This window comes from Notamacropus eugenii, chromosome 6 (assembly GCF_028372415.1).
Source record: "Notamacropus eugenii isolate mMacEug1 chromosome 6, mMacEug1.pri_v2, whole genome shotgun sequence".
Classification (NCBI taxonomy): domain Eukaryota; kingdom Metazoa; phylum Chordata; class Mammalia; order Diprotodontia; family Macropodidae; genus Notamacropus; species Notamacropus eugenii.
Window position 1 is genome coordinate 87553722 of NC_092877.1, and position 72089 is coordinate 87625810.

The 72089-nt window shown below is 35.5% G+C and overlaps 1 long non-coding RNA gene across 1 annotated transcript; it reads left to right on the top strand.

Moving 5' to 3' along the window:
* Nucleotides 1-42758: 42758 nt before the first annotated feature.
* LOC140511381 (uncharacterized) lies at nucleotides 42759-56268 on the top strand. The gene is made up of 6 exons (XR_011969525.1): nucleotides 42759-42969; nucleotides 44519-45361; nucleotides 46010-46215; nucleotides 46614-46761; nucleotides 47655-47932; nucleotides 55738-56268. It is a non-coding gene; the product is annotated as an uncharacterized lncRNA (long non-coding RNA).
* Nucleotides 56269-72089: the final 15821 nt, after the last annotated feature.

Genomic DNA, 72089 nt, shown 5'->3' on the forward strand with positions numbered 1-72089 from the left:
TGACAATTAATGCCTTACTTACTCTCAATCAGTTAGTCAATAAGTATGTATTAACTGCCTGCTTTGGATTAATCACTGTCTATCTCTTAAAGACATGAGCTTTCAAATAAACTTAAAAAAAAAAAAACACAACATATTAGATCCAAAAGTAAAGTTTCACTCTGTTGCCTCTCTGGCAGTTAATTCTCTCTTATAATGCCGATTTGACACCACCAATACAATTATCAACTGTGCTAATAAAATATCAAGTAGCTACAATCTTTCATAGCACTTGGTGCTTTAAGCTCATATTATATGGACAGAATGCTGCATTACCTTCTATGACCCAGAATGGAATATGGACTTCTGGTGAATCAATTAATGATCAGATAATTCAGTTAATGATAAATTGCTATTGAAGTCATTGAAGTTATGGACATCATGTTAAGGTTCTGATTTGAATTGTCATTGATTTAGAAGTTACAAAAAACTCAGTATGGCCAAAATAATAATATTTGGCAATGATAAATAGCATACAATATGGCTTGGAAATTAGATGAATTCTGCACTTATTTTTCTGATTAATAACAGTGAAGGGCAAGGTATTGCAGAGTAACAATCTTCTCAGTTGTTCATTTTCATTCCCAACACTTAGCACACTTTCTAGCTCATATATTTGAATTAAGGTCAACCCTCTTTATTTTATAGAGTAGGTCAAAGAAGGTGAGATGTGCACAAGGTTACACAATAATAACAATTTAGTAAATGCATAGAGAGAGCTGTTTATATTCCCCACAATTTAACTTCTATAAGTGTTTTGAGACTTTTAGAAGTAACTGAATGATCCCAAGTATTTTTAATGTTATTACTGTTAATAGACAGTAGTTTTACAACAAAAACAAAGGGAATGGATACAGAAAATTTTCCATTTGATGTAAAATAGAGGCAAAGACTAAACCTCATGTGTTTCTGTATTCATCTGGCAATGGTTCTGTGTCTTGGCTCTGAGGATCATTTTGCAGGTGGGTAAGTTCTCACAAATGTTCTCTCATTGCAACTCCTCCACACAGGGAGCTACTTTTGGCACCCACAAAGGAATCACTTGTAGGAAAATCACATGAGGTTTATCATTTAATAGAAGTTCCTTCTGCGGAAAGTAGAGAAGGAGGCCAGAGATACATGCTGTCATAAGTTGCTTCTTAGTAGGCAAAACAGTGGTGGGAGAAGAGAAGCCAACCATGTTGGCAACATCACTGATATACTTTGATTATAACAGTGGCAAAATTGGCCACTGAGTTCCCTCTTATTGACATAACTCTGCCACCATGGGCAGATTGCTCACTGTTGGCTCAGCCAGCTCCTCCACATGACCACCATAGAAACAGCTTGAATTGCATATGAGAGATTCCAAGAAGTGAAGCTTCCCACTGGTGTCATGCTGAGAAATAAGCCTGAATAACCTCCCTTTGCTGCATGTGGATAATGATAAAGAAGTATTCTATCATGCCCTGTTTTTAATGAATTAATATCATTGCTTGAACTACAGTTGCTGAATTTGATAACGTTTTACAATATATAAACATAGAGAATTCAGGAAGAAACACTGATGTTGCCAATTTTTTATTTCATTGCTAAATATATTAGTTAACATAAACATAAGGACTGAGCATATCTCTTAATTGATGTAGGCAACTCTTGAGTGTGTAAACTTCCTTTAAGAATGAGGATTGACACTTTTTCTGCAATTTGTTTCAGAAAGTTGATTTGAGCTTTGAGAGGTACTCAGGTGTCACAGGGTTTGTGTCATAGACTTGAAGGCCAACTAGCTTTTACTATACCATGACCACTCTCAATTGTTAACTTATCTACAGTAGTATCTACAAGTTATAATAACTTTTGAAGTGAACCTATGTTTATTATTCACTGCCCATTGTATTAATTATGACAACATGATTTATTTGAACCACATTTCAAGATTCTATCAAACAAAAACTGGAAAATTTTATAGTTATTATATTACATAGTATGGAATTGAACATTTCATATGATTGTACTAATTGTTAAAGTGGGAAAATAATTTACATGATTTTTTATTGTTTTCTATTTTTCTTAATTTAGTGTTATAAATGATCCTATATCTTAAAAATTTCTGAGTGAATGCTGTGTATAAATGACCTTTTAAATATTGTTACAAATGACTTGCAAGAGAATTTTAAAATTTGTAAAGTAGCAATTGAAATATATCTGAATCTAACTACAGAAGTCAAATGAAAAAGAATATGCTACTTTACTCATTCCTGCAGGAAAAAAAAAACATACACAAAAACAGTCTGGTTTACAAGGACAGAAATTGAGATTGTTGCTCCCGCTGTATTTGACTACGTCATCTAACATCTCTGAATTCATTAGGGAAAATATTATATGAGAGAAGACAAAGGTCTGAGCTAAAGGATCAAGAGAAGGAAATCTGAAATGAAATTAGAGGAATTTGAAGTATTGAAGAAGGTCATAAACTGACAGATTTGCACAGTAATTAAAGAAGAGAATTATCATGGGATCACTACCAGAAGGATAGGAGTAGAAAGAAAAGAAGAAACAAAAAGCAGGATAACAACATCAGGAAAAGAGGAAGCACAGAAGGTAGAAAAAGACACAATGAAGAAAATGACTCAAGGAAAAGGGCTAAGGAAGGGGAGGAAAAGGAAACAAGTAAGGCAAGGTAAGTAAAACAAGTCATTTATAATGGTTAAAGAGACAAGATTTGAATGTATAATGAGATATAGTTAACAAAGAGCAGACTATCAAAGAAGATTATGTGTTAAATGGATGTCAGTGACAGTTCCAGAAAATTATCATCCGTAATAGTTCTCTAAGAGAAGTTATTAGAAACTAATCAATCAACAAACATGTCAGCAAAAGATAGATGATCTTACATCCAACAAATATGAAGCTAAAGGGTAGTTGTGCAGTAACCTACACAGAAGGTGCAATGTTCATATACTTGCCATGGCCAAATATTTTTTCTATAGGTACAAAGTTCAATCTGGTCCTCTTTCTGTATGGGAAGTCAAAGGTGTACCAGGAATATGACCTGAAACATAGAGAGATGTCAAACTAGATAATGGCTGGCCACTTTTGGTGAATTGTAAGAGCACAAATGTTACTTCCGGAAAAAAAAAAAAAGGACTTCTGGGAGTGAGGTCAAATCTAATGTTGATAGGGTTCTGAGAGGCTCAGACCTATCATCTCCCACTGTATAATATAAGCAGTTTGAGCTTGTTCCCTTTTGATGTTTCTTTCAGTGTCTGTGTTTACATTTTGAAGTTGCTACAACAATTCTAATCTTTTCAGCAGGAATGCTTGGGAAGCATCATTTTCATTAAGGGCCCATGTTTTCCTCAGGAATGTTACATTCCATTTTGCTAGTTGAGGTATTCTGGATTATAAATATTTATTTTTTTGTTTGTTTATCTCTCTGTCTGTCTGTCTATCCATCCATCCATCCATCCATCCATCCATCCATCCATCCATCCATCCATCCATCCATCCATCCATCTATCTATCTATCTATCTATCTATCTATCTATCTATCTATCTATCTATCTATCTATCTATCTATCTATCTATCACTGTTGTCTTCTGGAATATCATATCCCAAGCTCTTTAATCTTTCACAGTGGTAGCTGCCAAGTCTTGTGTTTTCATGACTTTGTATCCTCAGTACTTGAATTGTTTTTTTTTTTTTTTTAATCTTTCTGGGTCTAGAACTGAAACCCTGCCTTACTCCTGAGAAAAGAGTTACATAGCTAATATTGCTTCTGAATTTGTTCCTCTTCCAGGACATAGCCTATGTTCTTCAAACTCCATGACCACTCTTTATGACTAACTACAGCTCCACTCAGTCCACCTGGAACTTGGTAGTGAATAACAGAGTTGCCATTGCGAAATGTTCCTAAAGTTGATACAAGGTCTCACCCATCAGGGAACTCTAGGAGCTCTCCTTACCCTCATGTATAACCTCAAAGCTTCTGCCAACATAAGCTAGGAAAAAAAATTTTGACTTTTTTCCCTCACATTTCCTGATCAAGACTCAATATTATACAGTTTTTATGTCTTTGTGAAAGAGTTGTTTGGATGAACTTGGTTGTACTTCTCACTATGACTTTGTCATCATGACCTGTCCCTAAGTATATTGTTATTGGGAGTATGCTAGAAATCGCCTGGGTAGAAATTGATGGAACCAGTTTTGGTAACATTGCCAACCTGAAACAGAGGCATATTATTATAGGTTCATTAAATATCTAGACATTTGATGGTCTTTCTTGACTCAAACAAAGCATATCCTAAATTCATGATTTACTTTAATAATCATTTCATCCTTGAAAACACTGAGAAAACAACACAGGGGAATTCTTTTCTGGAGTTTATTTTCCCATGAAAAAATTGATTGCTGAAATAGAAAAGTAGAACATTTTGAAGGAAAGTGACAGTTCCATTTTCAAAATTGAGTGAGAGAAGAGAAAGGTCAGGAATATTACCTATATTTAAATGAATAGGATATAGCAAGAAAACTAGGAGATATGATTTCTATAAACTCAGCACCAGTTGCTAATGTAAGCATTGATTGTAATTACTTCCCTCAGCCTCCCCTCCCTTCTGACTAAAGGGCTAGAAAATAGAGTACCAAATTCCTTCTAAAGCTTTCCTTTACAAAGAGGGTACAAACTGGATTGGATTGACAATTCATTCTACTTTGCAGTTACTACACCATTTCACTGTAACTGCAAACAAAGTCGGATTTTTTGATTGTTTTCTAGATTGAGTTTTAACCAATCAAGTGACTTTAATTGAGAGTCTTTATCTAAATCAAGAGTATTTGATTGAGTCAACAGTCTTTGATTGGAAATAGTATATATATATATATATATATATACACACACACACACACACACACACACACACACACACACGTATATATACGTATATATACATATATATATGTATATATATAGTAGTGCTTGGAGGGAGAAGAGAGACTAGAGAGAGAAACAGAGATAGGAGAGAGAAGTCAATTTGAGCAGGCTAGTCCTAAGAGAAAGAATGCTTGTGATGTCAGCTATCTGTTGATCTGTGTTAATTCCTCAGATAAAATCCCTGTATGTTGGTGAACTGAGTGAATTTGTGAGTGGATTGAGATGATGGTGCTGGTAATGCATATAAATATTGTTATAAGCCGGTTAACCTTTGTTTTCCTAGAAACAAAAGCTGTGGGCAGGAGTCCCTGGGGTTTGTTGTCAGATAGAAGCAGGAAGAATTTGGAGTGGAAGAGGGCCCATGAGCTGAGATAAGGAGCAGAAGCAGAGAGCTACCTGTTTCTGAACTCAGGCAAGAGCTGGGAGTGGTTGACCCCTGGAGGAGGAGCCATGGGGTTTGGAAGTCAGTCTCCAGTCATGATGAAAGAGGACTTTAATTGGATTAAGGAGATTGTTCTTACAGTGACCTAAGGGTGGATGTTGTGGTATTTTCTGCTATTTTTTAAGGATATATCATGCTAGGGAAGACCCTAGTCTGAGACCACCTGACTTTGGGGATGCAAAGATATATGCTATGTGCCATGTGACATACTGGGTGTTAAGAGAGACATGTGTGTGTGTGTGTGTGTATAAATATATATATATATACATATATATATGTATACATATATTTATATTTATATATATATATGATACGTTTTGCTTAAGGATATTGCTATGAATGTAATGCTTTACTTTATTGAACAATGTTTGCTTCATTGATGAATAAAGAGAGAGTTCATTATACTATGTGATTAGACCCTGAAAATTATTCATAGCAGCAGTCCTCAGGTTTGCTGCCATGACTGACACTACACGAGCTTCAATGTCATGGAGTAAGATGACACCAAGTTAGGTTATCCAATGTATCTTGTCCCCCCTCCTGCTTTATGCTTTCCTGCCGACTTTTCCATGTTGTCATCTACTTTAGATTATGAGTTTCTTGAGGTCAAGGACTGGCTTTGTTTCTATTAGTTATGTCCCCCACTCTTTAGCACTTAGCACGGTGCCTGCCATATGGAAATTATTTAATAAATGTTTACTGGGGAGACTTCCAAGGGAAAAGTTAAGATGATGAAGTAAAGGAATCACTTAGCAGAAGTCTCAACATTCCCTACCAAACAACTTTGAAATAAGAACTCAAATCAAAGTCTATGATAGCAGAGTAAAAAAAAAAAAAAATCAGAGTAAGAAATTCTTCCAGTCAAGTCACATTAAGAGTTTGGCAAGAGAAACCTCTGATACAGTAGAGGAGGCTGGCACATAGTCCCCATGGATGAAATACCAGTGGTGGGGATAGATGATGGTGACAGAAGCAGTAGCAGTGTTAAGAACCCTCAAGTCAGATATATTAATGGGATCTTGCAACTGATCAGAGATTACAGGGGTCCTTTCTGCTAGCACTAGATTCAGAAACAGATGCTGTTTGGAAAATCCATTGCCTAATTCCAATTCTTAGTCATATTCAAAAGTAGAGAGGAGCACATTTGTTTAAAAGCAAATATGAGTCCTGAAGGGCTGTATTATTTTGGTTATAAGGGTTCAGGGATACTGAGGAATAAGACTGATTGTTCAAAGGATCAGGAGCTCTTACTTTGGTAAGGTCAAGAGTGCAAAAAAGGAATGCACTGACCACACCTCTGTGCATATTAAACCACTTTGGTGCATTTTTCCAAATCCCTAGAACTAGCTCTGAAAACAGCAGTATAATAATAAAAAAAAAAAAACCTAAAGTTTGAGACAGTGCTTCTCCCTACTCAGGTAGCCAGGTGTTCAACACAACATTAACATGAAGTTCAAAATCAAGAAATAGGTTGATATATATACATATATATATGTATATATACATATATACATATATATACACATATATCTATATATACACACATACATATATATATGCAAATATATAGATACATAGATATAGATGTGTGTGTGTGCGTGTGTGTGTGTGTGTGTGGGTGTGTACAGAAAGAGAGAGAAAGAGAGGGAGAGAGACAGAGAGAGAGAGATACATATAGATACATTTGGATCCGGCTTTATTTTAAAAATATATATAATAAAATAGATGAACCATTGATTAATTTTATCTTTTTCTTAAAGTAGAATATAAAATTACTAATATCAAAATTTTAAATGATGAATACACCACCAAGGAAGACGAAATTAAAGCAATTATTGGTAGATGTTTTGAACAATTGTGTTGAAAAACTGATAATCCAAGTGAAATAGATGAATATATAAAAATTGACACTGAACAGATTAACAGAAATGTAAATCAAATATTTGAATTATACTATCTGAGAAAAAGAAATTGAACAATCCATCACTGAACTTCCTAAAAATACCCCCAGGTCCACACAAGTTGATTTACTCATTCTAATTTATACAAATCAAACCACCAAAGTTTTGTTCATTTATTTTAATAGAGGTAGAAAATGATAAAAATTATTTGGAAATATAAAATACCAAGACTATCAAGGGAATAAATTTTAAAAAAATGTGATGGAAGCATACCAGTATAGATTTCAAACTATACTACAAAGATTTGAAGTTTGGGTTCAGAATTTTAAGTGATTTCAAGTCAGTATGATCTGGAGATATGTGTGGCCACTGCTTTTTTGGTCTTAACTCTGGTACCTACTTTAAAATTCCCTTTGATCCTTTGGGATTGCAATCAAGACTGTTACTTAGTACCCCTTGGGTCCCCTCTGGGCTTTCACTGCCTTTGAGTGAAAACATTCCTCTCTGCCCTTGAACTGTGATCCAGAATTGGCTTTTGGTAATGGATTTTCCAAACAGAATCTGGTCCCACATCTAATTCTAGCATAGGGGTCCCCCATAAACTCTTTCTTTTCAGTTGCCAAGATCCTTTACCGTCTCTGACTTCAAATCTCCCAAAACTGGTGTTGCTTCTGTTGCCACCACCTAGTCCCACCACTGCTGTTTCATTCATATGGCCTCTATGCATGTGTCACAGGTCTCCTTCTGAACTCCTATGTTGTCTTGGATTGGAAGAATGTCTTACTCTAAACGTTAGTTGACTCTGTCACTCCAGAGCTTGATTTGAGGCATTTAAAGATTTTTTTATCAAATTCTTGGGAGATATTCCTAAGTACTATTTCTTATAGTTTTCCACTTTTGCTATGTTCATTACCACTATTATTATTAGTCTTTTAGAAAAAAAAAAACATTTCAGGTGTGAAATCAGTATAATCACTGAATAACATGATGAAGAGAATGCTTCCCTGAAAGACCTTAGTTAATTTCTTACTTCTTATACATGCTATGTTGTAAAGGCAAGTAAAATAGGCTCTTTCATTGTTTTGGTTTTAGTATGATCAAGAAGTATAATTGTGGTTAAGGAGGATCTTTCCCACCCATTGTCAGGCCTGGGAAGATTTATAGGAAAGTCCATGCCTTTTGCTAATGAGGCAATGGTTCTCAAGGGATGTGATGCCCTCTGGCTCTAAAAAAATGTATAGACTGTGAGGTGCAGTTTTATTTTGGGGCTGACTGACTGAAAGTGTTTGTTTTCCAGATGAGGGCTCTGGGAAGCCACTTTAAGCAACCTCTGGCTTTGAAAATCCAGGTGTCAGTGCTTCCCTCTCTAGCAACTGTGGTCAGACAGTTGAGGTCCAACTGTCTGTTCAATTCAGGCAAAGGAAGCCATGTCTGTTGACTTTTAACTTCTCCGTATTTTCTTTGAAGTTCAGGGTGCTGACCCCCTCAGGTAGGTGAATGATATATATGCTTGATTAAAGCGATTGCTAACCTCTCAAAAGTTGCCTTTCCTTTTATGAATCCAGGTCTAAGAACCTGTGATAGCAGGCCCCCCTGTGTGTGTTGGGGTGTTTACTGATACATATGTGAAAGTGGAAAACTCATTTGGTTACACTAAATGTTATTAATAAAACAGAGATGAATACCATTAATGTCTATCTGAGAGTATTATTTTAAGACTCAAGTGAGATAATATATGTTCAACTAGCTCTTTAAGGCTTATAAATTGCTTCACTTAGTTATCTCATTGGATCTAGACTGTAGCTCTGTGAGGTGAGTGTTCTTATTATGCCCATTTTACATATTAAATAATGGAAAATGAAGGAAGTCCAGCAACTTGTGCAGAGAGATGCAGCTGCTAAGTTTCTGAGGCAGGATGTGAACTTGAATCTTCGTGACTTCAAGTCCTTTGTTATACATACTGTGCCACATATTATACATATAAATGTATATAATACATGCTTCCAATATATGAAATAATTTTTGTAACCTACAACCTATAGCAAGTTAATACATAACTTTTGTTAAATATTTAGATCAAGCATTAATGGATTATATGTTTATAAAAATTTTGGTACTTACATTTTTAAAGCAAAACTCAAACTAATAATTTTGCTACAGATAAATCCATGCATAAGTAACATAGCCATACATCCAGTTAATAAACATGTTCACATATACATATGTAGATATAGATACAGATGAAAGAGGGTAGCTACCTGGTACAGCAGATAGAGTGATCAGCTTGGAATCAGGAAGATGAGTTTTCCTGAGTTCAAATCTGGCCTCAGATACTTAGTAGTTGTGTGACCCTGAGAAAGTCTCTTAACCCTATTTACCTCAGTTTCCTCCTCTGTAAGATGAACTGGAGAATAAAATGTCAAACTATTCCAGTATCTTTGCCAAGCAAACAAAAAATGGGTTCATGAAGAGTCGGACATGACTGAAACAACCAAACAACAACAGATTAAAAAATTAGGTCAATCAAATATTGTTCTGAAGGCAACTAGAAGTGAACACAATATTACAGGGTACTAAGATGGTTGTAATAGCTAGTTACTACAGCTGCAATTCTACTAATCACTGTGCATGGTTATAGCCCCACTGAGGGTATAATTTTGTTTTTTGGACATTGCCCATGATGCTGCTATAGTATAGAAAATACAAGAAACACGTGGCTCACTATTCTTGGTATTATCATTAAGTCTTAATGACTAGGGATGTTAAGAGAGGATGCCCTTAGGAGCTCTCAGGAACTTCCCCAGAGAGCTGAGGTTCAGGAACACTCATGGCCCAGCCATCTGGATAAGGACATGACAGTCATTTTCAAAGCTATCAATAATGGCTTCCTCATTTCTAAACATGCTCCCTTTGCCACTTCTCTCATTTCTTACTACCCTGTTACTCTGTTATTTTGAATGTCTCTCCAGAAGAAAATGGAGAAGTAAAAATGAGGAAAAACATTGAGGAGGTCTATTGATTATCCCTAATTTATCCTGCATGTGTAAACATACATATGTATGTATATGTAATGCATATAACATATACTATATGTCTATATATCTTTGTAATTGTTTGTAATTTGTCTTCCCTATTGAAATACAAACTTCTTAAGAGCAGAGACTCTCTTTTGCTTTCTTTTCATGTTTAGTACTAAGTATAGTTTCTTGCGTATTATTGCTTTACTGTTTCTGACTCATCATGACTCTATTTCTGGTTTGCTTGGCAAAGATACTTGAGTGGTTTGCCCTTTCCTTCTCCAACTCATTTTATAGATGAGAAAACTGAGGCAAACATGGTCAAGTGACTTGCCCAAGATTCACACAGCTACTAAGTATCTGAAGCCAGATTTGAACTCAGGAGGATAAGTCTTCCTTACTCCAGCCCCAGTAGTTTATCTACTGTGTCATCTAGCTGCCTCATTTCTGGCACATAGCAAGCACTTGATAAATGCTTATTATCTTGACTTAGAAGCATTTCTCCTGTACTCATATCTCTGATTTGTAACACTTAAAGTTTTAGAGCATATTTTCCTTCCAATAACTCCTTATGTTAGGGAACACTAGTATTATAAACATAATTTTACATATGATGAAAGGTGTAGTATAGCAAATAGAGGGACAGAATCACAGTCTGGAAGACAGAGATGTTGGTGTTGCCTCTGACATGCATTAAATATATCACCATTGGCAAGTCATTTATAAGTAGCTAGTTAGCCCCTTGAAGGCAGGGATTTCTTTGTATCTGTAGTGCATAGTTCAGTGACTGAGCTACTTATTTAATTAATGTTTATTAATTAAATTAATTAATTTATTTATTAATTAATCTCAGTGTCCCCAGGCAATTTTCTAAGAATGTGTATTACAGAGGACTTCCCAATCTTCATTGTCATATGGAATTTCTACTACAGATGAAATCTTAGCTCTGGGAGAAAAGCAGGGAATGAAAATAAACAAAAGTGAAAAAAATAAGCTATGACATAAGTGATTGCTCATGCAGATCAAATATTGTCAATTGCATTTTGAGTCTGTGCCTCTGGACTCTAAGACCAGTGGTCATCTTTCAATTGTATCATGTTGTTTCATTAAAGAAGTATAAGAGCCTTTATAAGTCTCACAGAGAAGATGGTAACCGAAGACAAGATAACAGGCTACAAGATGCAAAGTCAACTGAAAGAGAAAGCATAAATATGTTATACCCAAAAATGAAGACTTCAAAATTCAAAGCTAGGCCAATTAGGGAAAGGCATTGAACATGATGTGCAAAGTACTTGCAAATTCACTAGTTTTACACAGTCATCATTTTATTTTATATTTAGAAAATACAGAGCCCAGAATTTTCAATCATTTAGCTCCAACTACAAAAAACTCCAAATGTATTAGAAATATCCAAATTCTTAACATATCCACTAAAAACATAATTCAAATCTACTAAGAAATATTTAAGAGCTTTTTGTCATACATTCTCTTAAATATACAAAAACCATAAACTAATGCATCAAATCCTCAACATATTTAAAATTAAAGCTGACATTGGTATAATCCATAATTCTTTCATTTTTTTAAAAACATATTAAATGGAAGCCTTAACATTAACTTTGAGTGTATTATAATATCTGTCAGCTCATGGTAAAACTTTCCTATTGGATAACATTGTCTCATGATAACCTTAAATCAATTTCCTTTGTTGCTTCCACAAACTACTGTATTTTTTAAATGCTAAACTAGTTTTCATAATTAAAGCAGTCTATTTTTTTGCTACATCTTTTCTCTAACTAGCTAATAATAAACTGGAAATCTATAGCCAAACTTGGATGGGTAATTGGTGTTCTAAGTTCCAGGTTGCTGCTGGTACAATTTGATTTCACAGCAGCCCCTCTGTTTCAACACAACCTTCTCTCAGAATAGGATTTGGCTATCATTCTCAATTTACTGTGAAAATGATAAAATGAGATTTTGCATCATAGTTCCAGATAGTCAAGCTGGGTGTACTTGCCAGAATTCACAAATCTGAACAACTTGGTCTACAACTCACCTGCACTTTCCCAGAATATTTATATTAACCACCATTTGGAAAACACAAAGGGTTTCACAATCATCTTTCCAAAGTCAAAGAAGTGCATTAATTGATTTCTAAAATGCAAGCCAGCACAATTTAGCAGTGAATACACTCAAAAAATGACAAGATGTTTTCCATCATCAAGCAATTCTTTAAACCCAGAACTGTGAAAATTAACTCATTTTTCTTCTCTTTGCACTTCCACAAGACATATTTTACTAATTTCTTAAGATAATTCCAAGAAAGGTGATGCACCCTCCTGAGGTTATAGGTATGACAGATAATAGGAATGTGAGCTGCTGGGTTTGATGATATCGACCTCAGCAGAGCAAACAATCATTGTCCCCCGTGATGGTGACATGCGATTGGTCAGGGCCCTTAGGAAGACCCTCACCGGAAGAATATTCTAAGACAAAACTTATCACTTGAAGCACAGACAAAAAGGAAATACTGAGATGCCTGATCTTTTGTTCTTCTCTTATGATCAGATCTTTGGTTTTCCTGGAAATCTGGATAGGCAATGGAAGCAACAGCCTCTGCAGGAGTGGGTGAGATTTACTTTAGTTTTGTTGGTATTTAGCACATATAAGTCTATGGCTTCTCAGGAATCCTCTAAGGGTTAGATAAGTGTTTAATTGCTATCACATAAACATAATTTGTCTTTCTCCTCTACACTTTCACCCTACACAAACCAGAGCTGGGGAGAATTGAGAATTTTATCTGGATGGTGCAACAAAGAAAGATAGAATAAAACATAGATTCTTAAACTTTTATTTCAAAGATCGCTTTGGCAAGCTGCTGACACCTATGCATTCCTTCTCAGAATAACGGTTTTAAATGAATAAAATAGAGCCTATAGGATTATATAGGAAAATAATTATCAAACTTTACACTATTTTTTAAAGAACTCCTCAACTACAGATACCAAGCACTAGTATATGTAATAATTGTCTAATTGGGGAGGGAGAAGCTGGTTCTGGATGAAAAGTAGGCATATCTGTGATGTCCTTCAAACTTGGAGATCAGTGGTTAACTATTCCTTCACAGAGAAATGTTCTAGTATGTTAATATTGAGTCTCCTAGCAGTTGCCTGGGAGCCACTGCTTTTGCTATCTTCCCATGGCCCATTATTACATGTAATTTTTGTTGCATCATAATTAAATATTCCTGCCTTTCTGAATTGGATGGTGAGGATTGTATGCCCTGGTACATGGTCAATTTTTGTGTAGGTGCTATGCACCTCTGAGAAAAAAGTATATTCCTTTCTATCCCCATTCAGTTTTCTCCAGAGGTTTACTATATCTAACTTTTCTAAAATTCTATTCAGCTCCTTAAATCTTTCTTGCTGATTTTGTGTTTAGATTTATCTTGCGCTAACAGGGAATGATTGAGATCCCCCAGTAGTACACTTTTGCTGCCTATTTGTTCCTGTAACTCCCTTAACTTCTCCTCTAAGAATTTGCATTCTATACTGCTTGGTGCATATACATTTAGTAATGATATTACTTCATTATCTATGATATCTTTTAGGAAGATGTAGTTTCCTTCCTTATCTCATCTAATTTGATCTGTTTTTACTGTTGCATTTTCTGAGATCAGTGTTGCTACCCTTGCTCTTTTTGCTTCAGCTGAGGCATAATGTATTCCATTCCAACCTTTTAACTTTACTCTGTGTTGATCTCTCTGTTTTGGGTCACTCAGCATGGCGTGCCTACATGAGAAAGAGTGCTGTGTTCTTTGAGCAAAGCAGAATTGACACAGTACAAAGTAAACATAGTATGTGCAAATTTGGAATATCCACCACAAATATTCACATGGACTAACTGTGCCCAACCTGTGTTGGAGCATTCCAAGCTCATATCAATCTGATCAGCCACAGTGGGACACATTGAAATTTTACTTTATCATGGTGATGTCATTTTGATTCTCTGCAAGGAGGAAGGACAACAACAACCAACCAATCTCTCTATTTCAAATGTGTTTCTAGTAAACAACATATTGTAGGATTATGCTTCTTAATCCATTCTGCTATCCACTTCTGTTTTATAGTAAAGTTTAACCCATTCACATTCACAGTATGATAACTATCTGTGTGTTTCTCTGCATCTGATCTTCCCCTGTTTATACTTTTCTTTCTCCTTTATCCTTTTTTCTCCTCTCTAGAGTTTTGCTTTTGACCACCATTTTCCTCAACATTCCCTCCCTTCTATCTGTCCCTTCCCCTTTCCCCTATGCCCTCCTACTGCCTATTGGACAAGTTAGATTTCTATATCTAACTGAGTCTTCTATACCTCGAGTCTCATCCACTGAGAGTAAGGTTCAAACAATGTTCATGTCCTTCTCTTCTTTCCCTCTACTGTAATATGTCTTTGTGTCTCTTTAAACAGTATGATTTACCCTTTTGTGTCTCTTCCTTTCTTCTTTTCCCATTACTATCCCTTTTCACTATTTAACTAGGCTTTTTATCACCACATGAAGGTTAACGTATACCCATACCCTCTGCTTTTGCATATCACTTCTAAATGTCATAATAAAAATATAGTTCTCAAAAGTTACAAGTATCATCTTCCCGTGTAGAGATGTAAACCGTTTACCCTTATTGAACAACATATTTTTCTTTCCTGTTTACCTTTTTATGCCTCCCTTGAGCCTTGTATTCGAAGATTAAATTGTCCATTGAGCTCTGGTCTTTTCCTGAGAAAAGTTTGGCAGTTCCCTATTTCAATGAATGTACATCACCAAACAACAACAATCATTTTTCCTAAACCCAGTCAAACTTCCTTCCTTCTGATTGTGTGTCAATATTCTTTTATTTTCCCAGTTTTACAACTAAGAAGTCAAACTCAACTTTAATTTGCCTCCTACAACACACACACACACACACACACACACACACACACACATACACATGCACAACATTTCTCAATCTATAACAATTCTACCTTCTCATCATCTCTTTTATATGTCCTCTCCTGGATAGTCAATTCTTATTTCACGTTCTCATCACCTCTTCGGTAGATTTTTACTATAGGTTCCTAATTGGTCTCCATATATCTAACCTTTATATCTAACCATCCTTAAGGATGACTCTAGCATAAAATGCAAATGTTTTTGACATTTAAGTCTCTTACCATCTGTTTCTAGACCATCTTTTAAGACTGATTACATATAACTCCCGTAAGTGAAATCTGTCTTCTAATCAAACTCGTCTACTGACCTTAAGACCACAATCCATCTCCCATTTACATGTTTTTGCTGATATTATTTCCCTGACATATCCATGAAATACTCTCACGTCCCACTTCTACTGCATAATATAGAAAGTTCTTTGTGTTTTATATGTATATACATATATGTATTATATATTTGCGTGCATATATATACATAAACATACATATAATTATATATACATATATGTATATATTCATATATGTGTGTGTATGTATGTATTTCCTTATCTATTGACATATTATATCAGCCATAAATAGAATTAAGCTCCTTAAGGGCAAGGACTATCTGATTTTGTTTACCCATTTAGTTTTGGATCTATAGTACTATGCCTAGCATACCAGGCATATAGTAAATGATTAGTTTTAAACTTTATAGTATGCATGACTATAGTCTAGATAATAGACTTGCTAAGTATGAGATTCCTCACTTCCAGAAGTTTGGCCCCAGTAGTCCATGAGTCAGTTTCTTAAGACATGGAAGCACTAGGATCTGGATCATTAAATGAAGTTTCTACATAAACAAATTTTTTTTGAAGAACTGAAGTGCTCTTAAAATTTGACAGAATCTGGATTTATTGCTTGAAATACATTTTCTAAGTATAGTATGCCAGTGCACATGACTACTAGGCAAAAGATATATAGAAAGATAGATAGATAGATGATACATAGATAGATAGATAGATAGATAGATAGATAGATAGATAGATAGATAGATAGATAAACAGATAGGTAGATAGGTAGATAGATAGATACAGGACTTAGTGGGAAACCTCTAATTTCTTAAACACTGTTAGAATCACCTGTTTTGCCTACTATTAATATATTCTTTTTAGAAACAAAACAAACTATATATAATTGAAAGCAGTTAAGTATTTCCAGGATACACTTCAACACCTTTAAACAAAGGTTGAGACCACGTGCTCTGAAATGAAAGAGTTCTTATAAAACATAAAATAAGTAGCTAACAGGCTTGCTCTCCCCTCCCTGTTACAGTGGACACAGCACCTGCCTTACAGTCAGGAATACCTGAACTTAAAGTCTTACTCAGATACTTATTTTATGTCTCAACCTCTATGTATGTCCGTTTACTGACTGGTAAAATAATAAGGATGGATTTGAAGTTTCCTAAAATCTCTTTTAGCTCTAAAGCCATGATGCTATGATTCCATGAGCAAAAAAAAAAAAAAAATGTAAGAATAAAAAGTATCTGTGTTACAAGACCTAAAATGTCAGTAGCAGTATTAAAAAGTCAGTGTAGAAAATAACTACTTCATATCTATAGTTCTGTGAATCAAAGATGTTTTATCAAGTATTGCATGCAGGAAGAAATCCCTGAGAACTATTTGGAAAGAGTTGCTGAGATTATAAGTATGTGTATGCATTATTTGAAGGAATGGGAAAAAACTGAGAGTATCCTTGAAGGAGGATAAATTATGCCAAGAAGGCTGAGATTATGCTTTAAAAAATGTCACTGAAAGTGGGATCACAAACTAAAAGAAGGGGAAATGCATGGGTACAAGGCTACAATTTTTAAATTAAATAAGAGAATCTAGTTGGCCTTCATAACTGCAATTGAAAATTGTCTTAAAGAGAATGAATAATTACCCGCTTTATAACCAAAGAGGAAACTTTTTTCAAATGGCGTTTGAAATATTAATTTGTATGTATTAATTTTGAAATATTAGACATACTAACTATTTTATTATATTTTATCAGTTTATTTATTAATTATTAAATGTGTTAATTATTAATGCAAATTGTATTAATTTATTAATTTGCAATTAATATGATGTTTCAAAGTTGAGAATGATTTGAAGATAAGAAAATAGTTAAACCTCTTCTAAAGCTCTATAATGAGGACAAAGTTACCTTTGTGGAGCAACCTGAATTATAAAGTGCCTACTTTAAACCAGGCACTGTGTTAGATGCTGGGGACATAAGTACAAAGTATGAATCTATAATCACCAGGACCTTATAGTCTAATGGGCAGCAAAAGAAATATTTAGACAAATAGATAGGCAAAGTGTGTTATTATCGTTTGTCTTTCATTTTCAAAGAAGAGCGATGACATCATGAATTAAATTGACTTGCAAGTGAATTGGATTTAAGTGAAGGATTGTTGTTCAGTCATCATCCTCACTCTCCTCCAGAATCATTTGAGTCTAATGGCAAGACATTAGTTAGGATGACTGGAGATGATTGCAAATGCAGTGGGACACCATGGCCTTTTTAAGCTAAGGTCTTTCACAGGTCCCAGTTTGTCTGAGGCAGCATCCATTCAGTACTTAAAGGCAAGATAAGAATTGAGCTAATTAAACAATGGTCTAGTTTGCTTTCACAAAAGAATCAATGTGGGAAGATAAGACCCCTAGAGTTTCTGGCCAAAACAGAAATAGGCAAAAAAATTATATGAATAAATACAAATGTATTCAATATCTGTGGAGTAGTTATACTGTTGAGGTTAATATATTTAATAAATATAAGGTAATTTTGGAAGGAGGACATTAGCATTTAGGAGAAACAGGAAAACTTTTCTGTGAAAGATAAGCCCCATTTAAAATGAAGAAGACTGTGTAATAGAGGTAAAAAAAAAGTGAGTTCTAGGTATATTGGAGATGGATTTTGTGTATGAGTAACTGACAGAGGATCAATTGTTTTGTATCATAGAGTATGAGAAAAGATTTTTTTCTGATCACAGAATCAAACTTTATAGGCCAAGAAAAACCATATTCAGCATGCAATGCGTATGCCGTTGCAGAGACACATTTTACAAAACACCAGTTTCTTGGTATATTTGGTTTCTTTAGCAGCTGTGTGCAAACCATCATTTCATTATGAGTTCTTCATGTCTAAGTATTCTGAAGCAACCAAGGAAGTACGTACAGGAGGTCCTATGATAATGCTTATGAGACAGCAGTATGAGAAATATTAACATAGATCTATTACTTTCAAAAGTCTATTCATTTATTATAGTCAAAATTTCTCATTTGCTCATAGTCATTCTTAAAACAGTACTACTGTTGCTCTGTTTAATGTTCTCTGGGCTGTGCTCATTTTGCTCTTCATTATTTTATGCAAGTCTTTCCACCATTTTCTAAAATCATTGAACTTATCATTTTTTATAACATGATAGTATTCCACCTCCCAAGGCTGTTGTAAGGATAAAATAAAATAATATTTTTAAAGTTTAAAAACCAATCTGTGTAAATCCTGGTTGGTTTATAATTTTTTTATAATTTTAGTTTTTGTCTGTATGGTATTGGGTCTGTATTTCATGCAGACTACAAACACTGTCTCTTTGTTTTGATTTTAAAATATTTTATTAATCTCCTTTGTCTTTATATCAAAGCCATTTCTAGAGGAAACACTCCCCAAAGAACAACATGTAATTACCCCTTCAACTTATATACTGTAGAGTGTAACTCACATTGTGATGCTCTTTATGTCTGGTATTCTCTCATATACTGAAGGCCTGCTGAAACTTCAGAGACTACTCACTTATCTTGTGTTCGTCCTTTGTTGCCTAAGAAGACCATGCCACAAGATAAATGATGACATGACTTGCACTTGACTTTGTTTTGAGTGACGGAGGGCTATGTAGGTCACCAGCCTCACTTCTCCTCCAGAGCCATCTGAAGCCAGTGACCAGATATTCATCAGGATGACTGGAGATGACCCAAATTGCACTGGGAGACCTTGGGCATTTTAGGCCAAGGTCTTTGCAGATACTCACTTAGGGTGAGGCAATGCTAATTCATTGAATAGGCCTGTTTAAGAAGTAGACAGGGCATGGCCCCTTTAATGAGGCCAAAGAAAAGAAAGACAACAGGCTGGGTGGAAAACAGCAACCATTACTATTGGTGACCACTATAAAACTAGGAGGGTCAAGAGGAGCCCTTAGGCAGGAATCCGGTGGCTTCCCAGTTTCAGAATTATGTAGGTTTAAGGTTTTGGGAGAGGACAGGACAGGATAGAACAGGAGAAAGGGAAAGGAAGGAGAGGGGAAGGTAGGGGAGAGGAGGGGAGAGGAGGGAAGGGACAGGGAGGAAATGGAAGGGAAGGGAAGGGAAGGGAAGGGAAGGGAAGGGAAGGGAAGGGAACGGAAGGGAACAGAAGGGAAGGGAACGGAAGGGAACAGAAGGGAAGGGAAGGGAAGGGAAGGGAAGGGAAGGGAAGGGAAGGGAAGGGAAGGGAAGGGAAGGAAAGGGTATGGGTCAGTAAAATCCAAATAAACTGGGCATCTTTAGGCCATCCAAATTTACATTCCTTTGCAGAAGAGAAAGAAGGGGAGAGTAAGGCAGACAGAAGAGGAAGAGTTGAGTTCTAGGTCCCCATTTAGCCAACTGCATCCACTCACAGGATTGTGTTCATCCTTCATTGCCAAAGAAGGCCATGCTATCAGAGAAATGATGACATGACTTGCATTTGACTTTGTTTTGAGGGAGGGAAGGCTGTGCAGGTCACCAGCCTCACTTCTCCAGAGCCATCTGATTCCAGTGACCAGATATTCATCAGGATGACAGGAGATGACCCATCGTGTTGCTCTTAAAGATTTCATATTTTAATGTTCTCTCTACCCCACCACAATGGTAATCATCATATAAAACAGTTTCTCAAGACTCAAAAAAGGAATAATTTTGCTTACAACTTAATGGAAACAGGATTTAAACCCAATCTCAATAAATAATAACAAAACAATGCATGTCTATGAAATATACCCAGTCTCAGTAATTTATAATATGGTCTCTAGCAAAAGATATTTAGAACTTATTCCCCAATAAAACTGCTTTCTTCCTCAATCCCTCTTGATGCTCAGCATTGCTTATTTTATCTTGCTCTCATCCCACATTGTGGTTAGCCAACATTCTTTTTCCCTCATTGTTATCACCTAAAAATATCCTTCTAGCTATTTCTAGCTCTTTGTTATGGTTGTCTCATTACCTATTTACTTATTTACTGATTTATAATAAGTTAATGAGTACAAAAGACTTGGCAGGAACTAGAAGCAGATAAGCCATACTTTCTCCCTCTGGCAGGTTATCATTTAATAGATAATAATCACCCTTTGTGAGGATTGTGTAGCTGAAGGTGTCTTCACTAGTGCTAGAGAACATATTGGGAAGGCAAAATTCACTTTCCTCCCCCCATCCAAGTAGGAAGGATGTTTTGATTAACTGAGTTCTTTTGATATAGGAGGGGAGATGGAATATGAGAGGGAAGCACAAGTCTTTTCCAGGACATGCTTTCCAATTGAAGATTGTCATCATTTTACATATTACAAACAGCTTGACATGCCAACTTATGGTGTTTGTTAGTGTTTATCAGATATCAGAACTCTGAACCACTGTTTCCTCATCTTTAAAATAAGTGGGTTAGATGAGATGACATTTATGTCCTTTCTGTCTCTAAATCTATAAGCCTATAAATATGGGAGCCCTTTGTAGATAAGATGTTTTAGAGATGATGCATGCACAACCTAATGATATTAGGTAATTAATAACTTCAATGGAACAACTTTTAACCTTATATGTTACTTGAAGATTCACTGCCTTAGTATGGTGTGACAAAAACATATATAGATATTACAAAATTAGTTTGCTAACACAGGAAATATGGAGACAATGTGAAGTTATTTAACACAAAAGTCAAAATGACTGTGATTATGTGTTGAGGTTTCAGAGTCTACTTCATAAAGATATTATCATTAGGGAAGTACCTATTCAGTGCATGTGCCACATTAGACTGACACAAGAGATCAAAGGGCCATAATATAGAGTATTATGGAGCCCCAGTCCTAGAACCAGGAGAAAGTGAGTTCAAATATGGCCTCAAATACTTACTAGTTCTGTGATTCTGAGCAAGTCACTTAACCCTGATTTCCCAAAAAGAATGCAGTACGGTAAATATTGCGGCACACCTAAGATGGAAGAGAAAATTTGATTGGTGCAACAAATAAAATTCCCCAATGAGATGGGACATTGAATTCACTTAAGAGGAAGTGATAAGACTTAGGTAATTGGAGAAGCAGAAGAGTATCATAGTCAAGACATATAGTGTAAGTAAATAAAAGGAGGGTTTGGAATGATGTATAATAATGAATAGAATTTTGCCCCGGAGAAGAAGGTCTATTGCATGTTATTGCTAGAAACGAATTGGACAAGGGGAAGCAGTAACCATGATAACAAGGTAGGGTTTAAATCCAGAAGATGAAACACTAAGGGGAAAAGAGAACTCAAGTCACAGATAGCTAACAAAAATCTAGTTATATTGATTCATCATCATGGAAGGAGAGGAATTTCTCGCTTAGCTATGATTGATTAATCTTTGAAGACAATTCAGTTTGTAAAAACTTGTGATTCTTTGAATTCACACATATGTAAAAGATTTATATTTGTATGATAGTATACATCATGTGTTTCTTTTCTAATCAGATATAAGTTCTCTGTTACAGATTAGTTGAACCCATTACCTTTAAAGGAGAGATGGGTGAGAAACTATTGTACTATTGTAAAAAACAGCACCAAGAATACAACATTTTTAAAATTTTAATTACTGTATTATGATTCATAAAATATTTCTGACACTAAATTTTATTTTTGTGAATATTTTTATTTTGGCATCTGATGAACAATTTAATATTAACTAGTCTGCTTTTGGAATTCTGCTCATGTGCTACTGTTAAAGTTAAGATACAGGCTACATTATATTTCCAGGTATGAATAGTGGGGGGAAATGGCTGCTCTTTAAAGTAATTCTTTATCTGTACATCAATGTCAAAATGTTTTCTGAGACAAATCTTGACTTCAGAAGCATTAATGGTTGTTGCTATCAAAACCAGGCTATGACCCAGTATGATCATTGTCATAGGACACTCACACAATGGCATCACAGGACTGGATGTGGCACAATCATCTGGGAAGGGCAGCTGTCCACAAGCTTAGTTATTTGGTTCAGAGAAACATCAATTAGTCTCTGCTCTCTGAACCCCTTGCAGAACTAGGTTGGAAATCAAACAAAACCAGCTTTGTGTGTGTGATATTTGAGGTGTGTTTGGCTTCCTGTCACATAAGTGTATCTCCTTTTCTGTTGAATGTAAGGGTCATGATTTTGATGTCTTACTATTCTCAAGAACTGAACATATTAGTTCTATAAGTAGAAAGCTCAGGAAATTTGTTCTTGTGTCTGCAGAAAGAGAGAAAATAGGAAAGAGAAAGGCTAAAAAAGAAAAACCAAGGGAAAACAAGAATGAGAGGGGGGAATAACATTTCCTTCCCATTCTCTTTTTTTTGTCACCTAACCTCCCTTAAGATTAATTGTGTGGACAATTTACAGTCTATCTGGATTGTCTTCACAAAATCTTGACATAAATTTCTGCAACAACAGCCAACAGAGTATCTATTTCTGAGATGTTTGCCTAATAGACACATATCAAGACCATAAATACATCTTTCTTCATTTTGTTATGGTCCTTGATTTTGTACACACTTGTACAAATCAAATTGTCACTGAGGAATAACTCTCACATAGTATACCTGTAGCACCAATCCCATAAAAGAACATCTTTTCTCATAAATCCATTTACTTCATATTCTCAATCCTAGAATAGCTCATGCCAAGATTCCAGTTTCTATGTGGCAATTCCTTAAAGTTGCTTTCATAGTCCACAATACAGTGTTCTGTAAAAAAAAAAAAAAAAAAAAAAAAGTAGGCCAAAGATGGACTTATTGTAAGCTATTGTTATTTGACAACTTGATTTCATGGTGACTTAGGTTAATATATCCTTTTGCCTAGCTTCTCTGTGGTTTTGACTTTTGACTTCTAAGTGCTGCTGCTCTTGAACATCCTTCTTTCACCAACTTTTGTTTTATCTATTTAGGGTGCTTCTGCTCGGATCGGCTCTGATCTTTGATGGTTTCTGTTCTTAAATGTTTACTTAGGTTTGACATTTCTTGCTTTCTTTCCAGCTAGCTGTCTATTTTCTCTTTGTGCCCTTGTATGTTTTCTTTTGTCCTCTGCTCTGCAATTTTTTCTTTATTTTTTTCTTCTTCCCCTGCCCAAAGGCCATAATTAAACAAGGATAGATAGATAGAGATATGCATAGATATCCATAAACATACACTCTCAAATACATGTACATAAGACCATATTATGCTGATTTCCACTTGTCAGCTTTTCTCTGAAGGTGGATAGTATCTTCCTTTATTAGTTTAAGTCTTTCATATTTTTCAAAATCCATCAGCTCATCGTATCCTATACCACTACCTTATTCTGACCCAATCACATTCTATCTGGGATATTGTCTATGAGAGTTTTTTTTTTTTTCCAATTTTCTTCATTCTCTATACTCATGGCTATGTAGGTTTTATTTCTACAGGAAAATTTTAATTTTAAAATAATAAAAAATTGTCCATTTTGCACTTAATCTTGTACTTTTATGCTGCTTGTAATGACATATATTTGAATATATGTTATAGATTTCCTTATGATAATGGTTAAAGGTCTGGTACTACTGAATTTACGTCCTTCCTGTTTTCTTCATTATTGTTCTCACCCTATTACTCTCCCTCCTTGCTCCTCCACCTTACTTCTACCCACTATCTTACCATACTATTCCTTACCCTACCAACCCTCTAAGAATTCCTCCCATATTTTTTCTTCCACCCTATCTTCTTACCCTCTTATTTCTTTCTGAATCAGAAGATTTTTATAGCCATATATATATATATATATATATATATATATATATATATATATATATATATATATATTCCTCTTTGTCCCATTCTTGTTAATCTAGACACCCTTCTATACTCCCTCTTATCCTATTCCTTGTCCTTCTCTTATCATATCTCTCCTATGTATTCCTTTGCTCTATTAATTCTTTCTGAATATATAAGACCTTTTTACCTTTCGAGATATGTGTGCATTGTTTCTTCTTTAACATATTACCAATAAAAGTAGGGCTCCAGAACTACTAGCTTCCTCCCCTAGCTAATTCTGCTGCATCATTTCTTCCTCTAACAGCTCAATTGTATGAGATAATTACTCTTTCTTACATTATTTTGCTTTTTAGATTCACATCATACTCAGCTCTGCTCCACTTTTTCTTTCAAACTACTCTATTACTGAAAATCTTAGACCTAAAGTTTACATTTCCACATATAAAAAAGAAATAATTTGTCCTTATTGAGTCCCTTGTAATTAGTCTTTGATGTATACCTTTCTTTTTGCCTTTAGTTCTTGAGGATGACCATGACATCAGGAAGTTAGCACAAGGGAACTGGATTTAAATGAGGGATGGCTATGAAAGGTCACTACTCTCACTTTCTGCTCCAGAGCCATCTGGATTCAGTGACAAGATATAGATCAAGATCAGTGGAGATGGCCTCAGATGCTGTGGGAAACCTTGATCATTTTACGCTAATGTCTAAGTTCTCACTTTGACTGAGGCAAAGCTTATTCAGTGATTATGACTGGTTAAGAAGTGAGCCAAGGAGAGGTTCACTTTTATCAAACAAAAAAAATTTGATCTGGGAGGAGAAGACCCTCAGAGTTTCTGAATAAAATAGAAGCAAGTACCATTTACATTCAATCTGAGCCACATGACTCAAATAAAGACTACTAAGTGGTGCTTGGGCTGAGACCTATAGTAGACCAATCCATGGAAGCCAGAGTGAATTGGGTTTAAGGAATAGCATTTAAGAAAGAAATTTAGCCAGGAACCCTAAGATATCCTGCTGGGTTTCAGCCAGCAAAATTTATATTCCCTTGAGGAAAGCATCTTCAAGGAAGGGCATAATATCTCATGTAGATAGGGTGAGAAAAAGCAGGGAAAGGAAAGAAAAGATATAGGAGAAGTGTTGTTCTTGGATTGTTCTTATTTTTTAGAAAAAAAATCCTCAATCTCTAATTTGATTTTTGAAGTATTTTTTTCCGAGTTTTTTAACGAATTATTTTTGGGCAAGTGACAATTCAACTATACTCTTTGGGCTAAGAGAGGTTCTTTTTTTAAAATTTAGTATCCTCTGAAGATGAAGCCATCTTCTCTATTCTCATGGTACCTGTCTACTCTTGGGTTCCTTTAATTTGCCTGCTTATTTTTTTTTTTTAAATTTTTAGTAGCTTGTTATTACAATCACCTCTAATCCTGTGATTTGGGAGCAGTTGCCACTGGCCTTAGCCCCTTATAGGGTTATTTTCTGAGCTTTGTTCTGGGCTCAACTTCTGCACTCTTATCCCCCTCCAAGTCACAGTTACCCCCTCCCCACCCCTGCTAGAAATAATCTTGAACGCTCCAATGGCTACAATCTTCAGTTCTTTCTGTCTGGTCTGGAATCAAGAACTCGGGTCTCCTGTAAGTGCCCAAAGCCAGCAGGATCCCCATCCACTGCTTCTGCACTCGCCAGTCATGGGTTGATTCCTCCTTGCCCAGAACAAAACTTGGAGGATTCTGATATGGGGTCCCTTGTCAACAGAGGCTTCTTCAATCTTCCTCCTCTCAGACACTGGATTCTCTACGATTCATAAAGTAAAAATTCCTGGGGATGAGGTGGAGACTACTTTCCAACCCAGCTGCCTCCAGGGCTTGCCACTTGCTATTTCAGAGGAGCTAGTCAGGAAGTATTTACACTTCACTCTCGCTAAACTTCTGTCGAGGGAAGTTTCTTTGGATCTTCTCTGGTAGTCCCAGTAGGACCACTGTTCTGTCCCAACTATTATTTATTTTTGCTGCTCTGCATTCACTTTGAGTCACTATTTTGTCTTGTTTGTGGAAGAAATATAGAGAGCTTGGAATTTTCTGACCTACTCCCCTATCATCTCAGAATCCTCCCCTCCCACTGATATTTTCCGTACACAATATTTATTCTAGCTTGTCACAATGATACCTCCCAATAACCTTAGCCCAAGTTTCAGCTTCTTACCACTACCATTTCAGTTCCCATTATGCTTTGCAGAAGTTCTGACATTTATTCTATCCCATCTGTAAATCTTTGCCAGGATCTCCATTTTTTTATTTCCTCTGATTTTTTCCAGTTCTTTTTGAATATCAGTTATTTACATCCAAAAATATATGATCTGTACCTTCTACAATAATCACTATTTTCAATGAAATTAAGAATTTCAAAAAAAATAAAGATTGATTTACCAACATAATAAGCATATCTTTTAGAAGCAAATGCAGCATGAGAAAAGGCCAATTTCTATTCATGGAAATGGTCATCAGGAGACAGAAATAAAATTAGTTAAGGTATTTTTGTTAACAATTTAGATATTCTGACAATCAGTACTTTCATCATGTCAATTAATATAAATGTCTTATCAACATATGATATTAACATTAAAGTTTGCTGTGTAAACATGATGTTTCCATGACTGTTACTGTTTGATATCAGCAATTATAAGAAGGCAATATGATCAATTATATGCTATTTGAATGTACTCAGCAAGATCATAACTGTCAAAAGGTATCAACCCCATGATGCAAGAAAAGGAGTTAACACAAATATTATTAGAGCACAGAAAAAGTACAATACCACAACTTATGCTAATGTCAAATATCATCTGGAAATCAGTTATTTGGGAATTAATATAACTTCTGTTGTTTTTGTTGTTGCTGCTTTAATTAATTTATTTGTTTGTTTCCAGTTTTCTACAATCACTTCCATATGTCTCAGATTTCTTCCCCTCATTCTTCCACCTTCCTCATTCTCTTCCCCATCTTCCCCACTCCCTCCTCCCTCCCCAAGATAGCATACAATCTTATTATATAGGTTCTACACATACAATCTTATTAAACACATTTTCATCTTAATTATGTTGCACAGAAGGATTAAAAAGACTGGGAGAAATCATAAAACAAACCAAAAATCAAATAATACATAACAAAAGAGAAAATAATTTGCTTCATTCTGTGATCCAATTCCATAGTTATTTCTCTGGCTTTGTCAGTAATGTATTGAAATGCAGATGACTTATGTGGGTTTATTTTGTAACCTGCAACTTTGCCAAAGTTTTTTAATTTTTCAATTAGTCATTTACTTGAATCTCTGGGATTCTCAAGTATATCATCATATCATCTACAAAGAGGGATAGCTTAGTTTCTTCTTTGACTATTCCAATTCCTTCAATTTCTTTTTCTTCCCTTATTGTTGCAGCTAACATTTCTAGTACCACAATGAATAATAATGGTGATAATGGACATCCTTGTTTCATCTCCCAATACTATCCCTTCAGACCCTTAAATCACGTTGTTATCATCACATCATTTAATATACACCCATTTCCTCTATCTATGAATATCTCTTAGAAATCACAATAAATATAAAATCCTCAAGATTAACTATTATTGACAGCCCACAAAATACCTGTAAAAAATGACACTCAACAAATTCTAGAGCAGCAGAAAGGACATAATGACAGAGTTAAAGAGGTTTACAGGCAATGTTAACATGGAAGATGGACCAGAAATGTCTACCCTATGGAATGCTGAGCTCAGCGGAGCTCAGCCTCCCTCACACTGGGAGGAACAGGACCTGAACAGACCTCTGGAGCAGAATTCCAAGCAGGAGGGGTCTCAGCTCCCTCAATCCACAAGTGCCAAAGAAAGCTTCAAAGGTCAGTATTCAAAGGTCAGCTTTTCCAGCTGGGAGAAGGAGCAGTGGAGTCCCCACAGCACTGGCCCTAGGCGGCCACAGAGGTGGCAGCAGCAGCAGCCACAGGAGGCAGTTGGCTATTATGCTCAAAGAAGCAGCCTGGATTCACTGTTCAAGTGGCTCAGCTTAAACCTCTAAGGGAATTGAGCAGCTGATCTGATTCTCAGCCCTCAGCATGATACTGGGAGGAGGAGGAGCACCAGGACCCTTCTCTTGACAAAGGATTCATAACTCAAGTAAATGGCTGGGAAAATACTCAAAAAAAGGGAAAAAATAAGACCATAGAAGATTATTTTCTTGGTGAGCAGGTATCTCCTTCCATCTTTTCAGATGAAGAAGAATAATGCATAAGGTCAGAGGAGGTCAAGGCTTCTGCCTCCAGCACCTCCAAAATGAATATGAAATGGTCTCAGGACATAGATGAGCTTGAAAAGCAGGGCAACAGCATGCTAAAGGAGAACCAAAAAAATCTTGAGGAAAATAACATCTTTAAAAATAGGCTAACTCAATTATCAAAATAGGTCCAAAAAGACAATGAGAAGCAGGCTTTAAAAAGTAGAATTACCAAATGGAAAAGGAGGTTCCAAAGCTCACTGAACAAAACAGTTATTTAAAAAGGAGAGTAGAGTTCAAGGAAGCTAATGACTATACAATAAACCAAGAAATTACTAAACAAAACCAAAAGATTGAAAAAATGGAGGATAATGTGAAACATGTCATTGGAAAAAGAACTGACCTGGAAAATAGATTCAGGAGAGAAAATCTAAAAATTATGGGACTACCTGAAAGTCATAATCAAATAAGAGCCCAGGCATTATCTTTGATGAAATTATCAAGGAAAATTGCCCTGATATTCTGGAACAAGGGTGCAAAATAAATATTGAATGAATCAACAGATCACCTCCTGAAAGAGACCCAAAAAGATAAACTCTAAGGAATATTATGGCCAAATTTCAGAGTCCCCAGGTCAAGGAGAAAATGTTGCAAGCAGCTAGAAAGAAACAATTCAAGTATTGTGAAAATACAAACAGGATAACACAGGACCTGGAATCCTTTATATTAAGTGATTGAAGGGCTTGGAATGGGATATTCCAGAAGTCAGAAGAACAGGGATTAAAACCAAGAATCACCTACCCAGGAAAACTGAGTATAATACTTCAAGGAATAAGTAGTCATTCAATGATAGTGAAGACTTTCAAACATTCATGATGAAAAGACCAGAAATGAATAGAAAATTCGATTTTCAAACACAAGAATCAAGAAAATCTTGAAAAGGTAAACAGGAAAGAGAATTCATAAAGGACTTTCTAAAGCTGAACTGGTTACATTCCTACATGGAAGGATAATATTTGTAACTCTTGAGGCTTTTCTCAGTACAAATTCAGTTGAATCAGAAGAGATGATATCTCTAAAGAATGAAATTAAATTAAGGGGTAAGAGAGGAAAATATTGGGAGGAGAAAGGTAGAAGTGGAATGGGGAATACTATCACTCATAAAAGAGATTAAAAATCTTTTTCAATGGAGGAGAAAAGGGAGGAGATGAGAGGAGAAAAGTGAAGCTTACTTTCTTCACATATGGCTTAAGAAGTGAATAACATGCTCACTAAATTTGTTATGAAAATCTATCTTACACTACAAGAAAACAGGTGAGAAGGAGACAAGTGGGGTGAGAGGGATTATAAATGGAGGGCAAATGGGAGGAGTAATTAGAAGTAAACACTTTTGTAAAGGAACAAAGCTAAGTGAGAGAACAGAAAAAAATGAGGGGACAGGGAAGGATGGAGGGCAATATAATTAGTCTTACACAACATTATGGAAGTCTTTTGCAAAATGATACATATATAGCCTGTATTGAATTGCCTGCCTTCTCAGTGGGGATGGGTGGGAAGGGAGGGAGGGAGAGAAGTTGGAATTCAAAGTATTAGAAACGAATTTTGAGAATTGTTATTGCATATAACTGGGAAGTAGCAATTCTCAATATTTGTTGGGAAATAAGAACTATAGATAATGGGGTTTAGAAATTTATCTTGCCCCACAAGAAAAGAAATAAGATGGGGATAAGAGAAAGGTGGGGTGTGAAAGAAAGGAAGGCACATTGAGGGAAGGGGTAATCAGAATGTAAGGTGTTATGGGGTGGGGGGAGAGGCCAGATGGGGAAAAAATTGGAACTCAAAATTTTATGGAACTGAATGTTGAAATCTAAAAATAAATAAATAAAACTATTAAGAAGAAAAAAAACATTAACAAGTATCATCTCCCCATATAAAAATGTAAACACTTTGCCCATATTTAAAAACAATTTTTTCCCTTGTTTACCTTTTTATGACTCTCTTGAGACTTGTGTTTGAAAATCAAATTTCCTATTGACCTCTGGCCTTTTCATCAGGAAGGTTATTTCAACAATTTTTAGATTTTCTCTCCTGGATCTGTTTGTCAGGTCACTTGTTGTTTTCAATGAGATATTTTATATTTTCTTCTATCTCTTCATTCTTTAGATTCTGTTTGTGCGATTCTTGGTGTCTCATTGATTCATTGACTTCTACTTGCCTAATTCTAAGTTTTAACAAATTCTTTTCTTCAGTTAACTTTTCTATCTCCTTTTCCACGTGTCCAATTATTCCTTTTAAGGAGTTATTTTCTCTAGTTATTTTTTGTATTTCCTTTTTCCATTTGTCCAATTTTCCTTTAAAGTTCTTCCATTATTTCTTTTCTCATATTTTAAAATCATTGGCTAGATTTTTTTCTATTTCCCTAATTTGACTTTTAAAACCCTTCTTGAGGTCTTCCAAAATGTTCTTTGGGCTTAAGTATAGTTCATATTCCTCTGTGAATTTTCAGAAAGATTCTATGCTCTTGTCTTTTCTGGTTTGCCTCTTGGTCATACTGATCACCCTTTGCCTGACTTTTAAAGTGTATCTCTACTTCTGGAGTACAGAGAGGTCTGTCCCATTGTTCTTGTGCTTAGAACTTGAGGCTCTGTGTATTGTGGCCTCTGGTTCTTTCTGCTAGAAGCTAACTTGCTGCAACTTACCAGTGCTGAGCTGGCTGGTATGCCAAAGTAGAGGTCAGGGGAAGTCTTTCTGAGGTTTCCTGGAGTTACCCTGAAACTTGCTGCGTTAAGTGTGGAGGAGGGTTGGTCTGGCCACAGGAGGTCTCCTCTCATGTATACAGGCATGTCCAGTGGTTAGTGAACTCTGTTTGTGCTAGTGTCCTCCTGATTTCCCTGGCAGTGCTGAGGCAAGCCATGGGTCCTGGTGCCGACGATTGCTGCCTCCACCTCCCTGGGTTCCAAGATCTCCTCCCTGTTTGCTGAGGTGGGGGTCTCTGGGACAGTGCCAGTTCTGCACTGGTCCTCTTTAGCCACAACTAGAGAGACCCCCCCTTTGTGATTTTCCTAGTCTCTCAGGCTATGAGATTGTTTACCACTTCACCTGTTCTCACTGTTCCTGTATTTTTCCTGGGGACATACTGTCTGGGTTTGTCAAGGTCAACAAGGGGAAGGATAAAGCATTTACCAAGCACTCTGCCATTTTGGCTCCTGGAAGTTCAAGTAGGTGTCATATAGACATTTAAATTGTACTAAAAATCTCAGGAGCAGCAGCTGCTGTTATCTGGGATGTTGAGGTTCTCTATTGCTCAGTTCCACTGGACTTCTGTCCTGGGCTGCTGTGTTTGAGATTCCAGACTGCTAATGTTGCTTCAGAGCACCATGGCTTTCCTATAATGAGATTTGCATTGGTACAGCCTGTGTGCTGTGTGCTCCTCCTGCCCCATGCAACAGATTCTTCCTGTCAATATTCCAGTCTGTCCTGATTTTGGAAATTTGCCATACTCTCTCTCCTATTGGATTCTGCCACTCTAAAATTTGTTCATATTCTCTTTTTTGGAGGAGTTTGTCTTAGAGCTTAGATGAGTAGTTGCTCTCACTCTGCCATCTTGGCTGTGCGCCCTGATATAACTTTAAACAAAAAACTCCCTGTCTATGAAACCTTATAATATTTCCCAAAGGGTCAGAGATCAGAGGGAATAAGCCCCATGGAAAATGGAGGACACTGACTCAAGAAGTTAGGATCTTCAATATACAAAATACAATAAAAATAAACGCAAAACATTAACTTCCTCCTTGGAAATAAAGTGGAAGCTAAAGAAACACACAATGAAGTGGAATTGTTCCAGACTTTTATTGGCTCATTCGTCCTTACTTTGTAGTGATACAAAACATAAATTAAGTGCATTGATTAGCTAGTTTATTTCACTTCTCATATTGTCCTCCTGAAGTGGAGTTAAAAAAAAAAAAAGATATGTAGAGAGAGGTTGGAAATCTAATACCTAGTGAAAGGAAGACTAAGAGGGGAAATGCAATTTATCTATATGTTCATGCAAATGATACATTTTATACTGTTATACTATATGGTCTAAAACAAACTGATCTTGCCTCTTTATCTGTTTTCCTCTCTCCATTGCAAACTATCCAATTACGGTATCATTCACACAGTTGGAAAGTAATATATTGTCCTCTTCACAGGCTCTGATGATTAGAACTTCAATAAGCTAGAAAAGAGCCACATCAATTCAAATAATGGAAGGATTGTGAAGGACAGGGTGTATAAACAAAAAAACTGATGTAAATTGAGACTACAGGTTTGTTTGCTTCTAATATCAAGTGAAAACAAATAAAAGCTCCATTTGCTGAACTATAATTCTGCTTGGTATATATTTTAAGTGAAAAGGGGCATTGATTTTCCACAAATAAGAAACTGCAACATATTGTGGGCACATGCTTCTGAATTTAATTGAGTTTTTGATAAATGTTATTTATTTATTCTTCCTTCCAGTGAATGCAGTTTATAAATGGGAGACTCAGCTAATGAGACACAGAATGATGTCATCAGATGTGCCCCCAACTGTAGCTGATAAATGACTATCAATCTTTAATAGGTCAAATAAGACCAGACATGAATTTAAAAATCTATGAGTCCCTGGATTCCATAACTAACTTCGTGCAGTGATTTATGCCTAACTCTTACACTTAAAACATTTCCACCCAAACTTCTGGACATTCTCTTATACCTCTATGGTTCTGTAAGTGTTCGTTTTGGTTCAAGGAGGTATATTAGCATTGCTCTGATAGGAGCATTTTCATATTCTTTTGCTGGGGCCTAGGCCTCCACAATAGCCATCTCCTCACAATTTCCATGCCCAGGGGTTCCCTTTTTCTCCTTTTCTTCTACACTTTCTTTCTGGTGTATGTCAGGGTCATTGCTGTTATAGCTAATTGTGGGAGGTGAATATACTGGAAAATTTTTGTGTTCTAAGAAATGAGTAAAAATTATTTCAAATAGCTTAAAGTCATAAGTTTGTATGACTAAGCGTAAAGTGAGCAGAACTGGACTAATTTCTACTATAACATCAAAATTTTAGAATCGAACAATTTTAAGGACATTTATGAGTTGACACAAAATAAAATGAGACTAGCTAGAAGATCAATTTATACAACAATAATAATGTAAAAAGCAAGCAATTATAGTAGTGTTATGAATTTTGATCTGATTGTTTTCAAGGAGATCAACAGAAGATGAAAACTTCGGCTGATAATAGAATGACTTCAAAAGTATAAAATGGACCAGTGATTGTTGTGTCAGCAGGGTTATAGAACAAAACTGTCTAAAAATAATGAATACTTAGGACAAGAAAAAAAGCCCTTCACTTTTGGTATGGTATGGAAGACCATAGAAAAAAATAGCAGCATGACCTGGGGTGATTGGAATAATGATAACATATCACCAAAGAAAAGCAGAAATATTCTACTCCTATTTGATTCAGGTATCTGTCTGCTAAAGAAAATTATCTTCTTTCTGGCTATCATGGAGAAGAATGGCTCACAGGAAGTTAAAATTCCTTGTAAGTTGTGAGATAATATGAGAGCAAATGTCTTCTTTTGTCTGAGTTCAGTTTAACAGGCTCAGGTGAACCATATTCTGAAATAATGAATGAAGCAGTATGTGTGATTATTAATCCACTATTGGTGAAATCTAAAAAAACACAGAGAACAACGATGAAACAAAGAAGAAATACGGTTGTTCTGATCTGTAGCACAAATGTGATATGCACAGTGTCCACAATGGCCATGAATATTCCAGTGCAATTAGGAATTGTAAAATACCACAGACTCTCCACATGGAAGGCAGAACCAAAACATTTATTCAGACACCAGAAAGCCAAATCCATCATATTAACAAAAATCTATACACAATAACAATGTAGAGGACAACATCAGCTCCAAACCTTCCCCCTGCTAAGCTTCCCACAAACCAGCTCCCTTAAACAAAATTACAAACAAGCTCTTTCACTTACACTAGTCAGCCCCCTTCATCCTTCCTAACTCAGACTGCTCTCAAGACTCACTTCCTCCCAGCTCTCTCTAATTCTACCTCTTCCTGTTCCACCCATTCAGCAAACTCCTCCCACCACAGGCTCCATGTGACTCTGACTCATGTGACTCAAGCAGACCATAAGTGCCTATTAATGAATATGAAAGATCTCCCCCCTTAAATTACCATTACATGATCTTCTAAAGAACAAGAGGCAAAATAAAAAATTATAGATGAGTCAGTTTCACATTGAACTTTGAATTTTTTAAGATTTATTAAAATAGGAGATTTGTGAACTCCTAGAAAGAGAAATAATGACCACTAAGAGCCAGTCAGCATGCATTAACCCAAGACAGGTCACATGATAAATACTTAGCTTCCATTTTTTGCTAGGTTTACAGAATGGTAGGTAAGGGGAGATTTGGAGAGGCATATAAGCACGTATTTGACAACAAATTGCAAACTATACTTTTGGAAAAGTGAAAACATGGTATAGCTAGTAATAGAGTTAGGTATGTTTGGAACTGTTTAAAAGAATGTACTTCAAAAGCAATCAATTAAAATTATTTAACTTGAGCCCAGGAGCCAAGATAGAGGGGTAAGGAGTAAATTGCCATGACTCTCTCACATTCACCTCCAAATAAATATAAAGTAACACCCCAAAACAACTCCTGGAAAAGCAGAACTAGAAAAAATATGGGATGAAACAATCCTTTAGCCCAAGAAACTTGGATGATTGGCAAGAAAGGTCTGTCTGACTTGAGTGAAAGAAGAATGTAGTCCAGGACAGGAAGCTCCCAGAAATCCAGCAGCAAGCCCCATCTCAGCAAATCAGTGAGAGATTCAGAGCCCAGTGTGTGGTGGAGCAAGGAAATGGTAACGCTAGTACGCACACACACACACACACACACACACACACACACACACACACACACGCATAGACAGGGACATATTAGAAATTGAGGGGATGCCTATTGATTGGGGAATGGCTGAACAAGCTATGGTATATGAATATAATGGAATAATATTGTGCAATAAGAAACAATGAACAAATTTCAGAAAAAAAAAAAAAACCTGGAAAGACTTGTATGAATTCATGAAAAGTGAAATAAGCAGAACCAGGAAAACGTTGAACACAATATCACCAACAGTGTGTGATGATCAACTATGAATGACTTACATCTTCTCAGCAACACAATGATCTAAGACAAGCACAAAACACTCATGAAGGAAAATGCTATCCACATGCACATAAAGAACTGATGGATTCTGAATGCAGATGAAGGCATACTTTTTTTTTTCACTTATTTTTTCACTTATTTTTTGTGTTATTTTTTTCCCTTTTGACCTATTTTTTTTCCTTAACTGTGACTGATATGGAAATATGTTTTACATGATAACACATGTATATCCCCTATGTCAAATTGTCTACCACTTTTGGAAGAGGGGAAGAGGGAGAGGGAGAAGAAAAATTTGGACCTAAAACTTGCAAAACTGAATGCTAAAAATTGTCTTGACATGTAATTTGGAAAAATAAAATAAAATATCATTAAATCCGTTAAAATATTTAGCCTGGGAACTTTAAGATTTTGACTATGTTATTCTTGGGAGGTTTTGTTTTGAAATTTCTTCCAACAGTCAACCTGTGGATTATTTTTTGTTTCTATCTTTTCACTTTGATACTAAGAGATGTGGACAGATATTTTGAAATGTGAAGTCTAGGTTCCTTTTTTGGAGGGGGAGGTCAAACTCTTGAAACCTCAAAAAACATTATATAAATTGGTCTTCTGCTCATTTCATTCTTCATCAATTCCTTTGGGTTCCCAGGTTTATCTGAAATTGTTCCTTTTTTAATTTTTGCATACCACAATATCCCATGGAATTAATATATCATATTTCATTCAACCATTCTCCAGTTGTTAGGTACACAGTTGGTTTCCCGTTCTTGTCCATTAAAAAGTTTTTTTTTTTTTATTTGTACCCTTTCTTCACTTTTTACTCTTTTATCTTGTAGATGCTAAAACTTTGAAAGCCGTTGAAAACTGAAGAGTATCTATAAAAAGATGAGTGTAAGTCAAGCCAAATGAGAATTGTTTGGAGCAACTAGATATTTTAACCTGTAATAGATAAAATATGTGGATACTTTGAAGGACAATAGTGATTTTTGTGTGTTGTTCAAAGGGGAAAGCAAGTGCCAGTGAATGGAAGATAGGATTTAGAAGGAAGCAGATTTTACTTTATTATAAGGAAAAATCGTAACAATTAGTTACATTTCACAGAAATTAACTGATCAAACTTCTGAGGTAGTGAAATATTACTGATATTTAGACAGAGTCTGGATAAAATGCTGCAAGAAATTATTTGAAAAGTTATAATAGTATGGTCTTAAAACCTACATGCTTCTATGTTCTACAAATTAGCTATAATCTTACCATCTATGACGTCACAGAAAGAACTAATTCTCTCATGCACGTGAAATTCTTTCAAATATTTGAAGGGTATTATTATGCAGCTCTATTTTTTTTTCTATTCCAAGCAAAGAATCTTAAATTCTGTCATTTCTTCCTACTAGGACATGATTTCTGAAGTAATTATTGATTGGTTTTCCCCTTGGTCCAACTTTCCAGATTCCATTCACTTCCACGCTAAACATATGGTACATTATTGTACCATAAAGATATATTAATGCTTTAAAAATATATTGTCAATGGCCAATAACATATGCCCCAGAGGAACACTCTCCTGTAACACAGAAACACTTAAGCAAATCAAGTGATCACCCTGCCTCTTCTGATAATGTATTCTTAATATTACTCTTGATGCTTACCATCACTTTACTGAGAGGAGGCAGTCACATTTTATCAAGAGTCCTTTGTATTCAAAATTAATCATTGTATGGGTCCAAGTTCAGATATTGTAATATCATTTTCTTTTATATTATACTGAACATGAGAATTTTCTTTAGGATCAATATAATTCATTCTGCTTTGGTAAATAAAAAGCTTTACATGAGTTTTTGACTTCATGATATTTATTTTAGCTACATAATTTTGCAATATCTTCCTAATTTTTGGATAACTGTATTATGGTCATTTTGTTTTTATTTTTAATAGAAATATTTCTGAATGCATGACTCTTTTTCCTCTGAAAATTACCCCCTCAGTTATATGCCTAATAACATCAACCGATGCGTATTGATACTGTAGTCACTTTGTTACCAGCTACAAAATGAAAATAAAAATGTCTCCCACATCCGTTCTGATCATCAAGATTCTGTCTGAGATTCTCTGGGCTGTATATGCCCTACTGTCACATATGATATGATTAAACATAAAATAATGATTCTCAGATGATGCATAGACACAGCAAAATTCGAGACTAGCAAATTTTTCAGGGTATCAGATTTTATCATGGATCATATTGCTAAATTTAAAGCATCTGACCTTTGATGAGGGAAATGAGTTTTCTTTGTACAGTCAAAAATACAGTGTATGACTATTCCTTCCCCCAGTTAATGGTCAAATACTATAACATATTAATAAAATAATAGTTGAGTATCCTCATCAATGAAAGGAAAAAAATGGAGCAAGTAACTTGCCCTTCTCTAGGATAGCTTTTAAATTTGTGTTTCTGGCTTGAAATTTCACTGAAAAGGTTTATAGAAATCTTGAAAAATATAACAACTGTTAGATGCTTTCTCAAAGCTGATTGAGTCTACAAACTTTATAAGTCTGCCAGTTGGCAGCTCACTGTGTGAAGCTCAATGAATATACAGCATAACAGAAAACCATCCTGATTTGAGTGTTTTGGAGTCATTATTTGGATATTCTGAGTTCATAGTTTTAAATATTTCTAGTTACACTATTCAGTCAATCCAGGGTTAGCTGCCTATGCTCTTTGGTGATATCCAAGCATTTTCCAAGCATTCTGTTACATTTGCCACTGTCAATACTGTTTTAATATCAAGGAACTGCTCCTTTAAAGGGGAAATGCTTTAGATGGTAAGAATGAGAATCAAAGTGGCATTAAGGAAAGATGATTACCTAATTGAGTCTCTATCCTTGTAATGATTTGAAAATAAAGTTTTGGGAGCCAAGATGGTGGAGTAGAAAAGGCACATATCCTTAGCTGTTACCCCACAGCCCATAAAATACCTGTAAAGAAGAACTCTTAACAAGTTCTACAGCAGCAGAAGCCACAGAACAAAGGAGTGGAGGAGATTTCTGTTCCAGAGAGATGTGAAAAACTGACAGGAAAGATCTGTCACGCACTGGACACAGAGCAGAGCCCAGCCCTGCCTTGGCCATGCAGCCCCAAGAGGAATAGATCCAATCAGGCTTCAGAGACAGAATCTCCAGCAGCAGCACAGGTCCCTTAACCCACAGGCACCAAAAGTCAGTGAGAGGGTTTTTTCGGGTGGCCAAGAGGGGAGTGGGGTGTCCTCATAACTCAGGTCTCCTCAGGAGGCAGCAGTAGAGGCAGCAGCAGATGGGGCTCCCAAAGCAGGCAGTAGCCCACATCCACTGTTGAAGGTCTCCTCATAAACCTCCTGAGGGGACTAAGCCCTGTGTAGTGGCAATGCCCGCCTAGCAGCTGATCTTAATCTCACACTGAATAGCAGCCCCACCCCCTTGAAAGTCCCTGAGGCTATGGAGTAGCTCATTTGAATCTCAGCCTCTGTGCTGGCTTGGTGGAACTGGAGGCCAGGAAGTTGTGGAGAGGAAACTCAGAAGTCAAGTAACTGGTTGGGAAAATGCCCAAAAAAGGGAAAAAAAAGTAAGACCATAGAAGGTTCTTTCTTGGGGAACAGGTGTCTACCTGCGTCCTTTTGGATGAGGAAGAACAAGGCATACTGTCAGAGGAAGTCAAGGCCTCTGCCTCCAGAGGGAACTTAAACTGGGCTCAGGCAATAGAAGACCTTAAAAAACAAGTTAGCACCTTACTAAAGGAGAACCAACAAAATGCTGAGGAAAATAACAGCTTTAAAAAGAGGCTAACTCAATTGGAAAAAGAGGTCCAGAAAGCCAACAAGGAAAAGGAGGTTTTAAAAAACAGAATCAGCCAAATGGAGGAGAAGGTTCAAAAGCTCACTGGACAAAATAATTTACTGAAAGAGAGAATTGAGTTCAGGGAAACCAATGACTATGAGTTAAACCAAGCAGTTAGTAAACAAAACCAAAAATCTGAAAAACTAGAAGATAACGTGAAACAATTCATTGGAAAAACAACTGACCTGGAGAATAGATCCAGGGGAAATAATTTAAAAATTATTGGGCTACCTGAAAGCCATGATCAAAAAAAGAGCTTAGACATTATCTTCCATGAAATTATCAAGGAAAACGGCCCTGATTTTCTAGAATCAGAGGGCAAAATGGATATTGAAAGAATTCATTGATCACCTTTTGAAAGAAATCTGAACAGAGAAACTCCTAGGAATATTGTGGCCAAATTTTAGAGTTCCCACATCAAGAAGAAAATACTGCAAGCAGCTAGAAAGAAACAATTTGAGTACTGTGGAAATACAATCAGGATAACACAGGATCTGGCAGCTTCAACATTAAGGGATCAAAGGGCTTGGCGTGGGATATTTCAGAAGTCAAAGGAACTGGGAATGAAACCAAGAATCACCTACCCAGCAAATCTGAATACAATACTTCAAGGGAAAAAATGGTCATTCAGTGATATAGATGACTTTCAAGAATGCCTGTTGAGGAAAAGACCAGATCTGTATTTAAAAATTTGACTTCCCAAGACAAAAATCAAGAGAAGCATGAAAAGGTAAACAGAAAATAAAAATCACAAAAGACTCTCTAAAGCTGAACTGCTTACATTACTACATGGAAAGAAAATATTTGTAACTCTTGAATCTTTTCTCACTATTTGGGTAGTTGGAGAGATTGTACATACGCGCGCGTGCACACACACACACATACACATAGATAGAGACTACAGGATGTGTTATATCAGAAGAGATGATATCCACACATGCAAAAAAAACAATATAAAATAAAAATTAAGGGATGAAGGAGGAAAATTTCTGGAAGAGAAAGGGAGTAATGGAATGGGGCAGGTTATAACTCATAAAAGAGATAAAAAAATCTTATTCAGTGGAGGAGATAAGGGAGAAGGGGAGAGGGGAAAAATAAAGCTACTCTCCCCACATGTGACTGAAGGAGGGAATAACATGTTCACTAAATTTGATATGAAAATTTATGTCACACCACAGGAAAGTAAGACAGGAGGTGACAAGTGGAGTGAGGGGAATGTTAGAAGGGAGGGCAAATGGGAGAAGGGAGTCACTAGAAATAAGTACTTTCAAGAAGGGACAAGGCCAATTGTAGGGGGGAAAATAAAGGGGGATAGGGTAGGTCAGAGGGCAATATAATTAGTATTACACAACATGATTGCTATGGAAGTCTTTTGCAAAACAGCACATATTTAGTCTGTATTGAATTGCTTGCCTTCTCAGTAGGGCTGGGGAGAAAGGAGGGAAGGAGAGAAGCTGGAATTCAAAGTATTAGAAACGAATGTTGAGAAGTTTTATTGCATATAATCTGGAAATAAGAACTACAGGGGTAGGGGTATGGAAATTTGTCTTGCCCTGCAAGAAAAGAGAGAAGATGGGGATAGGAGAAGGGTGGGGTGTGATGGAGGGGAGGATACATTGAGGGAAGGAGCAACCAGAACACAAGGTATTAGGAAGCAGGGGGAGGGGAGTAATGGGGAGAAAAATTGGACATGTTACAAAGTGAGGTAAAACCAATTAGCATTAAAACACTAGACTGAATTACTTACTGAGAATAAATCAATGACATCTTTAGTTTGGAGAAAAGAGTTTCAGTCTAAATTTCCTAGAGGATGGTAAGCTCAGGTAAAATTTAGCATTGATGGAAAAGTCAAGGTTTTAATGGTAAATTTGATTTTATGATTGCCATTTAATCAACAACTAGAACATGTATAGAAAGGCATGTAAGCCACTTAAGACTTGCCTCAAAAGATGTTCCTTAGCCAAAGTGAGATTGTAATCATATTTGAAACCTCGTTATTGGAACTTGCCGTTTTTAGATGCTATGGGACTTTAAGTGACTGCTTTTCTGAGTCTAACTCCAGGTATGGGAAGCAAGAAAGCCTATCTGAGCTTCCAATCCATGATGCCAGTAAACTGATGAGATGCTGGTATGAACTGCATAGGTGATCTCAAGGGAAGGGTGAGAGAGCAGCTGTTCAGCATGGGCTGAGGTGGGATTCTCCTGACTCAGTTTCTCCACTGACACCTGGCAGACTTTAAGCCTGACTGAATGCAAGTGGACAACCTACTCCTGCCTGGAATTGACATGAAGTTGGGGAGGTATTGTTTCCCTGCAATGTCCCTACTCCTGGTGGCAATTTCCTATAGTCAAAAGGTTTGTAAGCTTAATACCAGATCTATTCAATTATAGATTATGGGTAGAGGAACATCCGAGGCTGTCTAAAATTAAGCTATTAGGCATGGGACTTTAGACCAATAGCATTAAGTTAGGGTCTTTTTATTCTTAATAATACTGTGGAGATAACTGAATCAAGAGATTGTGAAGTTAGCAACATAAACATTATCTCTGTCTCAGTTGGCTTATATTTAAAAAAAAAAATTCTTTTGTGGTCCATATTGTAAATGCTTTAAAAAGATGTATCATCTGACCAAAAGTTTGAATTGCTTTATCTGTCATAAATTGTGTTAAAAATCAATTAATTAATTAATTAATTAATTAAAAAAAGATCAACAGAAGTAGGGCACTAGAAGTAAGAACTGGAAAAGGATTCCTGTTAGGTAGGATTTTAGCTGGTTCTTGAAGTAAACTGGGAAAGTCAGGAGACAAAGAGGAAGAAGCAAGAGCATTCCTGGAAGACTTGGGTCCATGACACTGCTCTAAGGTATAAGAAAACTGTAAAGATGGGAAGAAAAGCCAAGTTATTATGGGTTTTGAAAATCAGAGGATTTTAAATTTGATCCTGAAGGTCATAGGAAGCCATTGTACCAATATGATCAAACCTTCACTATGGAAAAATCAGTTTGGTGGCTGAGTGGCAGTTGTTCTAGAATAGGGAGAGATTCATAACAGATAGACCTACCAGTGAGCTGTTTCAGTCATCCATTCAGTCATAAGGTGATGAGGGCCTACACAAGGATTATGGCAGAGGAGTGAAGAGGGCATGTATGACAGATAAAAAAAATAAAATCAAGCATTGGCAATTGGATGTACAGAGTGAAAGAATGAGGAATTGAGGATGATACCTAAGTTTTGAGCCTGAGAGACTGGAAGAATGGTGGTGTCTTTAATAATAGTAAGGAAAGGGGAGGGTTTGGGAGAGGATAATGAGTTCAGTGTGGGACATGTTGTATGTAAAATGTCTACAAGTCATCCAATGTGAAATATTTTCTAAATTATTTCATACATCTTTAGCCTTTGATCCTGTGGTAGAACATCCCAGGCCATATTAGAAGTGCTGTATTTTGTAAGTTGTGGATGTCAATACCTAGTACCTTTAAGATTTTTTTATTGGTGTTGCTGTCCAGTCATTTCAGTTATACTCAACTCTTCATGATTCCATTTGGAATTTTTTTGCAAAGATACTTGAAGGGGTTTGCCATTTCCTTCTCCAGCTCATTTTACAGTTGAGAAAATGGAGGTAAACAAGAGCAAGCAACTTGCCCAGGATCACATAGCTAGTAAATGTCTAAGGCCAATTTTAAACTGAGGGAGATGAATCTTCCTAACTTTAATCTCAGCACTCTATCCACTGAGTCTCCTACCTGGGTACCATTATACCTATTTTGCATGTGAAGAAATTGAGATCAGTGAGTGATAGACGGAGGGATCAAACCCAAGATATACTACTCACTAGTCAAGTACTCTTGCTCCTAACTCCATGTTCTTTCCACTGAATCATGTGGCCTTACAAATATAATCAATACTTCCCATGAATGAGTGATAGTTCCCTTAATGCTCCTCAACATCATGGGATTGTGAATTTCAGATGCAATTTAACTCATCTAAATTTCTTTTTGGTGGAGATGTGGGCACTAAAGCAAAATAAGGGAAGAATCGTAAGCAGTATGGGGAAAATATTTGACAGATTTCTTTTTTACCTCCCTATTAATATCAATGACCTGAAGATATTTTAAAGTTCTTAGCTCACTTTTACATGTGACTTTCTCTTAAGAAGAATCTTCCTGTTTATGACTTAGTTAAATTCACCTCATCTTACTCTCCCTTTATTTTCATTTCTGCTACCTAATAAATTCCTATGATTAGATTAAAGGAGTGAGGAACCTGGATGGCCCTTTTCTTTCATTATTTCTACTTGCCTGTGCAAAGTGAAACAGTATATGCTTCTGTGACTATTGAGCCTATTTAATTGTTGCTGATTAGAACTTCAAAGTTTTTTTTTCCCCAGATATTGGACTGATGTGAATGCATTCCTCTGAACTTAGAATATTATTTGAATATTAATTTTATAAACAACTATAGATATATGTTTTAAAAAGTTATTAGGACTCCTAGATTACTTGGAACAATTTGTCAACATCTGTAAAATGAATTTGTAGTAATGTTTAAGTCATATTTTCTTTAGAGAGATATCAGACATGTATCTAACAGTTTTTGAGTGTTTTATGTGTTCTGATCCTCCAGTAAAGTTCTATTTCAGTACATCATCAAAATATGGAGAGGACCTAGATTTCCTCAAGATTCCTCCATTACAATCATAGTCCAGCAGGTTCTTAGCAATCTGTAAATGCTTCAGGTATAAGCCAGTGTGTTGTTGTTGTTGTTGTTTTTTTTTTTTTTTCTCTAAGATCAGACTAGCTAAAATAAGAAATGTTTATTTTCAGGTAAGCTCAGCGTGATGAATTTTTTAGTCACAGCATATCTTGAAGGCCAGATTGCAGATCTGAAATGTGGAAGATACATCAAAGAGCTTCTAGTACAACACATACTAGAACAAGACTATATCTATGCATACTCCAAGTGGGAAGTTTATAAACATCACTCTGTACATGCTGATGAGTACCAGCCACACTGGTCACTCCCCTATTGTTCTCACCTTGTGCTCTTGGCTTCATGAAGGTGAACGTAGACCAGTCATCCATTATATATTTTTTTCTATATGTGATTACTCTTGGAGAAATATGCCTTAATTCTACAACCAGAGTATCGGTCTATGCAACTGGTCTCATTTCCCGAAGGAAAGTTATAATTTTAGATTAATTTTTATATGATTTTATTTCTTCCTCTTTAAAATATTTCGCACCCCTTTTTGACTGTAAAAGATGATGAATACTAACTTTTCTCCATCAATTAATATTTATTCATAGTTTTACTCAGCAAAAGGAAGAAAGTTACAATTAAGGAGAGGAAAATTCATTTATCTGTCCTCATTAATCCTCTTTTTTTTGGAAAGTTATGTAATTGAGTTTTGTTTTACAGATGAGCCCCTAAACCTTTCTGTTGTGTGGGTAAGCATTTTTCTGGAAATATAGCTTCCCCTGAGATTCTGGCAAATATAGCATCTGTTGTAGAAACCCAGAAGAGAGAGACTGTGTGCTCTAATTAGATGGGAAAATTACTTGAAAGGTATCTACAGATCACCAGGAATGACTGACGAAAATAACTGAAGAGGATCAGCTATCTCCTTTTGAAAACAACACTATTCACCATAGGTCTGCTCAGCATAGGTAAATAGCCTTCTTTCTGTTATCCACAAGTATAAATTAACAGTGGGCAAACTATAAGACATTTGGATTTTCCTTTCCCATAAGCTTGAGAAAGTACAAATGCTAATCTGAATCTCCTGAGTTTGCAAAATTTGGCTGGAAATACTGTTATAACAGATTTTCTCTAGAGAATTTGCTCTGCTTCCTGCTTCCAAAAAGGCTGCAAATACCACAGCAACAGCTTTTCATTGCAGTATTTTGGAACCTTCCCCTCCCTGCAGGAAGCAGGATGTGCCGAGGTCTGCAGATCTGAAAACTGCTGGTTTAAAATAAAGTTTGTCAAACTTTGGTTTAACCTCTTACAAGGGATGCTCCAGTATCAGTTTGGATTTCAATTCAAGAGGCAGCTTGCTTCTTATTTCAAGTGAAGCTATTCAAGCAGGGCATTATAGAAGTAGTATTTTAACCACAAAGCTTAAATACTGTCAACTTTTGACAAAGGTTAAATACCTATTTACCAAAGTTAATGATTTAATAGCATTTAAATATCATTCTTTATACAAAGGTTAATATCATATTTGTGATTTCATATTTCCTTTCTTAAAAGGAAATACTCATTAGGTTACTAGCAATTATCTAATTGTTGATTTGTTTTGATCTTATTTTTAGTTACTCACAGAGAGCATTGTCTGTTTTGATTTAAAGAAAGTTCCATTATTTAAAAGTATTTCAGGATTAAAATATAAAACTTGCAATCTTGATTTATTGTTTAAGCAAGAAAAGGACAAATAAAAAATTTCAGCAAAGAATTGATAGGAAGTTGACATCTGTGACTATCACCTAAGAAGGAACTTAATAAAGTCAATCATTAAGTGGTTAGTATTGATTATAGTTGGCATTATATGTATTTTCTGCTATTTCTTTTCATATTTGTACCTTTATATACCTCCTATCTACTGAAAAAAGTAATCTTATTTATGATTTTCCCCGATTCATATGGAAATGATAAAATTGCTATGCAGTTTTTAAGCGGAATCTCCCATACTTTTTATATTGGTAATTTAGACTGTATATATTAATTTATGTGGTTCAACATATGAACTGATTTATGTAACTATATCAAGCAGTAAAACAGAGGCAATCTGCCAAAAATATGATTGGGAAAAGGAGCTGACCAATTAGATAGTGAGAGTAAAGAAGGAGGGAGAGAAAGAGAGACAGAGAAGGAAGGATGGAAGTAAAGAAGGAATATTCTTCCAACCCCACCACATAGGTGATGCACTCCTAATGATAAATTCCTGGAAGTACATGGACAAGAGTTGAAAGAAGCATGCTTTGATGAGCTGTTATAAGCATGGTTGAAGGAAGTAGCTACTGATAAGAACACAGATACACCGGAATAATAAGTTAATTACTAACAGGTACCTTACTCTTCTCTCTTTGTGACCTACTGTTATCCATTTACAAGGTTTCATTGAACTCTTCTATGTAGATGATGTACAGATCATTTATCTCCATCTTGCATAGTACAATGACCCAAAATAATTCCAAAAAACACTTGGTAAAATATTCTATTCATTTCCAGATGGAAAAATGATAGACTCAGAGTGAAGATTTAACCCAATTTTTCCTTTTTCTTTGTTTTCTTTTGCATGATTTTATATGTATAATGAATATTGTAATTTTTTGCCTTCTCAATGAGTTGAAGAGGAAGTAGAGAAGCAGAATTTGAGACTAAAATAAAAATCATATTAAAATGATAAATCTTACCATATGATGATTTCCTTTTCATGCTCTTGATTTATTTTGTTATTTATTTTAGTCATTACGTATTGGTATTAAAGACTGATATTTGTTTGTGATCTCTATGCATTGATCATGTCACAATAATCTTTGTATATTCCCCATAGTCTAATACAGAAATTTACATATAACAGTCACTTTGCTTGAAGATTTCTGGACTACTCAGTTATTTTCACTAAGATGAGAAATAGTTCCCTAGCAACCTCCAAAAACCCATTATTTGGAAGAAGTACCTTGTCATTTCATTCAAGATTAAAAAACTGATTTGTGAATGTAAGCAAATCCTAGGCCTGCTGGACAGAGGAAATCTGAAATATGATCTTCTTTTATAGCACCACAATTCACTTTCATTGCAATAATTCCAAAATATTTGGAAATTAAAAATAAAAAACCTAGTAATTTCCTGTTACAAATGATGTCATGTAAAATATCTGCCACTCTTCAGGATGGTTAAAAAAAAATCAATATTCTGAGTGGTAACAAAAGCCTAAAGTCTACGTCTTTTTCTTAGGAATTGTGCTGGCAGTTTCTGAGATTTTCAGGTGTAGAATACTCTAGTTGTGGCCATGTTTACCGCCTTCTGATTTTGAATTGAAAGCTTCTTCACAGAATTAGTGTAGGATGGCAGCTGCATCGAAATCTCCCTGGAGAGTTTCTAATTGGCCACAAAGTTTCATGGGATTAAGGCCATGTAATTGTTGCCTGAATCTTCTCCATCTGTGCAATAGGAAATCTCACCACAAAGCCATGCCTGCCAGCATCAGTGTCAGCAGCAAGAAGTTTTACCTGGTGAGTTTATCCCTGATGATCAGTGGACCAAACTTCATATTAAAAAGCATTCACAAGTAGAGAATCAATATTTGGCTTGATGAAATTTATAATATTTTTTATTCTGGTCTTCCTTTAAGCCTATTTGGGTGCATGTATATAGTCTCATTTCTGGGTTTCACTTTTGTATCTAATGTGGAAGGGTTATATTTTGATTTTTAATTTATTTATTTATTTTAATTTAACTTTTAACATTTATTTTCACACAATTTTGGGTTACAAATTTTCTCCCCTTTTATCCCCTCCCCCCCCCAAACCAGAGCTTTCTAATTGCCCCTGTGACCTATCTGCTCTCTCCTCTATCCTCCCTCCCTGCCGTTGTCTCCGTCTTCTCTTTTGTCCTGTAGGGCCAGATAGCTTTCTTGACCCCTTAACCTGTATTTCTTGTTACCCAGTGGTAAGAACATTACATTTGGTCCTAACACTTTGACTTCTAACCTCCTTAGCTCCCTCCCTCTTCCTCCACCTCTCTAATTTGATTTTCAAATGCCTTGGAAGACAGGCAATTCAATATAGGCCATATCTGTTTAGTTTTGCAAATGATTTCCATACTAGTTGTGTTGTATAGGACTAACTATATTTCCCTCCATCCTATCCTGTCCCCCTTTACTTCTATTTTCTTATGGTCTTTTCCCTTCCCATGAGTGTCGACCTCGTATTGCATTCTCCTCCCCATGCCCTCCCCTCCATCCTGCCCCCCACCCTGCCTGTGCCCCTGTCCCCCACTCTCCTGTATTATGAGATAGGTTTTCCTATCAAAATGAGTGTGCATTATATTTTTTCCTTCAGTGGAATGTGATGAGAGTAGACCTCATGTTTTTCTCTTGCCTCCCCTCTTTATCCCACCACTTATAAGTCTTTTGCTTGCCTCTTTTATGAGAGATAATTTGCCCCATATAACTTGTCCCTTTCTCCTCCCAATATTTCTCTCTCACTTCTTGATTTCATTTTTTTTTAAGATATGATCCCATCCTCTTCAATTCACTCTGTGCACTCTGTCTCTATGTATGTGTGCATGTGTGCATGTGTATGTGTGTGTGTACTCCCACCCAGTACCCAGATACTGAAATGTTTCAAGAGTTACAAATATTGTCTTTCCATGTAGGAATGTAAACAGTTCAACTTTAGTAAGTCCCTTATGACTTCTCTTTGCTGTTCACCTTTTCATGGTTCTCTTCATTCTTGTGTTAGAAAGTCAAATTTTCTTTCCAGCTCTGGTCTTTTCATCAGGAAAATTTGAAAGTCCTCTATTTCATTGAAAGACCATTTTTTCTCCTGAAGTATTATACTCAGTTTTGCTGGGTAGGTGATTCTTGGCTTCAGTCCTAGTTCCTTTGACTTCTGGAATATCCTATTCCATTCCCTTCTATCCCTCAATGTAGAAGGTGCCAGATCTTGTGCTATCCTGATTGTATTTCTACAATACTTGAATTGTTTCTTTCTAGTTGCTTGCAATATTTTCTCTTTCACCTGGGAATTCTGGAATTTGGCCACAATGCTCATAGGAGTTTCTCTTTTTGGATCTCTTTCATGTGGTGTTCTGCAGATTCCTTGAATATTTATTTTACCTTCTGGTTCTAGAATCTCAGGGCAGTTTTCCTTGATAATTTCGTGGAAGATGATGTCTAGGCTCGTCTTTTGATCATGGTTTTCAGGTAGTCCCAGAATTTTTACATTGTCTCTCCTGATTCTATTTTCCAGGTCACTTGTTTTTCCAATAAGATATTTCACATTATCTTCCATTTTTCGAATCTGCGCGGTATGTTCTGAGATATCTGTCTTTCTCATAAAGTCCTTAGCGTCCATCCGTACCATTCCAGTTTTGAAAGATCTGTTTTCTTTAGTGAGCTTTTGAATCTCCTTTTCCATTTGGTTAATTCTGCTTTTGACAGCATTCTTCTCCTCATTGGCCTCTTGCACCTCCCTTGCCAGCTGAGTTAGGCTAGTTCTCAAGGTGCCAATTTGTTCAAGATTTTTTTGCTTCTCCTTTAGCAGGGAGCTGATCTGCTTTTCATGCTTTTCCCTTATCCCTCTCATTTCCCTTCCCAGTCTTTCCTCCACCTCTCTAATTTGATTTTCAAAATTCCTCTTGAGCTCTTCCATGGCCCGAGCCCATTGGGTGGGCTGGGACACAGAATCCTCGATTTCTGTGACTTTGCCTGATGGCAAGCATTGTTCCTCCCCATCAGAAAGGAAGGGAGGAAGGGTCTTTTCTCCGATAAAGTACCCTTCAATAGTTTTACTTCTTTTCCCTTTTCTTGACATTCTCTCCAACCAGTAGCCTGACCTCTGAATGTTCTCCTCACACCCACCTCGCCTTCTGGTCCTCCCAGCCAGCGTTTGGGGACTGAGATTCAAATGCTGCTTTCTGCCTTAGGGTTTTTGGCAGGGGCAGGGCTGCTATTCAGTGTTAAATTAAGTCCAGGTGGTCAGGGGCAGGGCCGCCTCTCTGGCTCAGTTCCCTCTGGGGGTTTATGCACAGACCTTCCACAATGGATCCAGGCTCCCGCTCGTTTGGGGAGCCCCTGTCTGTAGACGCCTCTCAGCTTCTATCTCCTGCGGGGGGCCAAGCCATGGGGGAACCCCACTCCCCTCTTGACCCACCAAAGAGACTCTCTCACTTACCCCCGTCAGTCACCTGTTGGTGGGGGGGCTTGTGCCGTCGCTGGAGAACCCGTCTCTGGAGCCTTCTCGGATCTGTACCTCTCGGAGCTGCGGCCGCCGTTGCCGCCGCAGGTCCGGGCTGGGCTCTGCGTCTGCAGCGCGACGGACCTTTTGCGAGAGGTTTGCAGGTCCTTCTGTGGGTGGGGGGACCCACGTGGCCGCTGGAGATCCCATCCCCGTAGCCCTCTCGGATCTTTTCCTCACGGTGTCGTGGCCACGGCAGGGCTGCACTCTGCTCCCCGTCCCGGCGCCCAGTCCATGGCGCAAAGGACCCCCTGGGAGAGGTTTGCAGGCCTCTCCGGAGCAGAAATCTCCCTCACTCCAATATTCCATGGTCTCTGGGTGCAGAATTCTCCCTGGCTTGGTCCCCTCTAGCCATTCTGTGGTTTGTGGGTTCAGAGCTATGTGTATGTGCATCTTTCTACTTCGCCATCTTGGCTCCACCACTGGATTCTTAATTTAAAATAATATTCAATCCATATGCTAAAGGTAATTCAAGTTATAAAAAAACTATAAATTGCCAATACTTACATTAAGCTTTTTAAGAAAAAAAAATCACAGTACTACAAATAGTGTGGGCCAAGATTAGGATGATAGGAAGGAAGGTCCCATCCCAAGCCAGTCTCCACTAGTCATTGTCTGTGTGGATTTCTACTCCACCTTCTTTCTGGTTGGGAGAAGGGAGTAAAATATTTATAACTAGCTGATTTCTAGTGATACTAGACTTTAAAGACATACTTTTAAGTATATGTATTTCCCAAGCTCAGATATGCTTCTTCTTTTCACTATGTATTGATTTTCTCCCGTGTTACACCAATCATGGAATTAGCTGCCAATCATCCTTTTAGCTTGGTGACTTTTGAATCTGGGCTTTGAATCTGTATATGTAGTCATAAAGTCAGTGAGCGACTGTGATATACAAAGCATTTATGCCAGTCAATTTTGCTTAGAGTAAAAGGTATGTCATTATAGTAACACAAGACCTAGAGCCCATGAATGTGCTTTCTATTTCTTTGTTTTAAATATAGTTAGAAAGAAATTAAATACAGACATTAAAATAATAGCAATGCAAAAAATGTCATGACAATAGATATCTAAATATCAAATACATAGGTCAGATAAAAAGTTCTAAAAGAATTCAATGACAGGACAGCATAGAAAAAACTTTCTAAACAGATTTAATATACTTTCAAATACTGAATGTATTTGTAATCATTGGCAAGCAACTAAATCTCACATTGTCAGATTTGATATTAAGCATGTGTTACTTTACAAAGATTTTATAGAAAAGAATTTTCAAAATATAAATCATGATATAGAAATGAATTATTATTAGTTCAAAAGGATGCAAGATTGCTATCTTCTTGAGTGGTCAGAAAGGCCTTCATAGGTGATTTCGTCTTTGCGTTGTCTTAAAAAGATGGGCAAGATTTATCTTGGATGATCTATTTCTTTAAAAGTTAGGCTCATTAGTATTCTCTTTGCACACATGAGTTTCTCATTACTTGTTTCTCAAGTTGACAACTTTGAAGTCATTTTTACTTTTTTTGTCTCCTTCAGACTTCATCATCCATGTAGAATATTTCTCTGAAATATGGAAAGACCAATGAAGTTTGTTACTGGTAGGAAAGCTAAACAAAATCAGTGTCTTGTTTTTTTGCTATAGGGTATGTAGGACAAAGGCAAATATTCGCAACAAATTCTAAGGTAGAAATTGATGAGAACTCTGGCCTCAACTAGGTTCTTGTTCCTTTCCTCTGATTGATTTGCATCATAAGCAGAAGCATTATGGGAAGATGTGAAGATACAAGAGGAGTTTTGTCCTCCCTGTACCATATAGGTTTGTTGGCCAGACTTTTCTGAGTACACAAAAACTTACTATAAGGAATAAGAGAAATTTTATTATCTTAAATCAGATGGTTGGCCAAGGACTGGGACTTTGAGTAGTTGTCAGTAAAGTCAGTAAAAATAATATTCAATTCCATCTCAAGGGCTCCTGGTTACTTGTTTGAGTATAGCTGTCATGACCTGTAGGCACAGCATACAAATAAGAAGTCTCCTCTGTAATGGAGAGACTTACTACAGCTGAAAACATCGAGGATATGGGAACGCAGCTCAGTACATACTCCAACTAGAGTGCTGAGAAAATGGTTAACAAAGATTTTACAAAGTGGTCATGCAGCTGTCAGCAAAGATATAAAGATGGAGCTAAATAGATGGCATCCATTAGAGAGTAGTCTTATAATACCACCAGACGACATTAGTAGCCCTACATCATCATCATTCTGTAACCAATTTACTCTACCCTTGGTCAAATATATATGCCATTCTTTTGAAATTATCTTGCATTTGCACTACATATATATATATATATACATATATATATATGTATATATATATATATGTATATATGTATATATGTATACATATGTATATATCTTATATATACCAAGTTATTTACATATTGCCTGTGCCATTAAGTGTGTTTGTCTTTGTTTTTCTTAATATCCAAAACACAGGATTTAAAATAATGACAAAATAAATGCTTGATGACCAATGACTTCATACATATGCCTGAGCCAAATATATGTTTTTTTGTGCCAATTCATGAATTGCTACTGACTATGCATGCACCCTACGTGTCTGTCCATCCATGAACACTCCTTGGTCATAAATGTGTTCTTTGTAAATACACATTTCCCCTGTAAAGTGATTTCAGTTGTGTCTGACTCTTTGTGGCTCTATTTGGAGTTTTCTTTGTAAAGACATTTCCTTCTTCAGTTCATTTTACTTATGAAGAAAGTGAGGCAAAAAGGGCTAAATGACTTGCCCAGGGTCACAAAATTTGTAAGTGTCTGCAGTCAGATTTTACTTAGGAAAATCAGTCTTTCTGACTCTGTGTCTAGCACTCTAGTCACTATATCATCTAGCTGTCCCTAAAGAAGTGGTAATTTATGTGACCTTGAATCCCTGTGACGGATATGTTAGAGGAAGGAAATATCTTTTTTTTTTTCTGTTACTTTATTTGATGTGTTATTTCACTAAATGAGAGGTAGTTTTATATAGTGTAGAGAGAGAAGGCCTCAAAGCAAGAAAGACACGGGTTCCCATTCCTAATACATAATGACAATTTGAATTTGGTCAAATGGAATTTTTCATTGCCACAGGCCACTCTCTGAGATGCTAAATTTCATAGCAGTAGCTAAACTTCATTATTAGAAAGTGATAGCTGACCTAAACCAGTGAAATCACATATCCAATCAAAACACTTGAATGTCTTTTGATTTGAATTAATCTGACCTTTCTGGTAGACTTGTTGAAAGGAAATATTATTGAGAAGTCTTATGAGCAATAATTTTCTGTGACTTCTGAACCACAAGGTTCCTTAAATCTCTGGTGATCTCTAGAGGTTCGCCTTTAAAGGGGACTCTGAGTGCTATTTAAGATATATAGTATACTCAGTTTGCATTTATTTCAATGCCTTGCATATAGCTGGTGCTTAATATTTTTTTACTCTATTGAATTTTTATATCTGTCACCCCAATCCAAGTTCTAATTATTCAGGAAAAATAGGAAATTGACCGTAAAAGAACATTGGAGTTAATTTAATCAAGCTCTCACATTTTACAAATGAACAATAAAAAAACAAACGAAAAACTAAGGTCCAGAATTACCTGATATTGTCACACAAGTGGTTAAGTAGCAGAGCTTGGCTTCTAACTCAGATATTCTAATTTCACATCCATTTTTCTACTTTGTCTGGATAATGATGGCAGTTTTCTCTTTGGATTCCTTGACTTAAGCTTCTCCCCAGTCCAATCCATCCTATTCATTTCTGACTAAATAAACATGCTTTTCAACATTAATTTCATCCAGTAAACACCTACTAAATGAAATGTACTTTCCTGGGTTCTAAAATATATGCACAATTTAAATAAGACCATGACCCTCCTCAGGGAGCTTAGAATCCTTTCCGCAATATCATTTGTTTCTTAAAGAAGTTACAGTAAATTATTAGTGACTATTTGGTATTTCAAATTTATGTTCCCAAAATATTTGAAACCTAATACGTACAAAATAGAATGTTTTATTTTCTCTGAAACCCATGCTTCTCCCAAATTTCCCTGTTTTTTTTGAAGGTACCATTAATCCTTCAGTTTTCCAGATTTGCAAACTTGGAATGATCTTCGATTTCTAACTCTCCCCCACCACATAGATTATTTAACTAATTTTGTTGTTTTCTTGGTCCATTTCTCACATGTAAATTATTTTCTTGATCTACACATCCACCACCTCATGTAATTGACCCATCATCTCTCACCTGGAATATTTCAATGGCCCACCAGTTGGCCTCCCTTCTTCAAGTCTCATTCTCTCCATCCTTCAAATAGATGCCAATATATTTTTCCTTAAGTGTAGATCAGATTATTTCACTCCCCTACTCAATAAACTCTCTCATTTCATATTGCTTCTCAGCTAAAATGTAAACTCTCTTTTTTCCTTTTAAGGCCTTTTACAATATAATCTCAAATGCTGTTCCAGCCTCATTATGAACTTATTAGGCCCCTTCTCATACTATATGGTTCATTTAAATTGGCCTTCTTTATGTTTTGCCTACCCAGCACTCCAGCTCTCATTTCCATGCTTTTACAATTACGTTTAACAGCTCAATCTAAGCTTTATTCACTCCTTCTTTACCTCTGCCTCATAAAATCCTTATTTTTCTTTAAGACATTTTCTTACTTTAGCTTCTATTTTGGGAAAACAGCATGTATACAAATATGTAAATACTAATTAAGTGCAAACTAATTACATAGGAGTATTGGGAATAATCTCTTTAAATTTAAATTGAATGATCCTTGGGAGATAGATACGTACCAGGACCATATTCTAAACCTTTTAGGTTTGGAAGGATCTTTCAGAACTTGGGATCCACAGATACAGCTTTCATGATATCAAGGTTACTTCCATGACAACGTGAAGTCTCTTTTGCTCACAATATATATTCTCTTTTGGAAGACTGATGGGTTTCTCATCTCTATATAGATAATTCCCAGAATAATATGTCTTCACTCCTGAGTTCCAGTGTTTTTGTTTTGTAGGTCAATTTGCTGCTAGACTGTGTCATCCGGGTTACAGGCCTCGCTCCTTCCTGAGCTTGGTATTTTCAGCTACTGGAAAATTCTTCAAGGCCTCCATTTATTGGACTCCAGGTGGACTCTCTAACCTTTTGAAGCTCACTAGTTCATAACTTGATCTATTCTGTATCTGATACTTAATTACCTAGAATCAAGAAAGAAGACATAAAAGAGAAATAAAAGAAAAGGCAGCACCACATGGTCATAGCCATATTGTGGTTTGAATGAATAATAATAAAGATTTATACAGCACTTATTATGTACTAGGCACCATACTAAGTGCTTTACACATACTGTATTATCCTCACAATACTGAGAGGTAGGTATAATAAATATAATAAATAACATTGCTCTTATTTTACTGGTATGGTACTGAGAGAAATTACCCTGAGGAAAGTAGAGATAAATTGACTTGTCCATTGTCACAGAGCTAGGAAGTGACAGAGGATAGATTTGAAATGAGGTCTTCCTGACTCCAGGCCCTACACTCTATTTGCTCTCACCACCTAGTGAATAGAATTTAGGAGGAGATAAAACATTGTCATTTCTCTAACCTAGAGGTTTGTAGGGTTGTTTCTTTCTCCCCCCTGGAAAGCTGAATATGCTCTGAAGTGGAAAGAGAAAGGACTTCGCCAACATGCCTTTTCCTGAGGCAAGCCCATTAATCCTCCACGAGCTTAATACCAGCAGAGCATGTTGTGCATACTCCAAAGACTAGGTTCTCACTGACCAGTCTGCCTAGACCCATTACAACCATTAATTTTAATTCTACTAGTAAAATATCAAAAGAGGATTATATAAAACAGGATAGAGAACTTCTCATTATGAATTAGTTGAGGGAAGATCCACAACAACAGAAATATTGAGCCTTAAGCATAAATGGATCAAAATATGCTAAAATATATTATGTAAGTGGAAAAAAAACTCTAAAAATACAAGTGCCAAGATGAAATTTCAATTATTATGGTGCCTTGGTACCTAGAATTTCTTGAACACTTATAGTCTCCAAAATCTCATTGATGAATCTATAATTGTTTTGTAATGTTTAGGCTGCTCCATTCTTTTTTCTTTAACTTTCTTTTTTTTTTTAAATTAATGTATTTTAAGTTTTCTACAATCACTTCCATAAGTCTTAGATTTTCTCCCCATACCTCCCTCCTCCCTGCCTAAGATGGCATGCAAACTTATATAGGTTCCACACATGCATTCTTGCTATACTCATTTTCATATATTCATAAATTAAAATTAATGAGAGAAACCATGAGAAAAACCCAAACAAAATAAAATATAATACAAGAGAAAATATTCTGCTTCATTTTGTGTTCTAATTCCATTTTATTACAAAGATACAGTCATCAAAACTTCTTGGTACTGGCTAAGAAACAGTGGCATAGACAAATAGAATAGGGTAGGTACTCAACACACAGTAGTCAATGAATACAGCAATCTACTATTTGATAAACCCAAGGACCTCAGTGTCTGGGATAAGAACTCACTGTTTCACAAAAACTGCCAGGAAAACTGGATAACGGTGTGGTGGAAACTGGGCATAGACCAATGCCTGACACCATACACAAGAATAAAGTCCAAATGGATACATGATCTAAGTTTAAAGACTGATACTATAAAAAAATTAGGGGAACAAGAAATAGTGTATTTGTCAGATTTATGGAGAATGGAGAAATTTATGACCAAACAAGAGATAGAGAACATTATGAAGAGTAAAATGGATAATTTTGGTCACATTAAATTGAAAAGCTAAGATTAAAAGGGAAGCAGAAAACTGGGAAGGCTTTTCCATTCTTAAAAAATTCTTTGAAAAGGAAGACAGTAACCTTGTACAAAGTTCAGTCACTCTATTTCATTATGAGAGTGAGGGAAAATTCAAATATAAAAATTAACCTAATATCAAATGAAATCTACCCTTGAGTTTGGCTAAATACATTCAATGAATACTCTGTGTTTTTAGCTTTTCTTGAAAGCTGGAAAGCATTTAACATATTCACCTCCTATCTACTCTGCTCAAATTGGAAAAGGTAGAATCCTGTCCCAAATAAATATTTGGTTTACAAATAAATGTAACAGATTTACAACAGAGGGGAAATTGTGTCTCTAAGAAACTAGAAGGCATTCAGCAGTACAGTGGAAATTGTATCCAGTATAAGGAAAATAAAAATAAACAACAAACAAAAATCATAAATAGTTTGTGTTGTTTACAAGTAACTGTATCACCAACACGATATTCAAAGAGCCTGTGGTGGACATGAATATCCTAGAATTCTGAATCATGAAATACAACAGATTCTCCACATGGAAGGCAGAACCAAACATTTGTTCAAACACCAGAAAGTCAAATTCCAACACCAGAAAATCAAATCCGTCATAGTAACAAAAATCTACACACAATAACAATGCAGAGGATAACACCATCCCTAAGCCTTCCCCATTCTCGGGCCTTCCCACAAACAAACAAACACTCGGGAGCCTAGCTGTCTGCCTCCTCTCTCTCCCTCATTTCTGACTGCTCTGACCAATTTCCTCTCAGCTCTACTTCAGTTCCACCAATTCCTGTTTCATATTTACTGCTCCACCTCTTCCTGTTCCATGTGACTTGACTCATGTGACTCAGGCTTCCATGTGACTTAAGTAGGTCAATTGGGCCTATTAATGGATGGGAAATATCTTTCTTTTAAGAAGAAAACTTGCATTAACAATAAGCAAAATTCATCATCAACACAGTAACTAAAGTTCTAACTTCATTTTTAATATATTGGAAGCAAATATAAAAGGAAGTATTTTCTATACCTGGAAAATCTTACTTTATAGAAGTAAAAAAGATATTAGACTTTTAATATGAGATTTTATTTTTAAATCAATTACCTTTATCAAATTTGTATTAACAGCATTTCAAATTTAGTGAGGTTTTAAAGTTTGCAAAGAACTTTCCCACACTATTACTATGAGAGTTAGTAGGAGTATTATTGTCCCCACTTTGCAGATGTGAAAATGAATGACTTGTCAGAGGCTTTATGTCTAATAAAAAATTGAAACAGAATTGAATCTCTGTTTGCCTGATTAGAAGTATAGTATCATTTCTGCTACATTCCTATGCCACTCTAATTACCTTCCTTGTGCTATAATAAGAATCATGTAATAATAGTGGATATTTAATGTTTCTTAATTTTTTTATTCTTGAATTCTGCTACAAAGAAATGAAGGTAATAAATCTAAAAATCTTGCATTATATAAATATATATAGTAGTTTTTGTTGTGTATCTGATGACAAAGAAATGAAAATCAAGGGGATGTTCATTAATTGAGGAATAGTTGAACAAGTTGGGTATGATTAGAATGGAAAACTATTATGCTATACAAATGATGAGCAGGGTAGTGACAGAAAAGCCTGAGGAGACTTATATGAACTGAGTCAAAGTGAAGTGAGCAGAACAGCAGGATGATGTCATACACAGTAGCAGCAATATTGTAAGGAAGATTAACTAAAAAGATAAGCTACTCTGATCAAGACATTGACTCAAGACAGTTCCAAAGGACTTATGATGAAAAATGCCATTCACCTCAGAGAAAGAACTGATGAATTCTGAATGCACATTGAAGCACACTTTTTCAAACTATTTTTATTGTTTTCTTTTGTTTGTGTTTTCTTTTGCAACATGACTAATACACAAATAAGATTTGCATGATTTTACAGGTACAATTAATATAAAAATGCTTACCTTCTTAAGGATGGAAGAATGGGAGAGAGTTTTCGAATTCAAAAAACTTTAAATGAGCATTAATTTTTGCATGTAAGTGGAAAATATTTAATGAAATAAAAGTATTTAAAAAAACTAACTTGTAGGACATTTAGAATTATGATACAATTGTAGGATTTTCTGTCTTTTGATGTATATACTTGACAATATAAAATATCAACCTTTTTTGTTGATTTTCAAGGGAAAGTTCTATATTTCATTGTGATTCTCCACATTTTTAGATGAGAAAACTGGGCCCTAATGAGCACTGAATGTTTCCCAAGTTATTTAAGTCAATCTTTATTTCCTCAAGAGGAATTTTATAATAGAGGCTATATAAGCATTGAATATATTTTGATAAAATATAAATATGTATATCTCTGTACATACAAATATATGTATTACATATACATATATGTATGTTTAAGTATGTGTATGTGTATTTATTTTGTATTATATTTGTATTATATATTTTTGTAATACATATTTTGTATATATATTGTATATTATTTTGTATTATATTTGTATATATTGTATATTGTATTACATTATATTATTTTATATTATTTGTATATATGTATTGTATTTTGTATTATATGTATTTATTTTGAGTGAGATTTATATTTCTCTCATTGCTTCTTGAATTTTTTTATTACACAAAAATATTGATATTTGTCAATCGACTTTGCTAAATATATTGTCCTAATTTTTGAAGGATCATACTCAGTTTTGCTAATTTTTTTCTTTCTTGTAATACTAGCTGCTTTGCCTTCCAGAATAACATATCCCAATCCCTTGTCTCCTTCAAAGTGAAAGGTGCTAAATTTTGTGTTATGCTCACTGTGACTCCATGATATTTGCATTGTTTCTTTCTGGCTGCCTTCAAGGCCTATTGCTGGTGTTTCTACTACATATGCTCTCTCTCTGGATTGACTCCCACTCTGGTATCACATATTTCCTGCTGAACTCTTGAGTTTTCGTAGGCTGAAACTTCTCAACTCAACCTTTTGTTAGTTCTGTCACTCCAGAATTTGATTTGAGGTGTTAAAGTTATTTGGACAGAACTTTGGGACAATTCAGCTGAGTTGCTGGCTATATTCCATCATCTTGGGTTTACCCTCAGAGCTAATGAATTCTTCAAGAAACACTGCATAGAGCGGGGGATAAGAGAAAGGCCAGGACATAATCTGCAGGTACTATACTGGGTCCAGTTTGCATTTTGCTTCCTGCCCTCTGTTTTATTTAAGAAAACTCTTAAAAAGATCTCTATCTTGGGCTAAATTTCTGAAGCTCAAAATAATTTAGAATTGAATCCTAAGTAAGACCAGGGCAAAATTCAGAAATTGTGAAATGTATTAACAATTTGCTTAATTGTAGACTTTATATTTTGTTATATTAAATAATCTTCACTATCTTTTTTGTTTTAGAAAAGTGAAATAGAGCTCCTTCTGCAATACTAATACATCATACTGAAATTTATCTTCAAATTAAACAGTCATTGATTTGCTAGTCATTGTCCCAAGTGCTGAGAATATAGGAAAGAAAAAAGTTATACCTTTCCCTCAGGGAGTTTATGTAGATAATTAAACCTTATTCTGGAAACACTTCACATTCAGAATCATTTCTTATTGAACATTAAAGATGATTAGTACAGAGCTGTTTTCTCTATCATAACTCTCTTTTTTCTACTTTTTTCTTACTGGATATCTTTCTTGGAGAGTGAATCTAGAAAGCTGAGTAATATGTGAGGATGGAGTTGGAAGTTCCAAAGCATGTATTACCTCAGGAACTGCAGATTTTTACCAGAGAAAATCCAACTTGCAGCTGCAAGAAATTAAATGGTTGTTTCTCAAGAACACCCTTTATTTAAACACTGTAATTTTTTTGCATTGAGTCTTAGAAGAATATCAGATTTCAAACCAAGGATTAGAAATGTAAAATAAATAAACATTTCCCTTAAACAGCCAAAATTCCTGCCACAAACACTTCTGGAACAAATACATATTTGGTATTGCTTTTTGTTGGGTCTTATTCCTTCCTGAAACATACTACCACCTGATTTTCACACCTGCTATGAATACTGCAGTTGTACAGAATGCTGAGGTTTGAGGCCCCAGTGGGCTAAGTTATGTTGATTCAAAGGCATCAGATATTTTGCTTCGGAAACGCAGCCTCTCTTAGGAATTTCAGGGCAACAGGGGTAAACATTATGCCATCTGTCTAATTACTCTATGTACTTTTCCTTCCTTTAACTTTAAAGACAGAAGCAAAATCAGTATAAAATCAGAAAACAGATTACACTGAATGAAATTAGCAAATAAAAATTCAATGATGGATATGCATGAATTTTTAAAAAATCACTTCTCTAACTCTATAATTTAAGTCAGAGTTAAAATTTTTGATTCTGACAGAATGAGAAATTTTGAGATTTGTTGAAAATATCAAGCTGAATTAAAAAAAAACAAAAATAAAAACTAGATAGCCTTCTTTGAGGTTTTACTCTTTACTTCTAATGGAAATCTATTTAGAGGGTCATAGAAATGTTATCTGTTGAGAAGAATGATGACTTTTTTATGGCATTTAAAAATTAGCTTAACTTCCAACCAGCATATTTTTCTTAACCTAAATATATAATTCAGTTACTTAAGACTGGCTTGAATAAAATTGATGCTATACTTGAAAAAGACAAAGGTCCAAATCTGACTTCCACATTGTGATGTTTTGCCCTGGGTAAATCATTCAACCTCATTGAGCCACAAGTTGTTTTATGACTAAAGTAGAAAAGATATGGAGAATACTTTCCTCATAAGAGTGTTGTGAAGATCAAATTAGCTGCTGTGTGTAAAAGCCTTTGTAGAACATAAATCACTATATAAGTACCCATTATTATCTTAATTTAATTTTGTATTGTTAAAGAAATTTTAAGGGATTTTACAATTTTTTCTGCCAGTATTTTAATTGGGATGCAAGACCCACTTTAAATAATGTTTTCAGTATCCATTCATTAATCATCTATATGTCGAGTCTATAGCCCTTATCATCAAATAGATAAAAATCCAACAGACTAAATAAGACAGAGGCACAAATAAATACAAGATAATATTAAAATATTAAATTAATAGGAAAATATTAATAGTGAAGGTGTTTATATATTTGTGTGTATGGGAATGTATAAACACACTCATATTCAGACACAAATTATAAATAGAAATTTGTCCAAAGTCTTAATGCAGTCTTTAGCTTTAATTGGTTAAAACTGCTCCAAAACCTTTGGGACACCCTGTATGAATACATAACATGTGTGTGTCATGGGGGAAGCATAAACAGGATCGCTGAGGGAAGCTGAGCTTTATCATGAAGGGCAGGCATGCCTTGAAAAAAGCAGAGGGACACATGAATAAGGGAGAGTATCCCATTCTAAGGAAGAGTATGAAAAAAATGCACCAAAGAGGTAACACAGAGTAACTGGAGCCATGTTTATGGAGCCCAAATTACCTGGAGCATAAATTCTTTGAATGACTGTATTCTGAAATGATGTTTGAATAGTTAGATGGGAAGCAGATTTGCAAGAGCATTCAGTGTCATGCCTAATATTGTAATGAGTTTAGGAAATATGAGAAGAAAAGATGATTAAATTTTGCATATAGCAGGTTACCTATTATGAGAAATAGTCTCAGTAGAGATGTAAGAGGAAGGGGGAAAGTTACATGCCAGGTGATTGATAAGTGACAGAATGGTGAAGAAATGTATGCAGCCACTGTAGGCTAAATTTTCCATAAATTTGATAATGAAAGAGAGGATGATAACTGGGGAGGGGGATGTAGGAAGGACTACTATTTTGGTAATATAATTCATATACTTGAAAAGAGAGATGGGGACAGTGGCAAATACTGTCATTGATGAACATGGGGGTAGAGGATGAACATACCCAGAGAGAGGCAGAGACAAACATGCAAACACAGAGATAGAGATAGAAAGAAAAGATAACATATACCAGAATCACAGGGAAGGCAAGAAAATATGGCATAAAGAACACAAGTAGAAAGATTAATCCTTAAAATGTAGAAGCATGTTTTTTTTTTTCCCCCCGAGGCTGTTTGAATGGGGGATAAAATGGTGAAAATTCTGAATTATCTCATGGAGAGATAGAAAACAGAACAAATAGTTGAAATAACTTCAGTCCTGTCGATGGGGCATATCATTTGCTGAAATTGTGAGCTTGATGGAATGTATATGAAGGTTTCAGGAGAAATTGAAAAATGTTTAGAAGACTTATCAATAAAAACAACGTAATTACAACAGCAACAATCTTAGCTAACATTTATAAAAATTCCTATATACCAGACATTGTGCTAAGTGCTTTAAAGATATTATCTCATTTGAGTCTCACAGCAACTCTGGGAGATAGGTGCTATTATTATTCTGTTTACAATTGATAAAATTGAGTCAAACAGAGCTTTATGTGACTTGTCCAAGGTCTCCAAGAAAAAAAAAAGATATCTGAGGCTGAATTTCTGAACTCAGACTTTCCTTACTTCAAGCCTAGTGTTCTATCCACAGTACCACCTAATTGCTAAGCTATTATAAGGAGTGTGGTATAGCAGATAAAAATCTAATTAGTGCTTAGTCCTAATATGAACCCAGTTGTGGTTGAAAAGAGTGAATCATGTATAACCTAGGAGGATTTAATGTCACAATGCATTTTTGATTCTCTGACGGTTTAGGTGACTCATAGGGGGAGTAAGTCATGGCATATTTTAGAAACTTTGTTCCATGAAAGGATTGCCCTGGAATCTGTCCTAGGGTTGTTCTGATTCTTTCTGTGACTGAGGATATAATAGAGTGGGTAGCTAGGATTTGTGATTTTTGTATTTTCTTTCTTTTTTTGAGATTAAAACTCTTTATTTCTCTCAGGTTGGAAATACAACCACTCACACCTAGATCACACTACTGACAGTTTTAAATATAAATTTTAAAATAATTTTAGCTTGCTGTTGGTTAATCTAGGTTGATTTGCCCCCTCCCTTTGCAGCATTATGACCTTCTGTTTATTAAGTTTCACTATATCAATTCTAGACTTAGTGAAGACCACCTGATGGACATCAGCCCTAATGCAGTCCAGAACTGCTGATCTTAAATGACTGACCAGCTTCCGTAAGGCACAGCAGGACTTAAACTACTATACCACACTGAAATGTACAGAGAGATATTACCAAAGGGATAGAGAAGGAGAATCAGGGTTGTGGAACTGAGTCAGACTTCTGGGACACAGGAAAAAAAAATGATGCCACAGCAAGTTGGCTGGTTCATTGAGGGAAGATAAGAATAATATTTGAATAGTCTAGAAATGTACTTAAGTATCAGATTCTGAGAGTTTATAAAAGCCCCAAAGAAATACTTGTAATTTATACTAGAGGTACAGGAGACCCATGAAGGTTCTTGAATAGGACGACTGAAATGATCACACCCAAGCTTTAGGAATATAAATGTGGTGATTGTGGGGAGAATGGATTGGCAATCAGAAGGATGGAAATCATGGTGACTAATTAGGGGCTTTTTGCGATAGTTCAAATGAGAGATAAGGAGGGCTAAGCTAATATAGTTGTGATGTGAGTCCAGAAAGGGAATGAATGTGAAAGATGCTAGAGAAGCATAATGAACAATCTTTGACAACTCATTATATACATAAGAGGAGTGACAGTGAAGTGTGTGGGAATAAATGCTATGATGTAAACCTGAGCAACTTAAACTATAATGGCACCCTTGTAGAAGTAGAAAAGTCAGGAGGTGGTTGGAGTTTGGGAATGCATGTTTTTTACTAGAGCTCAGGAGAATTTGAGGCTGAATTGGAAGATTTGTGAAAGATACACATAGGGAAAATAATTGAATCCATGGGAGATAATAAGATCACAAAAAAGGGAACATAGAAAGAGAAGACCAAAGACAAAGTCTTGTGGGACATAAGTACATAGGAGATGGAACATGGGGGATGATCATGAAGATAAGATTGAAAAGGAATAGTGCATGTCATGAAACCCTAGGAAAAACAGAGTATTCTAAAGGATGGGATAATTAACAATATCAAACATGTTGGCAAGATTTAGAAAGATAACAATTAATAAAACATCATTGGTTTTAGCTATCAAAAGATCATTGTTGATCTTAGAGAAAGTTGTAGTTGAGTGATGAAGAGCAAAGTCAAATTATTAGAATGTCAAAAGTAAGTGAGGAAAATAACTACTTATGGCTTTTAAAAATATTTTCAATGTGCAAAGGAAGACACACATGTGCTACGTACATATATAAACATATATACACACATACATATATATATATATATATATATATATAATATGAACATATAATACGAACAATAGAATGATAGCCAAGAGATAACAGGGTACAGTGATCATGTTTTGGGGGATGGGAGAAATGTAGGCATATTTGTAGCCATCTGGAAAGAAGCTAGTGGATATAGGGAAGTTGAAATTTAGCAAAGATAATTGAATGGGATAGCTCCTGAAGGAGACAGTTGGAGTTTGGAAATAGACTTTTGGAAGCTATTGTTGTATCATAATTTTCAACGTAAATATTTAAAAATGCATGATGACATCTATGATGCAATGTAGTGGGCTCTGTATTTGGAATTAAAGTATTGAATTTGAAACCTGAAACATTTGTGACCTTAGGCAAATCAACTGATACCTCTAGGTTTCATTTTCCTCTGCTAAAAATCATGAAGTTAGTCTGAATTACACAAAAATTCCCTTCCAATTCTAAATATATGATTTTAGGATATTCAGCTAAAAGAAACAAAAGTGCAGTTATCTACTGAAGCATGAGGTTGAGTATTTTCTTGGGATCAGGTCAGTGAACATTCACACAGCATAACAGGAATCAAATGTAAGAATGAAAATTGAAGCTTTGTGCCAAAGGAAAAAATAAAAACAGCCCATAAATATTACTGCTATGGAAAGTGCCCATGAACATACCTGAATACAGAGACAAGAAAACAACGCATTTTTATTGATTTGAAAAGGCATGTGATAGCATGTATCAGAAAGCATTATTTCACCCCCAGGGCTGTTCCATTCCACTGGAAGCTAAGAGCAATTATTCCAGACTTAACCAAGAATGCACAAAACGTAGCTCTGGTTGACAGTTCACTTACCCATTGTATTTTTTTTTTCCTTTTTCTTTCCTGAGAGTGGTACTTTCATCTCATTCATTCAACTGTACATTACAAGAAAAAGGAAAGGAAGAGCAGAAGAAAAGATCTTATTACAAATGTCACACAAAGCAGGTAATCTCTTAAATCAAGTGATAGCTGATCTTATAATTGAATAAGATCTACTTCATCTAAACGATGGAATCCTCCCAGTGACAATTTCAGATTTAAAAGGAAAGAAGGAAATGAAAGAATTATCAGCACATTTCAAGGGACAGATGTATAGCTTCTGATTTACATAAGAAGAAGTTATAAATGAACATAATGGCTTTGCAGTTATGAATCTTTTGAAAATTCATAGCTGAAAAATATAACATGAGGTATACAAAAGTTCTATAATGCAGCAATTGTGACAGCCTTAATGTTCTGGACATATGTGCTCATCATGGGTAGACAACAACTCAACTACTGACATCAGGACTGAGGGGGGCCTCAGAAACTGAAGGGAGCATCCACTACCTATGAAAATGTCTGATCCTGAAAGGCACCAGAGAGGTTTCTTTCTTTACTGAATTATACCACATTCAGATATTCCTCTCACATAGGCTTTTTTTTTAAAGGGTCAACTATATTTTAAATGACAATAATGAACAAGAAAACTCACTGGTAAACTGAAATTCATTCTTCTTGTATATGTGAACACATATGTCTCGTCATAATAACAGTTTTCATCTTTCTTCAATTCTCTTTCACTACCGTGAATGATTAGAATCTTAGATACATGTCTCTGAGACTTATCTGATCATCTGATAGAAAGCTTGGTAGGACAAAACAATGGACAAGTTTTGACATTTGTGGGAATGGTTTTGCCACTTTGCTGGCTAGCTGAACTTGATGTGTAAAGGAAGCCCAGAAATATCTAACCTTCTAAATATTGATACTATTTGCAGTAGTGAAGAAATTGTAAATGACAATTATTGAACAAATTCTCTATTAACTCTATGTGTTGACTAGTATAAGTTGTGAAATAAAAAATATAAAGCAATTCCAACTTCATTTGGAATATCTTAATATTAATGAGATTCTCTAGCAAATATCTAAGAAATTCAATACCATGGTCATTATGTGTCTTTGCTTTGATTTATGAAATGCACAATTAGATTTCAAATATTCGTGTTGAATTTAAAGGCTTTATTTAAAAATGTTTCCATATCATTCCAATTTTATATTATATCCATGAGTTCTATCTTTTCCATTCAGCATTATTAAGAACAGTAAGCATTCATTTGCATAGATCCTGCATTATAAATGCTTGATTGTAATTAATTAAAGGAAATGGGAAACTAATAGATGTGGGCAAAAACAAGTCCAAGGTAATTATTTATATGTTACTTATCTATCTCTGCATGGCAAAGGAGCTACAAAGGAATAGACTATTGCAGGGTAATTACATGTACTAGTAGACACAGATTTTTGAAAACACAACAACATTTCACATATTCATTGAAAAAACTCTTATTGATTCTAGTATCTATGATAACTAATGCTCAGAACTCCAAGATCTTTGGAGAATCTTCTTTTATTGTGGGATGTCTTTGACATACGTGTGTGTGTATACACATACATACATATATATGTATGTATGCATTTTTTTTCTCAGATCATTTATAAGACATGTAATGGTAGGCAATTCACAAGTTCTCAAAACCTCAGTTGCCTCATCCATAATATGGTAATAGAAACCCTTACAATGACTACCTCATACGAGAATACTTTATAAAATACAAGTTGCTCAAATAGTAACAATTAGTAACAAAAAGAACAGTTACTTCATGGTTTTTCTTAATAGCAAAAACTCATCAAATCTTAAAATATTTTTAAGAATAATGATTGAAAGATCAGCAGACCGATTAGAAAAGAGGGAGAAAATAATAACTTATAAAGTGTACACTCTGTGCCAGAAACTATGCTGAGTGCCATACAATTATCATGTCATTTGATTATCACAATGTCACTGGAAAGACCTTATTAGTATAATCCCCATTTTACACTTGAGAAAACTCAGGTAGGAAGAAGTTAAATTACTTGGCCATGGTCACATAGTTTTTAAATGTTTGATGCTACATTTTTAATCAGATAACCTAGACTCCTTGCCCAGTTACTGAAGATAGCATATAAAGAGACATGACAGAATAAGCCGAAACTGAAGCTTGCACTTAATAGGTCAGTACTCACATTTTTGCTCTGAAAATTACTAAGTTTACTATCTGAAGACATTGGTCCAGCTACTTAATCTCACTTCTAGGCACAATAGGTTTTGTGCTTCCTACCTAATGGCAGAGAAGTGAAGTAATTATTAATATGTAATATAAATGTAAATCATTGTTATAATCACAGGGAATAATATAGTATCTTGGAACGCTTAAATATGACTTTTTTGTTAATTTAATTAATTTGGTTTTTTTTTAGTTTTCACTTCCATAAGTCTTAAATTTTCTCCCCCTTCATCTCCCCCTCCCTCCTGAGATGGCTTGCAACCTTATATGAGTTCTGCACATATGTTCTTATTAAACACATTTTCACCTTAGTCATGTTGCAAAGAAGAATTAAAACAAATGATATAAACCATAAGAAAAAACAAAACAAAACAAAACACAACACTAGAGAAAATAGTCTGCTCCATTCTGCATTTGATTCCATAGTTCTTTCTCTAGATAAGGATGGCATTTTGCCTCGAGTCCTTTGAGACTAAGTCCTTGCTTTGCTGTGAAGGGCTTAGTCGATCAGGAACAGTCCTCACACACTGTGGCTGCTACTGTGTATAATGTTCTCTTGTTTCTGCTCATTTCACTCAGCATCAGTTCATATAAGTTGTGGCAGGTTTTTCTGAAGTTTGACTGCCGGAATGCCTAAGTGTTAAAGAGATATATCAAAAAAGACATTCTTCAATGAGTAGGAGTAAGACTAAAAGTAATACCCGTACATACACACACACACACACACACACACACACACACACACACACACACATGCAAATATTGGAATTTTTTTCAATTTATATATATAAACAATAGAGAATGAAATTTGTTACATTAGCTATAGGTATGAGAAATTTCTTTATATTCCTTGAAAGTCTATTAGTGATGGACTAGCAAGCCATATGATATACAATAAATGTTCATTACAAATAATCAAAACTACGATTAAATAGATTTGCATCAAGTCTAAAATCTACCATAATATATGCATCTTAAATACTATTTATATGCCAGCAGTCAGAAAGTTTATTAAATTAGAAAGAAAAAAACATAAAATTTCAAGAAGAGATTAATTATTCTAGTTATCTTTTTACTTTTTTAATATTTGTACTTCTTTAAATTATTTATCTTATTATCTTATAGGTATTTATGTAAGTCAGGGCACATCCCTTGGCTCTCATTGACACAAGACTTTAATGTGGAAGAAATTAACTGATGTGCATTAATGGAGAGTTTACTAGAATGATACATTTAGCCCATGGAAATCTGTGTACTTGTCAGTTTCTCTGTTAAAATATGGATTCTTTGATGGTAGGAGCCATGGTTTCTATTCATCCTCACTTATATAAAGATGCCTAGCATACTGCATTGCTCAAAATGTATGGCTGAATGAATGAATTATAGAATGGGAAATGTATGTATAATTGTATTGGATTTGTAAATAAATTACATAGACTTGTCTGAATCTAGGGAACACTATAATCAGATCAATTAATTCTTTTTTAGATGATTAAAATCTAAAAAAAAGTGTGTAAGATTGGAAGTGAACTGATAATAACATAAATTTTCCTTTGTTACAAATGTTTTAATGTGTAGTTTTAATTGTATGAAAAGCAACCTAATGAGAATCCTTTCCCAGTCTTTCCTTGATACCACTGAATTTGATTGTGTTTGAAAATAGTAGGATTTTAGTTATGAAAGAAGTCATTCAGAAAAATGTACTTAATGATCCATAAAGACTTGTGCTATTCAAGAGAACAGGGGATGACTGAAGGTTTTGCATTAATTATTAGGGCAATATATGTGGGTAATGAAACAATAAAGCTTGTGAAATGAGTATTTGTTTAAGCAAAACAGTAGCACATATAAATAGTTCATTGCATATTTCAGTCAAGTTATAATGAATTCTTTCTGATTGAGAAATATTGTGTATCACCAACATAAATGGGATGTCTTAAAAAAAAGTATTCTCAAAGATCAAGAAATTTGACAATGGGATAAAACAATTTGGAAAATTATATAAAAAGAAACAGGAAAAATAGACCAAAAATGATATTTAAAGCAAAGAAAAAACAGAGAAAATGAATAATTCATTTTTTTTGTCCTAGTAACGTGGATGACAGATCATGGAAGTAAAAGATTAGAAAGAAATTTCAATTCATTATAATCCAATTTAATTTAATTTAATACACATTTACTAAGTTCCAGGGAGAAGGAAATGGCAAATTACTCCAGCATCTTTGCCAAAAAACATCCAAATGAGGTCACAAAGAGTCAGATATGACAAAAAATGAATAAACAACAAAAAATATTACTACCTGCTTAGGATGTAAGAATGAAACCTAATTTCCAATTCCCACTGGTATAGGATTCACTTTTCATTGGTGGAGGTCAATGCCCTGTGTCTGGGTAAAGGGTGGAGTGGAATGGAATGGAATGGAAGAGAAGAGAGTCATTTCTCTTTAAGCTCGAGAATCTCTTTCAGGTTTCTTAAATTTTGTCATTCAACCATTTCTGGCTTCTATCTTTGAGAGAGAAAATGGACAATTCCAGCTCCACTTCAAGTTGCTGAGGGGAATATAAGATTCTGGGAAGAAGCCAACATGAGAGGAGCCAGCAAACTCTGTCATGTCCCTACCTTCAGCTTGTTGCATTTAGAGATTTTGGGGGACTTCCACTGGGATCAGTGGAAGTGCCTTCTTTTGGACTGAGTTGAAACACCTTGCTCCCAAAAGCAGAGCTCTTTCAATTGTGTATTGTCTGTATATGTTGTTTTATAAATGTTCTCTCTGATTTTTCTTTTTCTGTAGACTTGGATAAATGGGTTTCTTTGCTACTTCCTATGTGTGTTCATTGTGGAATTAATACTTTTTGGGGAAGGGAATGAAACCTTGGACATAAAGTTTGAGGTTTTGCTCTTCCGCAAAAAAATGAAAGAGGAATCAGAAGTCAGATTGACTCTGAAAGCCACATCCATAAGACTAATAATATTTAACGGAATAGTTAGATTTAATTCTAGCGCCATATCCCTTCTCTCTGAAAAAAGCCTGGTAGCCAAGTTTCTGGCCCCAATCTATTGTTTCCCCAGACCCAAGATGGAAATAGTCTTCCTCAGAGAAGGGGGGGAGGGGAGAATAG